At 34.6% G+C, this 60,948-nt stretch overlaps 3 protein-coding genes across 5 annotated transcripts; 2 read left to right on the top strand and 1 right to left on the bottom strand.

Moving 5' to 3' along the window:
• Positions 1–14,247: 14,247 nt before the first annotated feature.
• On the top strand, positions 14,248–19,049 carry LOC121237764 (probable sugar phosphate/phosphate translocator At3g17430). The gene is made up of 9 exons (XM_041134641.1): positions 14,248–14,827; positions 14,906–15,013; positions 15,593–15,624; positions 15,750–15,800; positions 16,634–16,695; positions 16,785–17,046; positions 17,385–17,650; positions 17,756–17,850; positions 18,588–19,049. Exons 1-9 carry the CDS (start codon positions 14,744–14,746, stop codon positions 18,768–18,770), a joined length of 1,143 nt encoding a protein of 380 aa, XP_040990575.1. The 5' UTR covers positions 14,248–14,743; the 3' UTR covers positions 18,771–19,049.
• Positions 19,050–20,034: 985 nt separating this feature from the next.
• Positions 20,035–24,776, bottom strand: LOC121237901 (novel plant SNARE 13-like). 2 transcript variants are annotated; one of them, XM_041134838.1, is made up of 11 exons: positions 24,622–24,776; positions 24,357–24,485; positions 23,480–23,572; positions 22,555–22,648; positions 22,320–22,357; positions 21,962–22,059; positions 21,292–21,371; positions 21,154–21,210; positions 20,978–21,070; positions 20,818–20,892; positions 20,035–20,414 (listed from the first exon to the last, which is right to left on the bottom strand). In XM_041134838.1, the coding sequence occupies exons 2-11, from the start codon at positions 24,431–24,433 to the stop codon at positions 20,316–20,318; spliced, it is 804 nt and encodes a 267-aa protein (XP_040990772.1). In that variant the 5' UTR covers positions 24,434–24,485; positions 24,622–24,776; the 3' UTR covers positions 20,035–20,315. The 2 variants fall into 2 exon arrangements, with proteins under 2 accessions (XP_040990772.1, XP_040990766.1); XM_041134832.1 differs by having other exon boundaries at positions 24,357–24,758.
• A 6,536-nt stretch (positions 24,777–31,312) lies between these two features.
• LOC121237770 (pyruvate dehydrogenase (acetyl-transferring) kinase, mitochondrial-like) lies at positions 31,313–48,092 on the top strand. Of its 2 annotated transcripts, none has more exons than XM_041134659.1 (6): positions 31,313–31,729; positions 32,712–32,970; positions 33,131–33,311; positions 33,638–33,785; positions 34,009–34,222; positions 47,764–48,092. In XM_041134659.1, exons 1-6 carry the CDS (start codon positions 31,481–31,483, stop codon positions 47,820–47,822), a joined length of 1,110 nt encoding a protein of 369 aa, XP_040990593.1. In that variant the 5' UTR covers positions 31,313–31,480; the 3' UTR covers positions 47,823–48,092. The 2 variants fall into 2 exon arrangements, with proteins under 2 accessions (XP_040990593.1, XP_040990585.1); XM_041134651.1 differs by lacking the exon at positions 47,764–48,092 and adding an exon at positions 35,368–35,696 and having other exon boundaries at positions 31,315–31,729.
• The last annotated feature ends 12,856 nt before the right edge of the window (positions 48,093–60,948 follow it).

The following is a 60,948-nucleotide window of genomic DNA, read 5'->3' as shown; positions in this document are numbered from 1 at the left end:
ATGTCCATTTATTAGATACAAAGTGGTCAAATTGGCTATCTAAAAATATTTAGGTCCGTTTGAATATAGAAACGGTTTTATCTCATCTCATTATTATAATTTTTTTAGATTAAATTTTATACAAACTATAATAAAAAATTCAACTTTTTTCAAATCTCAAAACAATAATAATATTAAAAAAATAATATTTTAACGATATTTTAGATCTAATCATCTCATCTCACTATTTAAACGGAATCTTAATATGCACATCCCTGCATTAACATCACATTAAAAACAATGACTTTCTTTATATATATATATATATATATATATATATAGTAGAAAATATTATTAACAAAAACTAAAATACGAGAGGGTCGGGGTGGAGGATTACATGAACAAACATGATCTCATTATAAAACTTTACAGGGCGTGAATTAAAAAAATAATTAATTAGGAAATGGAACTTAAAAGTTTCGATCCTATAATAATATGATCTTGATCATTCAAGGTCGAAAAAACAGTACGAGGTCTTAAAGGCAATCGATTAGAAACAATTATTAATTCTTAAGAAAATATTTTATAGCATTTGAGATTTAAGCATGATGCATGCATGGCGTACATCAAACAATTAGAGCTAATTAAGGAAGGATGGCCGATGGCGTGTGAAAGGTGGTGAAGGCCTTCCCATATTAATGTATCTAATCTTCAAATTTCAGTTCTCTAATTTAAATATTAAAGGCATGTGACCTGATTGACATAACCTCCAACCTACAAAATAGAGGTATAGAGTTTGAAATTCACCTCTCCAAATCATAAAAAAAAAAAAATGTACTCTAATTCAGAACAAAGGAAATTAAGACCAAACAATATTGAAAACTAAGAGCAAACAAGGTCATGGCCGGAGTAGTCTAGGTGCATGCATGCATGCATGGGAGATCTGGGTCATCCATCATCCCCTGCAAGTGGGCTTATCGGCAGGAGACAATGTCATCGATCGGTGTATGAACATTGAACATGCAACCCAAGCACGTATTTGTCTACTCATTTATTATTTGTAAACCCAACAACTGCTTGATATTTGAAGGTGTCAAGGCGGTTTGATACAATAAAAAAAAGCCTCATAAACAAATCAACCAACAAACCATGAAGTCATTCTTAATATATCAAGCACGGATAAAGATTTTCTAGAGTTTTTGACCAAATTTTAAAATATAGAGTAAAAAACAGATACATTAAGTTAGTTCAGATTATATTAGATAAGATGTGATTTTTTTTAAAGTTGAATAAAATATTATTAAATATAATTTTTTAGTATTATTTTTATTTTAAAATTTGAAAAAGTTGAATTGTTTATTATATTTTTATATGAGAATTTGAGAAGGTTGTAAACTTGTAATGATATTATGAGATGAAATGAGATAGATACGTTTGTGTATCCAAATCCACCCTGAGTGTCTCACAGTATTTATTAAGAAAAAGTCTTCTTACAAGTGATTTCGCGTACCAAACTGCATACCAATGTTAAATGTAAGACATTCGTTTAATGAAACAATGTGAATTGAAGATAAAGATAATTTTTGTGAGACAGAATACCTTATTCTTCTCTATTTTTTTTTTTTTTTTGGTAATAAAAAAAGTTATATGAGTGTTGGCATACAGTTTGGTGCGCCAAACCACTTCTACCTAACAAATCTCATTTATTAAATATATAATTATGTCCAAAAATTTCATTTGAACTGTTGTGAATATCATAATATCTCCTTCATATGTCTATTTTTCCAGCGCTCTAAATTCTAAAATCCAAAAAACAAAACTCTAGAAATCCAAATTCATAAAAGAACAGCTTAGTGCTCTCGCCCTCTTCCATTTTTATTTTGTCCTCTTATAATTATTTTCGTTGGGTATAATTTAATAGAAGTGGTCCAAAGTGTGGAAAATGATGTCCAATGGGCATGCACATGGTCCAGTCCACTACATACGATCAAAAACGACAAGTAGTTAGTCTAATCTTTAAATTTGTTCACTTAACATTGAGATTTAGCCCATATGTTGTTTGTTCACTAGCTAAGAAACTAGCCCAACTGGCAATACAGGGCTGCCCTCATCCCCACCGCATGAGTACTTCTTCACCAATCGTCTCCCCACCATTCAGAAGGATCAATTTGTTTTACTCATCAATTTGGGTACTCAAATATTCTCATTATTATTTATTATTTTATTATTATTATTTATTATTATTTAATATTCTATTATTATTTTTTCATTATTTTTTTACTATTATTTACAAAATATATAAGAATATCTCATTACCCATGATCGTCTCTTCACCATTTAAAAGGATCGATCAATTTGTTTTACTCAGAGATTCCTTTTTGGAATACAGTGACACATTCATTCCTTTTTTAAAGTTGAAATAGGAGAATAATTTGAAAAATAGCTATTTGCAGTTTTAGGGTATGTCAGTCTCGCGTATCCTCTTTGAAAAAGTGGATAAATCTAGAATTCACATGAAAAATAATTTTTCGACCTCATTTATTTTCAAAGTATGCAGAACTTGCATACTATAGGACTATATATAACATTACTCATAAGTTATTACTAAATATTTTTTTTTCCGAAGATAGAAAAAGACTATGTTGTGGCAAGTTTTTTTTGTTGTCCTAACATATTTTAACAGGGTGAAGAAAAAAAGTGGAGTTAATGTTACTTAGAAGTTTGATATGTAACACAACATTTATAGTGTGACTCATTTTATTCATAAAATAGAGTCCAAATGATAATATTTTTTTATACAAGTTGATGTCAATGCTATATCATTAATGTGTTTAGTATCTCAATAAGGAGATTTCTAAATATATTTATTCAAAAAAGTTTAATGAGAAGATAAAACTAGTGACAAATTGTTATGACGTAACTATTCAATAATATCTAAAAATTCTGTTTCTAAATTGGTGTGGATAACACATATAATAAAGTGCTTACCTGATATAATTTGATTTTAAAAATAAATTTTAAAGTTTGAATCTTATAAATCAAATTTTAACTATTTAAATAATACGAATGATCTGTTTTATAGATCAACTTAGTAATAGAATAACTCAATACAATAAAAACATTAAGGTTGTAGTTCAGTTTTTGTTGAAATTACATAGTAGGACATGAGATACATATAAATTAGGGGTGGGCTTCGACTCCGACGAAGTCGGACTGCCCACCTCCAACCTGGAGTCAGAGGTAATCGTGTACTCCGACTCCGATCGGAGGTTGGATCACCGATCGGAGTTCGAACTCCGATTAGAGTGTGCTTGGGACAATGCCTAATTCTGAAGACTTCCAAAGCCCAAAGCCCAATTTCGAATCCCTGGGCCACTTCCGAAGGCCCAAGGCCTATTATGATATTTGGGCTTCTGAAATACGATAAAAAAAATATCTACACACCATAGTGGGTATCCAAAAAATGTTGTAAAAATCAATTAAAAAACTTAAATATAATGATTAAATTACATAGATTACAAAATCAAAGAGAAGTAAACGCACAATGACAAACACAATATAAATAAAAAATGCAAAGCAACCCCCAAATAACCAGCACAATCACAGCCAGACATTAATTAAACAACTAAAGTTCTCAACCAATTTATATTGTACAATATAATAATGTATCAGAATAAAACAAAAACTATAAGTTAGTAATTATAATTTGAAAATAATTTTCAATCTTTCATGATTTATCACTAGCAGCCATTTAGCATCCAAGAGTCCAATCCCATTCAACCATTCAGTTTGAAAACCACCATTGTTGTGATCATGGGCCAGTCAATAACTATACACTTTTCATCATGTGTTCATGAAGTGGAGAAAATTAAGTGATTTTGCACTGTAATAAACCACAAGAATGTTATCTAATTCAAATATAAAATATGGCTATAAGTGGTAGAATTCATTTCTCACCAATAAAGGGGGTTCTCCATCCCATGGGCACGGTGTGTCCATCTCAATCATCTGCAATTATGCTAAGGTTCACAATTAAGTCTACAAAATTATAAGAATTAGAACTTAAATATTAAAACATTAAAAATATTTAAATAATCATTTAAAAGCATATAAAGTTACATGATTCAAGCTTATAGCTCTCGGCATCAACAGTATCTAGTCCAATGGGCGTTTCACTTAGCCACTTCTATGTGTAAACGAGGGCCTCCACGGTTGATGGTGCCAATGAACTCCGATAAGCATCCAACATGTGACATCCGATGCTAAATGTCGACTCAGAGGCAACCGTAGTGACTGGAATGGCTAGAACATCTTGGGCAATTCGGGAATGACTGAAAATTTGTTGGAATTAACCTTCCACCAAGTTAATAAATGAAATTGATCACTAGGTGCCTCGACATCTTCCATAAAATATTGCTCAATCTTAGACCTACACTGCATAATATTCCTCAATGCACGGTTTTGATGATACTGCCGCACCAAAACAGATGAACTATGTGCATGTGTGTCATCTAAGGAAGATGTCAAGCTGGTCGAGTGTAAGGAGCTACCACATGCTGTAGAAGACTAACCACTGTTGTTGTAGTGGCTATATAAGTCATCAATTTTTTAGTTGTCTAATAAACTCTCCAGCCTTCTCTTCCCCGAAGACGTATCTAATTCAAAATTCTATAATGACCAACTTATATCGGGGGTCAAGAATCGCAGCCACAAATAGTAATCTATTTATATTCTCAATATTCTCTCAATATTTATCATATTTGAATTTCATCCTCGTAGCCATACCAAATAACAATCTCACATTGTCAATACAACTCTGTTGCAAGTGGTCATGAAGCCCCAAGAGCTCGTCGAAGTACAAGTTCATAATCGTATATTTCGATCTAGATATCCGCAGAGTTATGTCATAAAACAATTTAAAAAATTGAACAAAATACTTCACATTAGCCCAATCAATTGTGTCCGGCACATCGAGCCCCCTTCTCCCCCTATTGACTCTAGTAAAGCATACCTCAGGCCCCCATCTTTGACCTCCATCTGCTCAAATGCTTTTTGGTACTTCTACACCACATCGAACATCATGTATGTAGAGTTCCTTCAAGTCGGAACATCCAAGTAGAACATATTAGAACATCCAATCTCAAGTTGTTCGGCTATTGCCTTAAACTTGTCAAGCCTTTGGGGGAAGCCCTCACATATTTCATAAGGTTGTAGACTTTGGTAATGGAATCATCAACCTCTTTTAACCCCTTAGCAACTATGAGGTTGATGATATGAGCACAACATCGAATATGGGTAAACTCGTGCTCATGAATGATATCATATTTTAACGTAGTATTCTGCCTGAACCTATCAATTGCAGTGTCATTGGCACTGACATTATCAACTGTGATACATAACACTTTTCTAATTCCCCAATTCTTTATACAATCATCCATCTCCACCCCAATGGATGAACCCTTGTGATCAACAATTTATTTGAAGCCAATAATCCGCTTCTTCAACGTCCACTCACTGTCAACAAAGTGTGTTGTGATACATATGTAGCTGACATTCTGTATGCACGTCCATGTATAAGTCATAAATGACACTCTCTGGCCAGTGGTAAGAAACACCTCCTTCATCTTCGTATTCTCCTTCGCATGTCACTTTAAACAATCTCACGTCACCATATACTGTGATAGCATGAGAAATCGTGGCTCAAGAGTGTGGACAAATTTATAGAAGTTTTTTTTGTCAATTGTGGTAAAAGGCATCTCATTACAAATGATCATCTCTACAAGTAATTCCCTCGACACCTTCTCACTGTATTGAGGGATTGACAGCTTCTTAATATATGTACCATCAGTGGCCTCTGAAATTTCATAACTGAGCTTGGTCTTATTAGTGGCCATCAATCTCTTGCGTATTTTATATCGTTGGCAACCATTAAGATGTGCTATTAATAGAAAGGTGCCTTACTTCTTATAATGACATTCACAAAGTTTCCCACAATGGTGACATCTCGCTTGCGAATTCGCACGATCACTAGGAATTTTGGTAAAATATTTCCATGTCCATAATTTTTTTATAGTAGGTCATGGTGGTCGATCGTGCTCAATATGCATATTCTCCTCCCCATTAAACATATCATCATCTTCTATATCTATTGAGACTCGACTACTTGCACAGGAAGTAGATGCTCTATATGTGAGTCTAGAGGTAGAAGTACATGCTGGTGTAGGAATTGTGGCATCCCCTTTTGGACAATTGTCTTCACTAGGTGAAGCATTCATATCTATCTCAATTGTGCTAAAAAAGAAAATTAGAAGCAAACAAATTAGAAAAAAAAAATTAAAGCATGTTATGTATATGTATATGATGCAATGCATGTAGCCGATTTTATAATAAAAAAAGAAGAAGATAATTTAGGAATGAAAAGTATAACAATATAATCTTATTTAATTATCATTTAATTAACATAAATATTAACTTATGTCCTTCACCCAAATACAAATCTTATAACAATATAAAAGAATTAAAATTGATGAATATGTCAAGAGACTTATCAATGAGGAGATAGAATTGCAAAAGTTGGTGGTGGTTTGTGGACCCCAAATTGGTGTCCCTCTCAAAGTCTCATGGTATTTATTTAAATAATAAAAGTTCACTACTTGAAGACTTCATGTAAAAAAATAGACACATTAAATAAGTCCTAAACATATGTTAAATGTTATGTCAATACATTTATTTATTTGTTGCTTTTAATCTCTAATCCTCTATATTGTGACCTTTGAATGGTGGACAAGTGGCTGATTTTGAAATCTCTGGAGATTAATACACTGAGCTGGTTGATCACGTGACCTGCACGTGACTAGTAAGCTGCACCAGAAAAGATTTAAACTCATGCTGCATGATCATGACACGCGTTGGCATCTGTTTCATCATATATATTCATTGCTAACCCGATATGTGTAATCCTAATTCATTGTATTTGTCATTCTGGTTTTGAGAGGCTTCGAGAGAGAGAGAACAGAGAGGGAATAACCTAGGGTATTGCTTAGAGTTTCACTTTGAGGAGAAAATCTGTGCGATTTTCTATTATGAGATGAGGGTTTTGTAAATATGTGTGGTTCTGAGGCTTCTCTGTGAAGGACATCGATTATTAATAAAGCTCTGATGCCATTCCTGCCATGGATGTAGACCATTAGGATCGAACCACGTAAATCTGTTGTGTTGATTCTTTATTTCCTTTATTCTTTATTTCTTTGATTATTATTCTTGATATTGTTATGTTTTCTTGTTATTTTCTGATTCTGTTCTGAGATTTGTATTACTTTGAATCTTGTTGGTTCTGTCAGTATATTTTGATATCAATCTTTGTTAGTCTGAGTTCTGTACAAAGGGGACTGTAAATAAATCTTTACAAGTAGTATCTAGAGCCTACGTCGATGGAGACCATGAGGTTTGATATTGAAAAATTCAGGGGTGAAAATGATTTTGGGCTATGGAGGATTAAGATGAGGGCATTGCTAGTCCAACATGGACTGCAAGATGCTCTCCTTGGTAATAGAACAAGGGGATCTTCCTTGAAAAAGGAAGACAAAGAGACTGTCTAGAAGGACATTCTTCAGAAAGCTCACAATCAAAGATTTAAATTTCGTACCGTACCGGCCGGTACGGCCGAAATTTTTCGTTTCGGCCGTCCGGCCGGTATAGGTACTATACCTGTTCCGTACCGGCCAAAATACCGGCTGTACCGGCCGGTACCGGTCATACTGGCCTCAATTTCGGCCTGTACCGGCCTATATTTCGGCCGCTACCGGCCGATATTTCGACCTGTGTTTTTTTTTTTTTTTTTCATTTTTTCAAACTACAAACTTATTTTTTAACCCTCAATTCAGACTAGACTATTTATAATTTATATATATATGTATTTGTATATAATTTATTTATATATAGACTATTATTTTAGAATATAATTTTTATATATATTTATATATATAATTTATTTATAGATCGACTATCCCGAAACGCTATCCCGAAACGGTACCGGTACCGAAATATTTCGTTCCAGTGCCTTGACTGGTACGCTGTCCGGTACGGTATTCAAAACATTGCTCACAGTGCCTTAATCCTCTCTCTTGGAGACAAAGTCTTGAGAGAGGTGGCCAGTGAGAACACTGCTGCGGGTATATGGCTAAAGCTAGAGAATCTTTACATGACTAAATCTTTAGCCAATAGACTTCATAAAAAAACCAAACTGTACACCTTTAAAATAATTCCTGGAATCCCAATAGGACAACACCTTGATGAGTTTAACAAAATCATTTTAGATTTAGTAAACATGGACATTAAGATGGAGGATGAGGATCAGGCCATCCTCTTGATGGGTTATTTGGACTCATCATACCAAAGCCTAAAAGAGACTATGATGTTTGGTAGAGACTTACTTACATTAGATGAAGTACAATTTGTACTTCACACTAGGGAGCTTCAAAATAGAGGGGAGCCTAAACAAAATCATGGGGAAGGCTTGACTGTTAGGGGCAGAACAGAAAAAAGAGAGAAGAGGGGCAAAAATGATGTTAAGAAATATAGGTCTAAGTCAAAGGGAAAATAATTTAAATGTTTTCATTGTCACAAGGAATAACATTTTAAGAAATATTGCCTTGAAAGGAAAAACAATGTTGAGAATAAACCTAAAGAGGCAGGGGATGCCTCTGTGGTGTTAGAGGGATATGAGAGTGTTGAGGTTCTCACTGTGAGTGAAGTAGATTCAAAATCAGAATGGATAATGGATTTGGTTGTTCCTTTCATATGTGTCCAATCAGATAATGGTTTGAAACATTCTCTGAGTTAAATGGGGGATAAGTAATTCTAGGAAATAACAAGTCCTGCAAAATCATGGGTATAGGATCAGTTAGACTGAAAATGCATGATGGTACTGAAAGAGTTTTGAGGGAAGTCAGATTTATACCTGAGTTAAAGAGAAATTTAATTTCTCTTGGCATTTTTGATTTATCAGGATATACCTTCAAGTCTAAGGCAGGGGTTCTTAGGGTTACAAAAGGTTCTCTAGTTATTATGAAAGGGGTTATTAAAAATGGTTTATACACACTACTTGGAAAAACTGTGGTTGGGGAAGCATCCCCTACACAGAACACTGTAGAGAACCAAGCAGTGCTATGGCATAGGAGACTTGGACATGTAAGTCAGATGGGTCTTTTAGAGTTGTAAAAACAGGGGCTGCTGAGTGATTAGAACTTAAGCAATTTACCCTTCTGTAAAGATTGCATTTATGGGAAGGCCAAGAGGGTTAACTTTAAGTCAGCCACTCATAACACCAAACAAACTTTAGACTATGTCCATTCTGATCTTTGGAGTCCAACAAGAGTAAGTTCTCATAATGGAGGGAGTTACTCCCTATCCATTGTAGGTGATTACTCTAGAAATGTCTGGATTTATATCTTAAAGAATAAAAGTGACACTTTTAAAAAATTCAAAGAGTGGAAGTACTTGGTGGAGAACTAAGTAGGTAGAAAACTTAAGGTTCTAAGAATTGACAATGGCTTAGAGTTATTGTCTAATGAGTTCAACATGTACTGTAGGAAAGAGGGAATCCTTAGGCATAAAACAGTGAGGGAAACCCCTCAACAGAATGGGTTAGTTGAAAAAATGAATATGACCATCTTAGAAAGAGTAAGATGCATGTTGTCCAATTCTGGGCTGCCTAAAACCTTTTGGGCAGAAACTGCCACTACCGCTGTATATCTCATAAACAAATATCCTTCATCTGTAATAGGGTTTAAAACCCCTCAAGAATTATGGTCTGGAAAACCCCCCTCTTATGACCATCTAAGAGTATTTGGGTGTGTTGTATATGCACATTCAAAAACTGATAAATTGGAACCTAGGGCACTTAAGTGCATTTTTATAGGGTATCTTGAAGGGGTTAAGGGGTACAAACTTTGGGTAGATGGACCTGGTAGGTACATGTGCATTGTAAGCAGGGATGTGATCTTTAATGAGTCTCAGATGGCTCGAGTACAGAGAGATATACCAAACCTAGAAGCTGACAACTCCTTAAGGGGTTGCAGGTTAAGGTGGAGCAGGTTAACACCCAACCTGAACCTGAATTTGTAGAAGGCAATAACTCTGAGGAAGAAATCTCAGGGAGTATGGATCAAGGTGGAGTTAGCTCCTATAACCTGGTTAGAGATACGCAAAAGAGAGTTATTAAACCACCCATAAGGTATGGTCAAGCTGAACTTACCATGTTTGCTCTAACTGTAGCTAATGAGGTTGTTAATCAAGAACCTAGGTCCTATAAAGAGGCGATGAATAGCAAAGACTCATCTAAATGGATTTTAGCCATGCATGAGGAGATGTAATCCCTAAATAAGAATAAAACTTTAGTTCTAGTGACTAAACCTCAACGAGTGAAACTAGTTGGATCAAAATGGATCTATAAGAAAAATGAAAGTATACTAAGGATAGAAGGGACCAGGTATGAGGCTAGGTTGGTAGCCAAAGGCTTTCCACAGAGAGAAGGAATTGACTTTAATGAAATATTCTCTCATGTGGTTAAACACAGCTCAATTAGACTACTGCTAGCTTACACAGCTTTTGAAAATCTGCATCTTGAACAATTGGATGTTAAAACTACGTTTTTGCATGGAGAACTTGAGGAAGAAATTTATATGCAACCCCCTGAAGGTTTTACACATGAAATAAAAAATAATCAAGTGTCTTCTTAAAAAATCTTTATATGACCTTAAACAATCACCTAGGCAGTGGTATAAAAGGTTTGATATACACATGATTAGTAACAATTTTAAAAGGAGTTGCTATGATAGTTGTGTCTATTACAAGAAAGTAAAAGGAATTTATGTTTATCTCCTTTTGTATGTTGATGACATGCTGGTTGCTTGTAAAGACACTGATTTAATTGAACAAGTTAAATGCATGCTAAGAGCATTGACATTAACTTCATCAAAATTATCTCTAAAATTTGATGAAAAGTACATGATTTCTATAAATCCAAAACTTTCCTAGCCATAACTCCACATTGAATTAGCTATTGAATTCATCAAAATAATAATATAATATTATTTTTTTAATAAAAATATTTTTTATTTTTTTTTCATATTTTACAATTATATTAATCATATGTTAATTAATAATTTAATTTGATTCTTACATTATTATTACAAGACGGTTGGAGATTAAACGTGAATAAAAAAGACTTTTGGAGCTTAAAAGTGAATAAAAAAAAGATTTGATGAGTGAATAGTAGCCCTTCAAATTTGAAGAAACTTATCCATTTACTGTACCTCAAAGTTTCACACTTATATCTTTGACTAACCCAATGCAGCCATATTTTGATGAAATTCATCAAATTTTACATTTGGCTAGGCTTTTGATGAAGCCAATGCCAATGCTCTAAAATCAGAGTTTGAGATGAATGAGCTGGGTCCTGCTAAGAGAATTTTAGGAATGGAAATTGAAAGGGACATAAATGCAAGAGTGCTACACTTATCTCAGAAAAATTACATTTCTAAAATTCTTAAGAGATCTGGTATGGAACATGTAAAACCTGTCAACACCCCTTTAGGTCAGCATTTTAAATTGTCTTTAGATCAGGCCCCTAAAACAGAATCTAATATTAGTTTTATACAACAAATTCCCTATGCTAGCATTGTGGGAAGTATAATGTATGCAATAATTTGTCCTAGACCTAATTTGACATATGCTGTGAGTGTTGTTAGTAGATTTATGGGAAATCCAGGAAAAGCCCATTAGCAGGCCATTAAATGGGTACTAAGGTATCTGGCAGGTTCTACTAATTTAGGTCTCAGTTTTGGGAATAATGTTGAAAAATGATATGAGTTAACTGGTTTTGTAGACTCTGATTTTGCAAGAAATGTAGACACAAGGAAGTCCTTAACTGGATATGTGTTCACTGCTTTTGGGGGAGTTATCAGCTGGAAATCACACTTACAATCTGTTGTAGCTTTTTCTACCACAGAGGCTGAATATATAGCATTAACTGAAACTGTAAAAGAGGTCATATGGTTAAAAGGTATTGCAAGTGAGTTAAACATTTACAATGACAATATCACATTACACTGTGATAACCAAAGTACACTACATTTAGCTAAAAATCAAGTTTTTCATGAAAGGTCCAAACATATTGATATAAGGCTTCATTTTGTTAGGGATGTTATAGAATCAAAAATCGTATGTGTGGAGAAGGTCTCAACCGAGGATAACCCCTCAGATATGATGACTAAGTCTCTCCCTTGTTCTAAGTTCAGACATTTAGTTGGTATGGAAGTCTAGAGTCTATCCCCATTAGGGGGACAATGCAAGAGTGACCAATGATGAGTATTGATAAAACTTGGCAATAAATGTTTTGCCAAGGTGGAGATTTGTAAATGTTATGTCAATACATTTATTTATTTGTTGCTTTTAATCTCTAATCCTCTTTGTTGTGACCTTTGAATGGTGGACAAGTGGCTAATTCTGAAATCTTTGGAGATTAATACACTGAGCTAGTTGATCACGTGACCTACACGTGACTCGTAAGTTGCACCAGAAAAGATTCAAACTCATGGCGCAGGATCATGACACGCGTTGGCATCTGTTTCATCATATATATTCATTGCTAACCCGATATGTTTAACCCTAATTCATTGTGTTTGTCATTCTGGTTTTAAGAGGCTTCGAGAGAGAGAGAACAAAGAGGGAATAACCTAGGGTATTGCTTAGGGTTTCACTTTGAGGAGAAAATCTGTGCGAATTTCTATTGTGAGATGAGGGCTTTGTAAATATTTGTGGTTCTGAAGCTTCTCTATGAAGGACATCGATTATTAATAAAGCTCTGAGGCCATTCTTGCCGTGGATGTAGACCATTAGGGTCGAACCACGTAAATTTGTTGTGTTGATTCTTTATTTCCTTTATTCTTTATTTCTTTGATTATTATTCTTGATATTGTTCTGTTTTCTTGTTATTTTCTGATTCTATTTTGAGATTTGTATTACTTTGAATCTTGCTGGTTCTGTCAATATATTTTGATATCAATCTTTGTTATTCTGAGTTTTGTACAAAGGGGATTGTGGAATAAATCTTTACACATATATTATAGCTCATATAAATATTTTTAGTAATATTTGTTAATGTAAAAATGAGTGTGTTGGCATATTTTTGTGAAAACCTTTATTAAATTGTGTTGTAACAAGCGTTGAAGTGTGTTAAAGTGAAAATGGGTCGAAGTGAGCTCAACATGACTCGAGCAAAACTCATACAGAGAGTTCGCTCAATAGGTGCTCGACATAACGCTCGAGCGGAACTCATACAGAGTTCGTTCGACAGGCGCTCGACGTGGAGCTCGAGCATAAGTCAGACAGAAAGTTTGCTCAACCCTCGCTTGACATGAAGCTCGAGCGGTAACCCAGATAGAGAGTTCGCTCAACACTCGCTCGACACGTAACTCAAACGAATGTTCAGAATTTTCTCAGTGACATTTCCACAAACACCTTTCATTCACTGTCTTATTTATGCTTCCGTGAGCAAAATTTGATTACAACAATTTTCTCAATACACATATTTCTACACACTCTAAAACCAAGAATCATAACAATATATATGCTTGTTGAATATTCCTTGGTAACAAAATCTCCAAATTTGAAAACTCTAAAATTCGAAAATCATAAAAAAATAAACTTCAACTACTAATTAAATGAGGAGTAGAGGAGGTGATAATATACCAATTGATGCTGGTGGTAAGTGTTCTACGGTGGCCCTGGGCTCGTGACGACGACAGATGACGGCAAATGGCACGGCGTGAAGAAAATGATGGGAGAAATAGAGAAAACAGATAGAGAACAGTTATGAAAGAGTGAGGGAGAAGAAGAAAACGACTTGTTGATTAATTAGGTTTTTTTTTTTATTAAAAAAAACTCATGTACATCTGAATTTTTTTTGTTTTTAAAGAAGTCAGAGTTCGAGGCGCTGGAGCCTCCAACTCCGACTCCAATTGCATTTCTTTAACGAACTCCGATTCGGACTAAATTTTGAATATTCCAACTCTATCCGACTCGGAGCTGGCGGAATATATGCACAACCCTACATATAATTGTAAAAGTATGCATTTAATGTGAAATCCAGATCATGGAAGTAAAGATAAGTCTAATAAAGTCGTGGAAATGAAATGTCCAATAGAAAAGAAGATACGTGCGTGTTGGAAAAACATTAGGAAAACGTGCGAGTCAGCTGCGCGCAGACGCAGGCAGAAGCCAACGGAGACGCTGGTGCCTTTTTATGCTTAGAGCAGAGCTGTAATAAATGCAGCTCGAGGTTTGAAGAAGAACAACAGGAGAAGAAAGAAGACTCACACTCACTCCCAAACTTCCAAGTATAAAAAAAAAAAAACCAAGTTCCTTTCAATTGGATCTTCTTCTCCTTCGTTTATTCTTTCTGTGTGTGCGCGCGCGCGCGTGACGGATTGGGTTGGGATCTCTGAGATTGGGAACCCGAACCCATTTTGTAAGGTACATATCCCGTTTGTCATTGCCGCAAGAAATCAGATCAGATGGTGTCCGACTTTGTTGTTTCCTCCATCTAGTTTCAGATCGGCAGCTTCGGCTTTTGCTTGCTTTGTTTGCTCGTCATTGTATGTTAAATTTGCAGCCACTTTTCTTCTTTGTTGCTCTCTTTTGTGGAAAAGGTTTCGGGATTTCATAGTTCATACTTCATTCTGTGTGTGAAAGGAGAAAGCCAATGATTAACAAAACGCTCCTTTTCACATACTTGTACCTGCTAGTCTACATTTTGCTTTCTTCCGGAGTCATATTGTACAACAAGGTACCGATTTCTCTTTCTATTTGGGTACTTGGTGCGCGTCTCTGTGTGAGTTCACTGTTGTGAATTTCTGCTGTGCAGTGGGTTCTGTCTCCGAAATACTTCAACTTTCCGTTTCCTATAACGCTTACCATGATTCACATGGGCTTTTCCGGGGCCGTTGCATTCTTTCTTGTTCGGGTTTTCAAGGTATGACTTTTTTGTGCTGGACTAAGATTACAAAATTTGTCTTGATTCTGAGTGTGCTTTGTATGGTGCTGATATAGATCTCTGCGAAACTATGCACTTGTTTTTGTATTAGCAGCCGTATTACTATGGCATTATGTTGATTCTGGATGTGCTTTCTTATTTCATTTGATGCTATACACCGATAGCAATTACCCATAAGCTGGCATAGTTCGGTATGGTCTTTTGCGGTTCCAAAAACTCATAAAGCCTGTGATTATGGGATTCAATGGATGTAAAGTGGTGGCCTATCGCGATCTTGCAAGCTTCGGTTATTGTGGTTATAAAGGAGCAATTTCATATAAAATCCTTGATCCTCAATCCTCATTCTTTTCTATATTTTCTATTCTGAATGTTACTTCACTTTCATTCAATTTTTTTTATAAGTACTTTTATTTCATTCAATTTTTTTGTGTGTTTTATCCACTGCCGTGATTTGTAATAAAGTGGCCAGAGGTATCCAAAATGAGATTTCCAGAGTTTTTCTGTGACTTTTCTGTTTGTGTTGTCAAATTGATATAGTTAGTTCTTTTGTATTTTCAGGTTGTAGCTCCCGTCAAAATGACATTTGAAATGTAAGTGAAATAGATTTTCAATTTCTGCCCCCCTCCCGTTTATTCTGTTGTGATGTTCTCTTTCTTTTCTTCATTTGTTCAGTTTCTCATTTGTCAAATATCTTCTTTGTCTTTTTCATAAACAGATACGCAACATGTGTGATACCGATAAGTGCCTTCTTCGCATCAAGCCTTTGGTAAGCACTAAGATCTAGCAGAACCCAGCCTCCTTTTTGGCATGTGACATGGAAATTCTATAATTAAGGAGGCGTGAATATGTTTATCATCAGGTGTTTAGCTTGTTCACTACTAGGGATGAATTCCTTGACCTTTCTTATTAGATCTGACGACTGAATTGGTTTTTGTTTGTGCACCTATGATTCTGATCAGTTTAAGGTCTCTCAAAAATATCTTTGAAACAAATAAGCAAGTTTTATAGATATTTATAACCAAAAATTAAATGTCCATATATCATATATCTAATATATGAAATAATAGATTCCAACCAGCGAACTAGACTTAAGAACCTAACCTAATCTTTTCACTATGAAGAATGTTCGCCAAAATTATGCTTAACTGAAAAATAAAGTATTTGTTATAGGTCTCAGGCAAGACATTTTTAGATGTTTAGATTTAGATAAGTTCGAATGTGGTTGCTTGTTCTGGCTGGATAATCACCAATTTGATTACGTGTAATCAATATTTTTGAATCTTTATCACTTCATGTATGTTTTTTGATCTTGTACTTTTTTTGCTTCCTTCTTTTTGTTTATGTAGTTGCTTGTGTGGGGATCTTTGTTAAAATTGCACTCTGTTCTGAAGCTCTATCAATGATTCCTTGGATAGACAGTAAATTAACTATAAAATTAAGCTTTATATATAACTTTGTTGCTTAAAGGGAAATCACTGGCTTATCTGGGATTTGGACAGTTATTCCTTGTTAGCAATAGTGAGGTCTTTTGAAATGATAAGTGATTTTTTTGGATTAATAATATCTGTTGACAATTTTATTTCTCTACTTCTCATTCAGGTTTGGTAACACTGCTTACTTGCACATTTCTGTGGCCTTCATCCAGATGCTCAAAGCATTAAGTATGCGTGGAAAACTTGCATATGTTTTCTTACTGTTGTGATAGTTTTCAACTCTGTCAACTGACTGCTCATGTCTCAATTTGTTTCAGTGCCTGTCGCAACATTTATCATGGCTGTTATGTGTGGCACTGACAAACCAAGGTGTGACGTGTTCTTGAACATGGTGCTGGTCAGTGTTGGAGTTGTCATTTCCTCATATGGGGAGATTCATTTTAATGTAGTTGGTACAGTTTACCAGGTTACGGGCATCTTTGCAGAAGCTCTTAGGCTGGTCTTAACACAAGTCCTTCTACAAAAGAAGGGCTTGACTCTAAACCCCATCACCAGTTTATATTACATAGCTCCATGCAGGTACTTTGTTTTGAGGCTTTTGGATGATCAGTAAAAGTGAATTCTTCTTTTAAGTTATAGCTTAATCTTGATTAGACATTGTAACCTGATTTGTAAAAATCTTGAGATATTTGGTGGTTGGCATTTATTATTTTGTTTCTTGTTTCATAACATCATGTAATTCCTAAAGAGGAAAATTCATATTGCAGGAAATATATATTTTAGTGGATGAACAATTATTTTAATTTTTATTAGCTATTTACATGATCCATTTTGTTAGACCATGGGAGTTTATTCTGTTTTTTTACATTAGATGCTATTTGTATCAGCTTCTCATATTTTGACCCTGTTATATGCAGTTTCATGTTTTTGTTTGTGCCTTGGTGTTTATTGGAGAAGCCTCATATACAAGTCTCAGAGGACCAGTTCAACTTCTGGATCTTTTTCTCAAATGCCCTTTGTGCTTTGGCCCTGAACTTCTCCATTTTCTTAGTAATTGGTAGAACAGGGGCAGTTACCATCCGGGTTGCTGGTGTTCTGAAAGACTGGATATTGATAGCCCTTTCCACTGTCATCTTTCCAGAGTCCACAATAACTGGGCTAAATATAATTGGCTATGCCATTGGTATATCTCCATCCATATGAAGTGCAAGCTTTCAGCCAGACATTTTGTGCCTCATTTAAACCTCAAAATTCTACTTTGCATTAAAAATCTTTTTTACAATTGCAGCACTATGTGGTGTGGTCATGTACAATTATATAAAGGTCAAGGATGTTCGAGCATCTCAACAACCTTCTGAAAGCCTTCCTGAAAGAATCACCAAGGTAATCTCATAGATTATCCTTGATACATTAAAGCGGACCATTATATTTTTCCCCTTTCATCAAATGGATATCCTCTACCTTGAACTTTTCTTCCTCAATGGCAATGCATTTAAATGTCCGTAGAATTACATTGTGCTTGAAACAATTAGGTCTGATGTGTATACTTTAATCAACTTGGTGCGATTGTATAAGTTGTTCGTGAAGCTGACAAACCCCCAGCTTGTGTATTGTCAGTTTCCAGAATTATAAATCTTTTGTGATCAGAAAATGTTTGAAATATGAATGTTTGTTTATGAATCTTGCGACCTATCAAAAAATAGAAATATAAATCTTGTGAGTGGAAAATGTTTGAAAATTTCAAAATGAACAGCTCAGTGTTTGACTCTTAATCAGCTGGTCAACGCTGAAAACACTGTGGAGTGAAACTTGTACTAGTATGCAATGCTGACCCAAAGACTCTTGGATCATGTTTTATCTTAGCTGAACCTAATCCTGGCTTCTGGCTTCTTAAACCGCCCATTAGTGAGTAGTTCAGCTCAAAGTATGTGTGAAGTATGCTCAAACATAAAATGCATTTGGGATTTCTACTTCGTCATCTAACTATACTTTGTCATAGCCGTATACTATATGGATCATTAATTTCTTGTTATAGTCACAATTTTCAGATGCTTACATGATCGAAATCCAGATTCACCCTTTTCCTCTAATGGATATGTTTTCTATATTGGCTGATACAGGATTGGAAGTTGGAGAAGAAATCATCAGACATATTCTTGCCTAATGACACTAGTGATAACGGCAAGGGAAGCAGTGGAGGGAATGGTGGTGCCTCTGATTTGAATTTTGATGAAGAAACACCTCTACTTTCAACATCAAGGTTATCTCATATCGGACGTTCACAGCTCATGCGTGATTCATGAGGGCATAAACGTGGGTTGATGTATTTGGAAAAGAAAATAGTAGAGGCAGCCTGTTCAAAGGCATCTGACTCCATTCTTTCCAGGCAATGTATCCATATGATACATGCAAAGGCGATTCATTTGTATTTACTTCCATTTATGGCATGTATGCATGATTTTCCCGTCTTTGAGTTCTGTAGCCGGGACCAATTGTGAACGAATGGACCATAGCAGAATCAAGGCTCTTTGATCTGGAAACTTTTTATTAGTATCTCAGCAAATGGAACTGTTTTCCCCTTACTCTCTTCATTCACAATGGGTGGGGAAGTATTCCCTAGAAAGTTCAGATTTGACAAAAACCTTTTTCCAGAATTGAATGGATCCACTCAGATTCGTGAGGATTGTAATCAGAAAGGAAAAAAGATGAGCGATGAATGAACTTTTTACAAAAATGTTTACAAATGAAAGTCTCGTTCGTTCGCATCCACATCTTCGTTACCAGCACATTTTCAACCTATCCCCCACTCCCATCTCCTTGTTGCCATCACTTCGTTTTGGTAAGGGATTTGTTAATTGCAACCATTGTACCTTTCAATGGAACTCCAAGGTCCTAGCCATCACTTCGTTTGGTTGATAGACTCAATTGAATCTAACATCTAAACATCAAACCCTTAAATTACTAAACTCATCTCAACTCAAAACTTCTTTACACATGAGACCCACAACATTTTTCAATTCAACACTAATTTACACGAGGGACTTGCAACTTTTTTAAACTTTCCATAAATATATCTAAACTCATCATAACATCCAAACATATTTAAGCTCATCTTAGGTAAACCCCCACAAAACTCACTCCACCATCTCAACTCACTATTATTCATAAAGAACTCAACTCAACTCAATATCCAAACACAGCCCAAATCTCAATTAATGCCTCTAGACTGGCCAATCCAAGCTCGATTGGTATGCAGAATCTAATTCAAGGTTCAAGCCCAGCCCACACAACGACCTGTTCTACTTACTAGTTTCTGACACAAATGTTATGACACCAGAGGACTAAACCGACCCTAAGATGTCGGGAGTAAAAAGAAAAAGAAATCAACCCACAGTATTATGATTATTACGCAACCATCCAGTGCACTTGATATCAACCTAAAATTTCTGGGGTGGTTAGGAGTCGACATCATGTTTATACAACATGCCATACCCATTGTCAGTGACTAGAAAATATAACAGCATGTATACATGTACCAAAAGAGGATACATCTCCTGGACAAGGACAGAGAAGGGAACTTCACTGCAGAGTTATCTTTCTAGATTACAACAGTATTGCGATGTTTACAGAAAGAACCGTTGGCATTCAAAACAAAGCAAAAAGGGCTCGCATGTGATTTACACATAAAAAGAGAATAGCAAACAGAATATGCACATAGCCGGCAAGAATTGGTGAAAATATGGAGACAAAAAAAAAAAAAAGATCCGCAGACATTCCTTTGGCCTCCCTTCCATGAAACTTGAACACAAATCATAACAGTGTTGAAAAACTGCTCTGAAATGAGGAATCTAATCGAAATGTTCTGCAGCCCACAAAAGCCTCCTTGTGGGAGCTGGAGGCGCCAATCCGGGGATGTCTCTGATGTCTTTGTTATTGGGGTTAACAACCTGCAGTTTTACACATTTCAGAGAAATAAACAAAGTTCAAGATTGATGTGCAATTTTACATAATACAACATGTTAGCCTATGGCTGCTGGAGATATATCGCCATGAGCAATTCTCTCTTCAGATTATTGTATCTGCGATTCATTTTTTTTTTTTTTTTGTTACAAGTAATTGTATCTGGATTCATATCATAGCATAGCCTTAATGCTTTCACTTTCACCTTTAGTTTTATTCTTTCTTCCTTCTTCCCTTAAGGAAGTTTTAGTACCGTTTTGATGTCTCCAATACACATATTCGTAAATTGGAAAATTATTTGGGATCCTAGAAAGTTGGTCAATTACTTCCAAGATACAAAGTTTATGGCTAGGAAATATAGGGTGATGAATAAAGGATTGAAGAGGATACCTTGACAATGATAATGGCTATTACACCACATACAATAAGGAACAGAAAAAACATGATGCATTTATCTGTAGCCACCTGAAATAAACCAATAAAATTTAGTTTCTAAAAAAAAATGGAAAACAAATTGCATTCAAAGGGGAAAAAGGAATAAAGAACTAACCTGCCTACCAATCTCCTTCACAAGCTGGGAGGCCTTCTTAATTGAGAAGTTAATTGTATCCAGCTCATTAACAATACGACCCATTTGGTCAGTCTGCAAAATATTGGATTACGATAAAGAAGCTTAAAAAACAATAGGAAGAAGAATATCTGAGTTTAGGCTATAGCCATACTTACTTGACCCTTCAATGTAACAGCAGTTTGGGTTCCCACTTCAATTGTTTGTTCGACAACCTAAAGGTGGTTAATTTCAAGTGTTAAGAACACCGACAACAGAAGCATTTCAGATAAATCATGTTTCTTAATTCTATATACCTTTTGAGTGCGTACAATGGCCTGATCAGTCTCATCCATTGTCTTTGTTCCAGCATTGATGAGTTCTTGATTTGACATTGCTACATGGCAAGACATGTTAACGTCATTAAATAGACCTCTGCAAAGAAAAAAGGAACAAATCCATACATACATATATACATGCATGCAAAATTGGGATAATATAATCTTTCAATCGTATGATGTGACAAATCTTTTTTCAATTAAAACATCATCCTTGTAATTGTGTTATTTAGAATATGCTGTGACAATTAAACTCCTGCCTCAAATCTTTTTTCACAGACACAGCTAGTTGGGACTTATGAAAGCCATGCGATCTCTCATTCCTCTAGAGTCTTCACTATTTCAAGCGTAGATAGATAACATTATTAAAATGAACTTTAGCTCTGTCACCATATTCTCATATATCTTGTCTATTTAGATTATCACGTATCATTGCATTAATTGAAGCTTCGCGTTAAAAGGAAATTTGGCATAACTATAGTTAGCATGCAGATGGTTGATTGACAGCTAATTACATCAACTCGAGATATGTCCATAGGTACTAGCAGAAAATATATTCACAAGCAGAACACATTAACAGTTCTCTTGACCCAAGTGATAACATCAAACACGGGAATTAATTTGTGAATGCGAGGGAGATATGTCTCACATGATGCTACTTGAACATTTTCATCAGCGGTAGGTTCACTTACTCCAGCTCCCATATCAAAGAGTTCAACTCTCTTGTTACCAAGGGTATTCATATACCTGCAGTTCAGTCAGTAGATTATTATTATTTTTTGAAATATATGTACATATAACCAGCAGATGAAGAGAACAGAAATTTTGTTCAATTTGCTGACTGAGTTCAGCAACCAAGATATATATTGTCGAATTAGAACTGAAAAGCTCACCAATCACTATACTTTCATGGTTCAAGTAGTATCACTCTAAAATGACAATTTGACACCATACAAAACAGATCCAAACTCATGACCTCTGAAACGATAATCAATAGGTCAACTTACGTTTTTCTCAATGCCACGTAGGAATTCAGCTCTTTGATCTGCAAATGTGGAGATTGTGACATAAGGCTGATTTCCATGAGTAAAAGCAAAAAAATTCAAAGAAAGAAGCAGGGTCACAACAAAGAATTAAGCAGCCATTTCATATATTGTATGACAGATCATACATGTATGTCTCAATTGTGCATGTGTGTATACATGCCATAAATGCAAAAAATAAAAGGTTCCAAATACTGACCATAGACTGCTTCTCATCATTGAGCTGCTTGTTAACCTCAGGTGGATTTCTGCCCTCCTCATCTTTAAGTTCACGATCAAACTCCTTGATTAATCTGAAAAAAGTTATTAAAACATAATCCTTTATCTATAAAGTCATCCGTTGGCTGTGGGAACTTTGTTCCTTTTTGAGGCTAAGAAACCAATTCCTAGGCATCCATTTCACACGCTCAATTCACAACAGGTTCCCCTGCTCCCTGTTAGGCCATGGGACTAACACTTTTGCTGAAGTGTCTGCTCTTAAACATAGTTTTTTGCTATGATACCAGTTAAGCTTACATTCAATTGAGATATAATCAGTTCATGGATGGTTGTTACATGGCTAAAAAATGGTAGCAAACCACCTTGGCAGTATTGGGATTTAGGGCTGAGGTGCTACCTCTCTTCTCTTACATGGATTGTAGCATTAGACACATTTTCCGAGAAGGTAATAAACTGGCTGGTGGATTGGCCAACATTGGAGCATCAGGTAACACTGTTATTTTTCTTCCTTAAATCATTTATCTCGCATTTTAATTGGTCATTTTCTTTTAATAAATATGGAACCCCATGTGTTGTAAATAGGAAATAGCTTGCTAGAAGCTTTTAAAACTTGGTTTTTGAGAATTTCGTAACCCCCAAGCTTTCTTTTTTAACATGTATTCCTTGGCTGAAAGTGAGGGCAATTAATAAAATTGGGCTACCATCACTCTTCTTAAAGAAAATGATCATTTATGTATAAATCCTGAACACACAAATTTCAAAAACTGTTATCTGAAATATTTAGAATTTTTTTTTTGGGAACATGGCATGGTCAAGAATGGACTCTTTTCTACCCCTATTTACCAAAGTTCAATGCACAAATGATGTATGAATGAAAAACCAGATTTAAATTATTTTTTTTGTACCTTTTACACTCCCTCATCTTTCCAGTAAGTTCTTCCAGCTGTTTACTTTGTCTATTGGAGTCTTTGATCTTATCCAGCCTTTGGAAACCATTTCTGAATGCAAAGAGTAACACCATCACAATAAAAAACCAAGCACCCCAGCAATTTTTCCAGATAGTCGTTAAAAAAAACAAGTATCTATCTCGCAGCTCCCTCACATAAGAGGGAACTGACAAATGACAACACCTACTCTTTATAAGAAATCAATAAATCAAAATTAAAATAACAACAACAAAATAAAAGAATGGTTTGCAGTAATAATGTATATGTGCAATATTAACTATGCACCAAACTACTTATATATTTTTAAAAAAAAAAAAACCATGCACCATACTAAAATCTTCAACATTCCAACCTGGATACATTGACATCTAGGAGAGCACAATATTACTTAGCACCAAGTTGAAAAACCTTTTTAACATTGCAATGAAGCAACCCTTGTCAGGAATACGCATACCCAGTATCTAAGAGATCACCATCTAGCAGTAAAGGCATCGCATAATGGCCACAATTCATACGTGCACAGCCAGATTTTCTCTCTTTTAAAGCATATAATACTGTTAATAAGCTAATAACAGTCTTTTAGTCTCTAAAAACACTTAAATCACATTCTAAGTTGAATGACCAGCATATAAAAAAGAAAGCAGCGCAATGATAAACCCATGCCATAGCACAAATCAACTAAACAAGCATTTCTCTTCGCTTTGAACTTCATATTTTGAATCAAAATAATAATCAAAACCACACTTTTAATTAAGTCCAGATCCGCAATATTCACAATCACATTGCAATAAGCGGACAAACCAAGAGAGAGAGGAGTGACTAAAGGGGAGCATACGATAGGGCTCGAAAATTATCGCGGATTTCACCGTGGATCTGCTCCAACTGAGGGCCCATCGGCAAGTCGGTCGCCATTGTCGCCGGAGACTAATCCTTCCTCGTCCCCAAACTTACCGGCGAACCGATCCTAACCAAAATACATTAATAACCTTTTCGATACTTGCTTCTAAACAGAGGTTTTGGGCAAAAAAAAAAGGAAAACCGTAATCGTAAATAATTCAGAAAAACTCAAAAAAATAAAAAGAGAAGAAATTGAAACGAACGAGGGGGAAGAGAAACTCGGGGCAAGATCGAAAACACAGAGAGAATTCTCAGAAGGCGTGGATGGAAGGAAGGGAAAGCAGAGAGAGAGAGAGAGAGAGAGAGAGGGAGAGGAATCGCAGTCTGGCAATGATTTATTATTATTAATATTATTAATTCATTTAAAAAAATAAAAATAAAAGGTTTATGTGGTGGCATTTTTGTCTAAATTGAGACGAGAAGTTGAATATGATAAAATATCATATCGCGCATAACTAACGGCTCTTATTTTAATTAATTATTTAAATATTTTGGTGGAGGAAAGCTGTCACTAATCTCTCAGCATTGTGCTTGAAATAATATCACTGTGGTTCAAACTTACGTAGAAGACCGATGATTTTATGAATATAATGTATTGATTAGTTTATTTTTTGTTAATATTTAGAAATATATTTTTTAATATTAAAAAAAACTAATTCATTTAATATTAAAAAAATTAAAATTCACGAATCAGATCTCATTTGGTTATATAATTCAGATGAGATGAGATATTTTGTTAAAAGTTGAATAAAATATTATTATAATATAATTTTTTACTATTATTTTTATTTAAAGATTTAAAAAAAATAAATTATTTATTATATTTTATCTAAAAATTTAAAAAAATTATAATAATAAAATGAAATGAGATAGTTTTGTAGATCCTAATCCGACTATATTTATAGACCATCATACCATTTATGGTAATATTATGGCTAAAGTGGCATGTGCTCATTGTCATTGACCCACTAACTATTTTTTTTTTTTTTTTAGCTAATTATTATATTATTATTATTAGCTGCTGATGCTGCCTAATACCATGCGTTTTGGACCACCTCCTTCCAATCTATTTCCCAGCTCTGGTGTTGATAATACCCTCGTTATCTCCTCAAGAGTTGACACAATAATTCCTTTAAAAAAGTGGGCTTTCTTTCACTGTGACTTTTTAGATTTTTCTTTATTTATTTATTGCTGATGACAGGTATCGAGATTCGAGAGACAATATAGAATGTGCTTCGGTTAGCAAAAGACAAAAAACCAAAGGAATATTAAGAAGTAGCAGTTGAGACATGCGCTGTCTCTCCTTGTTTTCTACAACTGCAACTTCTTAACTAACGCACCCACCCGCTTCTTCACTGTCCTGCGCGCATTTCCTTTCCTTCCAAAGTTAAAAAGAAAGAATTTCTTTATGTATAAGTAAGTTTGAATATTAATTTATGTATTAATATTATTACTTTTATATTATAATTTAAATTAGTATTATTTTTAATAAAATCTACTTTCTGACCAATCATATTGAATGGATGCACGTATTAATGCACAAAATCACTTATAATTAGATTTCTTCTAAAAGAATATAAGAAACTTGTATCATCTAAATATTCTTACACACAACATCCGAAACTTTACTTGTAAAGTATAGAAATGATAGTTATGGTTGTGGGTGCACAAGTGTCGTGCAATCAAGTGTCGTGCCACGATCGATCAATGGTATGCCGTTACAGTCTGGCATTGGACTCAGGGCTCAGTGCTAATAAACGAAGTGGTTTGATACTCATGACATTCTCCACTGAGAAATTATTCTTATTTTTATAGATTTTGAGGACAAACTAATATGAATATGTGAGCTATTACAATGGGGGCAATCTCTTATCCATATGCTGGAAGAGAAATGTTACATATAATTCCCATTTTGAAGATTGCAATATAAGTTTAGATAATTTTATCTTTAAAATTTTTAAAAATTATAAAAATATCATTCATAAAATAATATATTTTTTTCATTTAATAAAAGATTTTTAGATACAATTCCTAAGTAAAGATTGTAAATAAAATTTCTCACGTTGAAATATAGACAAAGCTGGTTATATTATTTGTTGAGGACCCAAGTTTTCTGCTAAAAGACTGATTTGGGCCCAGCAAAGAAAGGTCCGAGAATGGAATGGGCCATTCCTAAGATGGGCCACCTGTTGAGATAAGGAACGCGCGCAGATGGGCTTTAATGCTTTAAGAAAATCGTGCGAGGAAGATAATAAAAAAATAATAATGAAATATACAAGTTCTATATAAATTTTATATAAGGTTGGGTTTCAATGTTAAGGTTGGGCTTTAATGAGTTGGATAGTGGAAGAGTTATGTAAGACCATTTAAATTGATTTTAAAATGTATTTAAATGTTAAAATGAGTTTAATATTTTTAATAAAAAATTAAAAAAGATTTTAAGTCTCACGTATAAAAATGTTTTATGTTGAAAATGATTGTGAGTCTCACGTAATAATTTAAAAATTAGGTATTTAAATGTTAGATTCAGTTTAAAGTTAGACTGAACTCAATTAAACTTAACTGAATTTGAAAACTAAATACAATCTAAGTCTTTTATAAAAAAATAAATTCTATAATAAAAAGAAATTGTAAAAAATTAATTTTTTTTTGTAGATTTTTTTTTTAAATTTTTTTACAGAAGGCTACTTAAAATTTATATATTTAAAACTTATCTTTAGCATTACTCTGATAAAAATGGGCAGATTATAAAAAAATAAAAATAAAACTGACCATTTTCCAAGAAACTTATCGTTATTAATAATGTTATCCAAATAGGCAACGTTGCTGGGTCAACTATCTTTTCCCATAAAAACAATTCTGTACTATTTTAGATTTCTTTTTTCTGGGCTAGATGGTTTAGTGTTGTTTACAAACTTTTTGGATTGTTTCGTTTGATTCGGCGGACGAGAAGAGATAAGTTAAAATAAAAATAAATAAAATATTATTATAAAATATTTTTTAATATTATTTTATTTTAGAATATGAAAAAATTGAATTCTTTATTTTATTTTGTATATAAATTTGAAAAGTTGTAATAATCAAATGAGATGAGAATAATATGAAAATAAATGAGACCTGAATTGCCCGATACATTTGTGTAGCGAGGTGATCTCAAAATATCTATAAATAATAGTGAAAAATGATGAAAAATAATAATAAAATATTAAATAATAGGGAAAAGTAAGTAAAAAGTAATGATAAAATATGACTTGGTTTGAATAGAGAAATAAATGCTTTCATTTTATCTCAACATCAAAACATATACACAAATATTTTTCAATTTTAAATATTTAACTTTTTTATCTAATTATTATCTAATTATTACAACTTTTTTAAATTTCTAAGCAAAGTATAAAAAATAATTCAATTTTTTCAAATTTCAAAACAAATTAAATAATATTAAAAAATTATATTTTAATAATTTTTTTATTTTTTTCTCTCATTTTCTAAAATTTCATAAAATATTTTAAATCATCTCATCTCAACTTAAATATCTCAATATTATTTATAAACCATCTCAACTTAATATCCAAACATTACTGATAAAAGACTCAAGATAAGAAGAAAGACGCCATCTCAAAGGAGAGATGCATGTTATAATTATAGATGTTGACGATGGGGTTAGATGGTTTTTCTTCTTCGACATTAGTCAACATGTAGATTGCTGTCGGAATGCAAGAAGAAATTAAGACGGAGAAATTAAGTAATAAGCGATTTATTTACTGTTTGAGAATCATATATTTAAATCACTTTCAAATATATTATATTTTTTTAAATAAATTTAAAAAAATTATTTTTTAAGGAGAAATGAAAATAATTGAATAGAATTTTCAATTAAGTATAACGAAAAACATCATTTCAACTATGCACAACTGAAATAGAATATAATTATGCATAAGATAAAGACAAAGTTGTAATTATGTAAAAGTTATAAGGGCATTTTTGTCCACTGATATTTTTTAAAAAATATAACTATGTTTCACAACATCTGAAAAAAAGTACATTTAAAGAAAAACATCAAATTGATATTTTTTTAAAAATGTACTTTTTAATTTTTTTAATATTAAAAAATATTTTAATATGTGTCAACCAAACAATATAATTTTATTATTAAAATACTTTTAAAAATTATTTAAATACTTTTTAAGCCTCAAGACGCAATTTCAAACAGACCCTTAATAAAACATCTTATTACTTATTAAATTTATTTTTTCGTCCGTGATTATCACATGCAATTAATTAGACACATAATTGGGTATTTTTCTCTCCAATTATTGACGACAAACTCATGACAAAATACCCCACCTTGGAATTAAATTCTTGCCAGCATTAGATAAAAAGATTAATGTACTTGTAAGCATGGATCACATGATATTACCGCAGCCCCACAATAATTCGAAAACATGATTATTTTATTTTATTTTATTTTTGTTGAAATTAGTCCCTTTCCAAAATGAGGGGCTCTACGGCCACCACCGCTCCCAGCTCCCGCTGGAAGCTACCGCTAGTCTTAGAATTGTTTTTTTTTTTTTTTCATATATGTATTTTTTAACATTTTTAAATATTTTTTAAAAAAATAAAAAAATTACAATATTATTAAAATATACATACTTAATCTAAGTAAAAAATAAAAATAAAAAAAATAAGAAAATTGGGAACGGGAGCTACAGCAGTACCCCCAGCGGAACATCTATCATTTTCCTTCCAAATTGATATCCACAAGTTGTAGTGATGATGATCCACTTTTTTTTTATATATATGGAGTGGAGAGTTTCAAACTCAGATTTTTTATTTAGAGAATCGAGTTATATATATGCCATCAAGCTATCAGACTATTGGCATGGTCCACATCTTAGTTCTACACCATATACATGGTATCTTCTATATGGCAAAAGGCTCGTGACAAAGGCATGGGAGTGAGCTACATCACACATTCTTGGCATGAGTAAGCGGGGGGGACCATGCGTGTGGCATTGACTCCTCTCTTACCCACAAAAGATTGCATTAAGATTTTCTTTAAATTATTGTTTGAGTTTGAAAGTTTTAACTAGAAAATAGAAAAAGATATAGATTAAATAAACTTTTCTTGTAGCATTAAATGTGATAAGATATGGTAAAGTGTTTTTAGAATTCGTTTGATACAGAAATACTTTCAATTCATTTCATTTTATCATTACAATTTTTTTAAATTTTTATATAAAATATAATAAATAATTTAATTTTTTTAAATATCAAAACAATATTAATATAAATAATAATATTTTAACAATATTTTATTTATCTCATATAAAACTATCTCATCTCATCTTACTATTCAAATGGTTGATTACCTTTTTTTTTTTTAAATGTAATATTAAGTTTTTTTTTAGGTGTTTGAATCATTTTCTATATATTTACCACACTTTTTAAACCTCCAAAGTAGATTCCCAGTTTTTAAATGTAATATTTACGACACGCAATATATGTAGTTCAATAAATTGTCTACGTTCACAGAGCTGCAGAAATCTTATTAACCAGAGGAGATTACAATCACTTAATCTCAACTCACGCTCTCTATGACTTTTTGCTCTCTCACACAATATGCACTCACTTGACAATTTTTTTCTCTCAAAATATGTTGAAAGTCATACAAAACAAGTCAAATATAATATATTTATATAGTAAACAGCTCTAGAAACCCTAATATGGCAAAAGTTACGTTCTTCGCTCGAGCGGCGTGTCAAGCGAACAACCAATCAAGATTGGCTCGAGTGGGGTGTACCGCTCGAGCGAGATACAAACCCGCTTGAGCGAACACTAGGGTTTGTGTCTCACTTGAGCCCACTGTGGCGTGAGACTCGAGCAAACTCATGGGTTGAGTTTCGCTTGAGTCCATTGTTGAGTGCACCTTGAGCGAACTTACGGGTTGAGATTCGCTCGAACACACGTCGAACAAACTCTCCATTGCTAAATTTTCAACTTCAAAACTAGTCTCCACCCCAACATAAACAACATATAAATGTTTTAGTTATAAAAATATTTTATAAAAATAAATCTAAATATAACGTATATACAAACTCATATCAATTTATGAATTTATTTTTATAAGATATTTTTGTAATCGTAGCACTTCACTTTTCTAAATTTATTGAGGTAGAAGAAAAGGTCGTGTGTATGTATAGTTTTGGGGTTTTTTATTTTTTATTTTTTTTATTAAATGGTAGTAACACGGATTGGATTTGGTTGGAGCTGTTCAAACGGTATGAAGGGGGAACGACCCATTATCCAACAAAAATAAGGGGCGCCAACTTGCTAAAGCTGCGGTTGGGGTTAACGCGTGGGAGCACTAAGCAGCGCATTCATTTCCACGTCTAGACACCGCAGCCTGACGCTCCAACAAATGGCACTCGCCGTTTCCAGCCACTACAACCCTCCATCTACAGACATGCCATGTATACAACACTGTCAAGACATACAATTTTGTAATATTTAATGTTGACCTTTTAGGAGTGAGGATTATGGACCTCATATGACTATTTAATCTATATCGTAGCATCTTTTTATATTAGAGAATCTAATTTGATAATGAGAATTTTAAGTTTAATTTATATTTATTACATAGGAAAAAGTGTTAATTTTTATCTCAAATTCTATTATCTGAATATATTTATTAATGTGATATATTTTAAGGCATACGAAATGAGTTAAAATATAAAATACAAAAATTTCATATAATTGATATAATATTTTTCTAATAAAATTTAGAATGAGAGTAATATTTTTGTGATTGAAAAAGTGTGGTTAAAAATCTAACCCTGGTTAAGTGTTTGGCCGCCCCAAATACCAACTTGGCATTTCTCTTTAACAGAATCTGATTTTTACTCTCTCTATACCAAAGAAAGAGAGAGGGGTGGAAGGAAAAAGTTGTTCTGCGCCTCCTGTAATCTCTATGCTAGTTTGGCATTGTGTGCTTCGCTTGCATGTTGTTAGGATTCTTGGAATCTTGTTGCGCTACTCGCTCCTGGGTCGTGTTCGCAAGGCATGGCGGCTAAGAAACTGTGCGAGTCTTTCTCCAAGAGAATTATCGACGAGGTGCAAAGATGGGGTTGTATGAAGCAGACGGGGGTGAGCTTGAGGTACATGATGGAGTTTGGTTCCGATCCCAACGACAGGAACTTGCTTATCTCTGCTCAGTTCCTTCACAAGGAACTCTCCATTAGAATTGCCAGGAGGGCCATCGAGCTCGAAAGCCTGCCTTATAGCTTATCCGAAAAACCTGCCGTTTTGAAGGTTCTTGCTTTGAGATTTTGAGTTTTGGGTTGCTATTTTTTTTTTTGTGTGGTATAATATTTTTGATTTTAATATGCCATTTTTGTCTATGAAACAGGAAAAGGTGTTAATGATATATGTAACTTCTTTTGTGGTTATTATTTTCTGTGCGTGTGATTATATTTCTAGAAAGAGAGGATTGAGAAAATTTGACGTGGCATTTCTTTAGATGTTTTTTATTCGAATCCTTGGGTTCTAGATTAGTGTTTATAATAGTAATAGTTATGGAGATTCCTGTTATTTGAGCTTCGATTTTATTCTCGCCAAAAAAGAAAAAAGGTTTCGAATTTAATTTTTTTTTTGCTTGCACGGCCTCCTAAGGAAATTTTCTGACAATCACTCTACTGCTTTTCTGTACATGTTCTATAAAAGGAATATAGCTTATTGTGATTTTCGGTCTAAAATATAATAAAGGCATTTTTTTTATTTATTTATTTTCTCATCATTGTTGAAGTACCTTTCTTTCTTTTAAATGCTAAGATCAATGTGGTTTTCGCCCTCAAAAGGGAAACGTGGCTCTATATTGTTAAGCAAATGACGCCTGAGGGTCGCTTTTGCCTGTTTGCCAATTGCTTGTGACTTGGCAGCTTGTCATTAAATGCTATACTAATTTTAGTATGGTGATTGGTGAGGGTTTTCTTGTATTGTTTTAGATTTACACTGAGTAATGTGGAAGTGATTCTGTTGGCTTTTATTGTTTGGTAGGTTCCGCATCTTATTTTTAAGTGCTCTACTAATCTTGGTATGGTGAGGTTTCTCTTCTAATGTTTTAGTTCTACGGATTAAGTGGAAATGTCTCTGTGGATGACCTCACTTATATGTCATTTCATCTATAGGAGAGGGAATCAATTTGAGTTGATTGTTTATTTATTAGATGGTAAAGTCAGGGTTTAGTTTCAGGTCTTGATTGGGTACTCACTTTGTGTAAGGTTTTCATTCTTAGGTTCGAGATTGGTATTTGGATTCTTTCCGTGATCTGAGATCCTTTCCTGAGATCAAGGACACGAATGATGAGAAGGAATTTACTCAAATGATTAAGGCAATTAAGGTGAGACACAACAATGTGGTCCCCATGATGGCTTTGGGGGTTCAACAGTTGAAGAAAGGCATGGATCAAAAAATTATGTATGAGGATCTCGTTGAGATTCATCAGTTTCTGGATCGCTTTTACATGTCAAGAATAGGGATTCGCATGCTTATTGGTTGGTTCTAATCTTCTTTTGCCTTCTTAATGTACTTGACTGCTTTTCTAATTCGTCTGTTCACCTGGTGTTTTCTTCTTTTTACACTGCATTAATTTTATTGCCATTGGGAATGAGTTCTAATAATGTCTTATATACTTCAATTTTGGCTGAAATTCAGGGCAACATGTGGAGTTGCACAATCCTAATCCCCCTCCTCATTGTGTGGGTTATATAGATACGAAAATGTCTCCACTGGAGGTAGCACGAGCTGCCAGTGAAGATGCTCGCTCTATTTGCTTGCGTGAGTACGGCAGTGCCCCTGATGTTCATATATATGGGGATCCCAAGTTTACATTTCCGTAAGTCATCTTGTTCTTATTTATTCCACTGTGTTCCTTTCAGATTTACTTATTAAAAAAAATTTCCTTTCAGATTCTATTTAGGTGTTATGTTTCTGCATTTTTCTTCCGTTTTCTTTTTCTCCCAACTTTCTTTAGAAGTAAAATACAATTTCCAATTAAATTTTCTTATTCTATAACGATTTTTTAAAGGAAAAAGTTCAGTTCTGTGTTCCTTGTGCTAGGGATATTCTGCCGTGAAACGTTGCCTTGAGCTGAGATTTTTCAAAAGTTAGAACGCTTGCTTTCTTTGTTGTTATATAATGTTCTGTTTGCTTTCATAACAGATATGTTCCAACACACTTGCAACTTATGGTGTTTGAGTTGGTTAAGAACTCCTTGCGTGCTGTCCAAGAGCGCTTCATGGACTCGGACAAAGTGGCACCTTCTATTAGAATAATAGTAGCTGATGGTATAGAAGATGTTACGATCAAGGTATTGGTTGTTATTATATGTACTCATGAAATTTTCAGTCCTCATAGAATTTTTCGGGTTGACATTGAGGGTATATTATTTTTACATCCCACTCCCAGAAATAAGAAATGTTTATTTAAATCCCTCCCCCGCCCCCTCATTTTTTTACATGTCTACAATCTTTTTTGAACCGTTTCCTTTGACTGAAGGAATGGCTAACAAGTTATTTTGACTGGAATGATAGGTCTCAGATGAAGGGGGTGGTATAGCAAGAAGTGGTCTCCCTAAAATTTTCACATATCTTTACAGTACTGCAAAAAACCCATTGGATGTGGAGTCTGATCTCGGTACAGCTGATGCAGTCACAATGGCTGGATATGGATATGGGCTTCCAATAAGCCGCCTGTATGCTCGGTATTTTGGAGGGGATCTCCAAATTATCTCTATGGAAGGATACGGTGCGTTGAGTTCTTTCTCCAAATTTGTAGTATTCAGAGTGATTACATACTCTCAAATGTCTCGAATACCTACACAATTTTTCTCCAAGTATCATATAGAAGGATTTGAACTAATTCTCATTTACCAGAATCATTTTTCTCTATTCAGCCAGCTACCAGCACTTGAACACTATTTTGGGCATCTTTACTTTTTATTAACCATTTCATTGCATATTCAATTAGTTTGGTTCACTTCAATATTCATGTGTTTGTCTTTCATCTGGGAAATCATATTAGGTTACATACTTTACTAGTTATTGTCTTTGAAAGTTTCAATTTCTGTTGTCTCCAGTTTTATCTGTTGTCTCCAATAATACTTCATTAGTCTATTTTATTTCCATGAAGATTGAAGAGCAGAGTGAGAGTTTCTCGATTTACAATATATTGTAACATTGTAGCTTGCCTAAAGGATTTGCTATTCTCTCTTTTACTCTGCAAAAAACCATGTAGTCAATTTAGATGAAGTTAAAACGTCAGGTAGCCCTTCAGCCATTGTCAGATTGAAGTCGTACCTACTATACTGGAGAGAAAAATGATTTACACAAAACACTTTTTTACAACATTTTACACAATATGTTTTAAATGAGGGGTATTTTTATAAAATAACTTATAAAAATAACATCAATTTACAAAAATACCCTCATCTTAAAACATTGTTGTGAAGTATGTTGTGAAATGTGATGTGTGTGTATCATTATTCTATTTTACTTGTCCATCCCTGCAGGATTTTATCATGAACACTTGGGATCACAAGAACACATATGGTATATAAGAATGGAAGAGATATTCAATACCCGGGCAACATCATCTTAGATCCTTTTTCTTTTTTTTTTTTTTGATGTTGGGGAACCTCTCCAAGGCAAGGCCCTTCAAACTCACCCCTGCAGAGTAAACCCCGGTCCCGTGCACCGCACCCTCGGAAAGTGAATTCTGTATTATTTTCTTAGATGTTAAATCTTCATAAAAGTGAATTCTGTTTTATTTTCTGATTTGTAGTCTGGTTGTTGATAAGTCCATGCGTGTTTGTCGTCTCATGTTTCTTTTCTTTCCCTTCATACACCTATGAGTTCCTTACTCATCTGTAGATTTGTGATGCATGCATACAGGGACTGATGCATATCTCCATTTGTCTCGATTGGGAGATTCACAAGAACCATTGCCGTGAGCCTAAGCTGCAGTTCTAAAGTCAACAACACACTGCAGTTATCATGAATTATGTTGGAAATATTAGAACGAGGGGAAATACCTTTAATGTTTTACAGTCAAAAGAGATGGATTGCTGTCAATTTTTAAGCCTAAGAAATTGGCAGTTTTGCATTATTTGTTTGTTTCTCCGTTTTTCTTGTATATTCTTCATGTGCTTTACTTCACCAGGTGCGTGATAATCTATCCGTCTCCATGGGATCAGCTATTACATAGTACAGTTTTAAGTTAACTGTTTTTATTGCATTAATTTCAACACATTTAGGGCATTGGCGGTTACATATATTTGAGTCGATGGCTTCTTAGAGGGCCGGTTATGGAGTGTGTTCCTAACGTGATGTGCATTTGCTTGGCTCCCCTTTGAGAGCAGCTTTCAGGGATGCAGAATAAATCATCTATATATATTTGGGTTGCTTGGATAAATGTTAATGATTAGGGGTGCTAACCGCCCCTTACGGGGCAGGGCCACCCCTATCCCGCCCCCGCATGGGCGGGGGTTGGGATTTTTCCCCTGGGCTCTGCCCTTGTCCATGCGGGGGCGGGGTACCCCGTCCGTTGATGGGGGTGGATCTCCAACCGTCTGCCCCCGCCCCTCCAATCTCCACAACAATTCAGTGATTCATAATTTCACAGCATATTGAGCACAATTATGCAATTCACAAAACCACATGCACAATCAAATCCTCGACAATTCACAATCTCATTCTCCTTTAATCCCATCCTCTAATCTCCATCAACAAATAATAATAATAAAAAATATGGGGCGATTCACGAAGAGATTTGGAAGTGAGCCATTAAGCCCTACTTACATTTGCCTGGCGCTGATGTTGAGACGGCAATGGAAATCTGCAACGGCTACGGCGACTCGAGATGACGATGGTGATTGGTGAGGCAAATGACGAATTGAAGAGACCAAGAGGCGAGAATCGCAGAGAGAGAGAGAGAGAGAGAGAGTGGAGAAGATGAATCACGAGGAAGAAGAGAAATAGGGGCTGGGGGCTCTTCGACTGGGTATTAACCCATAAGACAGGGGTATTAAAAAAATATCCAGTCGTTTTGTGCCTGGGTATTTCTTTTTATATAATACGTATTATATAAAAAATATATAATTAATATATATATTACAAGCAGAGGGGGAGGGGTATATACGAGACGGGGTTCCACCCCATCCCGCCCCCGCCTCCACTTGAAGGCCCATATGCAGGCAAGGTACCACCGCAACCTGCAGCGGTGGACGGGGTAATCCGCCCCGCCTCATGGGGGCAGGGCGATAGGGGGACGGGGCAAAGGGGGCCCCGGGGCACCCCTACTACTGATTCGTGAAAGCTGATTAATCTTGTTCAATGCCAAGATTTTTCATGTTTAAGACTAGAGGTGTACAATCAGATTTGGATTCGGATCTCTGGCCATAACCAGATCAGTGTTTTAAACCGCCCAGATGAGCCTGAAAAAAATCCGGGTGATAACTGGATGTAAGAGTGTAAATTTAAACCGAAAAACCGGTCCGGACCAGATCGGTTGGACCGGTTTTGAACCGGTTTAGTCCGAGATTGGTTCTTGTAATTGTAAAACTGGCTGGACCAGGTCCGGTCCCTGTTCCATGGTTTCCGGGACCGGACCGGACCAGACCGGCCTTGTTGGAAAAAAAAAAATTATATATATATAAGTTTTATACAAAATATTTTATATATAATATATAACTATATATGAAATTTTTATATATAATATATGAAATAATTTCATATTATAATTTATTAAATTATAACATAAAATGTTAATCATAAATATGAACATTTGTAATTTTTTTGATCATATGTTATTAATATAATTATATATGAGATAATGTTATTATAATTTATCAAATAAAAGTTTAATCTTAAAGATGAAAATTTAATTGATAATATACTTTAAACATAAAATATATATATATATTAAATTATTAATAACATTTTATCATAAGAAGTAAGAACCAAAAAAGAAAGAAAATCACTTAAATATTATTACTAAATTTTGATGGCCTAATAAATTCTCAATATTATTAAATTTTATGACCTAATACTAATAGTCTGATACGATATTACTATTACTATTGGTATATAAATAACTATACTAAATAATCACATATAAAATAATGATATAGTAATTCTAATAATAATAGTCTAATATAGACTATAGTTATAACTTATAACTTATACAAATATATAGTTATTCTAATACTAATAGTCTAATATAGACTATAGTTATAATTATAATAATATAGCTATACTAAATCACTATAACTAATACTAATATATAGCTAATAGCTATACTAATAGTCTAATATTAATAATATTAATACTATTATATAGTCTACTATATTATATAGCTATAACTAATACTAATATATAGTTATTCTAATAATAATAGTCTAATATAGACTATAGTTATACTTATACTAATATAATTATACTAAATCACTCTAAGTTTATAACTAATACTAATCTATAACTATACTAATAGTATAATATTAATACTATTATATAGTCTAATATATTATATAGCTATACTAATATATAACAAATATTATTATATAGTCTAATATATTATATAGCTATAACTAATATATATATATACTAATACTAATAGTCTAATATGAATACTATTATATAGTCTACCATATTAATAGCTACACTAATATATAACTAATACTATTATATAGTCTAAGATATTATATAGCTTCACTAACATATAACTAATACTAATATATATATATATATATATATATATATATATACTAAATTACTAATACTATACTAATATACTATAGTATTACATATAAATCAGTAAATCACTATATAAATCACTATAAGTCTATAACAATTTTTTTAATAGGTTAAATCACTATAACAATATATATAACTACATATATATATAGTATTATATGGTATTAAATCACTATAAGAAACGGTGTTGTTTCCCCCAAACCCCTCAGATTTCGTCCCCCTCCCCCCCCAGAAATCACTTAAATTTCAGACTTAGGAATACATTTTAGTTTCCCACCCCCTCCTTCAGAAACCCTAACGCAGCGCCCTCCTCCAAGGACCAGCAACCCAGCCCTCCAAAGCCTCTATTAAGTGGAACTGCGCCGCACGTAACAGCCTCTGTTGCATCCTCCAGTCCCTCCATCGGTGCCCCTCTCTTCCTCACTCTCCGCCTCTCTGCGACTTTGCCTCTCAGTCTCTACCCTTTGAGTCTCGTCTCGTCTCGTCTCTGTTTCTTTGCCTCACTCTCTAAGTCTCCGTCGCACATCTCGTCGTCGGCCCTCTCTCATGTTCTCAACGCTGCGCTGCCTCTCTCTTGAGTCAGTGTTCGATTTGTGCCATTTATAATATTTTTAATCTTCTTTATTTCGAATAGTGTTTGGTTCTTGATGTTTTGATCGAAGTATTAGTAGCCTATATACAAGAAACCATTGGGTTAGTTGCTTTGTAGATTAGTTTTTTGAAGTGCTTAATCCTGTTGCTTCAAGTTAATTGTCATTGTTGATGCAGTTTATTTAGGCTGGAAAGCTTCTGTGCTAATGATCTACCATTATTAATGTTATTTCCCCCTCTCAATATGCGTGAACTTGAGTCCGCAAGTTGCCAATGGCTAGTGTTTGTGTGTGTCTTTGTGTGTCTGTGTGTTTGTGTATATGTATGTGTGTGTGTGTGTGTGTGTGTGTTTGTGTATATGGATTAACTTTTTTGAATTTATGTGTTTGTGTATGCGTGTGTGTCATTGTGTGCGTGTGTGTGCTTGACAGTTTGTGTATATAAATTAACTCTTATGAATTTGTATGTGTGTTTGTGTGTGTCTGTGTATATGTCAGTGTGTGTGTATTTGACAGTTTGAGTATATGTGTGTGTGTGTTTGACAATTTGTGTATATGGATTGTATTGTCTAACCGAAAAATCGGACCAGACCAGAAACCAATAAAACCGGAGGTACCGGTTTAGGAGGGTAACTGGTGCATAATCGGTTTTGAAAAATGTAAAACCGGTACATACCGGTTTGGTCCTAAATTTTGTCGAAAACCAGACCGGACCAGACCGGTTACACCCCTAACTGGATGTAAACCTAGATATCCGGGTTGCAACCGGATATCCGGGTTTAATACCTTTTTTTTTTTTTTTTAAAAAAAAGACTTCAAAACTTTTTAAAATGTTTTTATAGTACTATTTTTTTAAAATTCGGATATTATGTTTAATACTCAGATTTTCTTAAAAAAATATTTTAAACAGTTTTCAAAAGGCTTTTTTATTTTTTTTATAGGCCTTTATGTTTTTTATTTTTTAATACAAAATAAATAATAATACATAAACACACACAATACATGCATACTACATATTACATTGTTGTTTACATCACAATGCAAAACATTAATTTACAAAGAACAAAATAAATAATAATACATCACAACAATATCAAGATGTTATTAATGTTGATCTTCTCCATCCATTAATATTATTGTAGTATGTATGTACCATGCATGCATGATTTTTATATTAATGTTGATCTTGTCCCTTGCATTCCATTCACAATGAAAAAATATATTTTTTCTTTCTTTTTTGCTTTTGAATCCAAAAGAGAAAAAAAAAAAAAAAATCTTAAAATAACTTCTAGTTTTGTAATTAGAATAATATAATTATGTAATGATATATCAAAGCTCAAGTTAGATCGATTCTTATGTGCTCCATACAAACCAAAATAATCTCTTTAGAATATAATTTTTGTATACTATTTTTATCTTGAAATTTGAAAAAATTAAATTTTTTTGTGTTTTTCAAAAATAAGATCTGGATACGGATCCGGTTATGTCCATACCAGATCCGGTTTCATCTTAATTGCTCGAGTCCAATCCGGGCAGATAACTGCCTAAATTCACCCGGATTTCTGTGTTCCGGATTGGACCGAAAAAAAATCCGACCGACTGCACACCCCTATCTGAGACCAGCATCCAAGGCTCCTGCATTTGATATAAAAGCATTAGTGTCATTGGGGGGGGGGGGGGGGCGGGGGGGAGAAAGGCAGAAGCGCAATGAACATGGTCATTTCCATTGCGGCAGTGTCTCACACACAGGTTGGGTTTAACTAGGTAAAATACAAGGTTGTATTTGCAAGGTCTCTGGATTTCCTCGCCACAAAAAAATCATCATAAAATATGGTTGCGTATGCCATCACAAACAAAATGGAGTAACTCTTCTGTTGATTAGCGCACATAAACATATCAATTGGTAGCAACTACGCTTAAGTGCCTGTTGGGAAATATTCTGAAACGTTTTGTAAATTAGAGTATATGTAAAATAACAAAAACAAATTAGAAAGAGAAAACCCGATGTTGAGACACGTTGTGATGGACGTTTTCTTTAGAGTAGATTCTGCCGCCTCCAAATTTAAACATGCACTAGGCTTCTTGACAGTCTACTCCCAAGCTGCAACAATGTAGGTTCCCATTAATCTCCTTGTCGGTGCATACAAAAGTAGATCATCGAACCCGATATAAAATAGCTAAAACTCAAAGAAAGAAAGACAAAAAGAAGAATGAAGTGTTTCTCTAATTTTTGTAGAGAATTTGGAGTTAATGAATTTGTGGGTGAGATTTTTTATTTATAGAGAATAAAATGGCACTTGTGAAAAGTTACAATTGAAATGAAATTACAGTTGTGAAAAGTCACAACTTATTTAAATCAAATGACGCTTGTGAAAAGTCACAACTTATATAAATGAAAGGGTATTTGTGAAAAGTCACAATTAAAATGAATGAGCACTTTTGAGAAGTTACAACTTCTCAAATATCAGAGAATGCATTGAAAATGTTTCTAATTCACCAAAGGACACAACCCTTTGTTTGGTTGGCAAGCGGTTAAGACTCCTATCCTCAAGAGACATACATTGGTTCAAGTTACCATGACACATTTTCATTTAAATCTAGACAACCGATCCGATACATTGAACAACGATAATGGTTCACATTATTTTTTACTTTACATCAAATATTTTAATTATTTCTAAGTTTAAAAACCAACAATCCCCCACATGATTAAAATATTTTAAAGGACAGAATAAAATAATTTTTTTTTGGACTAAGTACTATGCATCAATAGAGGTAGCTTGTGGCTTTGAACGTCTATCTAGTGTTAGCATGTTTCCATCTGAAAGATCCATGGTGAACCAAGTCTTGAACCAGATTCTTTTAACTCAGGCTTCTCCACACCACACACATAGTATAACATATATCAGGTTCCTTTCAAGGTGGTGCATAAAGGCTGTGCACCGTATTTTAGATTCATGAGCGCTCTAAAGAATAACCCAATTACCATAGACTGTGGCCCACAGTCATACTCACATAGGTGAATCCTCCAAGGTACCTATAATTCAATACCTCGCCTTAGTCTTGAACTCATTCAAAACATTTCACTTTTCCTTTTCCAATGCATTTGTAGTACTCACACCCTAGAGATGGATCTATTATAATATTTTAATAGTACTATCCAGTCACTCAAATAGTTTGTTCTTTCCATTGAACCTTCTTCCTGGGATCTCCAGTCGGGAAGGTTGGGTTGCTGCTACCAGTGACCTAATTAATGGGCTTCAATCCCATCCCCCTTGATGTACGTATAACCTTCGACTTTACCAATCATTTCGTCAAAGGATCTACTAGGTTATCTTCTGACTTTCTATATTCCAAAATCAGGTATCCATTTTTTATCAGGTATCTTATCGTAGAATGTCTGATACTCAAATGTCTCATCTTATGATTAAAGTGTTTATTATTACAAACACTTATCACAATCTGATTGTTACAAAGAGCAGAAATAGCTGGCATTGGTCTTTTAACTAGTGGAATTTCTGATAATAAATTCTTAAGCCACTCTTCCTCATGTTCGGTAGTATTCAAGGCTATGAATTCAGCCTCCATAGTAGATCGTGAAATCACAATTTATTTGGAAGATCTCCAAGCCACAGCTGCTCTACCGAGAGTGAAAATATATTCACTCGTTCCCTTAGGATCTATTGTATCAGTTATCCAACTAGCATCACTGTATGCTTCTAATACAGTGGGATACCCAGAATAATGGATACCACATGTTATGGTTCCTCTCAAATATTTAAGAATTCTGTCCAATGCCTTCCAATGAGAAACATCAGGCCTACTAGTATATCTGCTAAGTCTACTCACAACATATGAAATATCAGGTCTAGTAGAATTAACAATATACAGTAACGTACCAATAATCTAGGAATATCTCAGTTGTGATACAGGATCTCCAAAATTCTTACTTAAATGCAAACAAAGATCAAGAGAAGTACTGACAGATTTTCATTCGAATCTCTCAAACTTTTTAAGAACATTTTCAATGCAATGAGATTGATTTATGCTAATACCATCATGAGATCTCGTTAATTTAATACCAAGAATTATCTATACCTCTGCCATGTCTTTCATGTCAAAATTCTTAGATAAAAAATTTATAATATCAAGAAAAATATTTATATTCGCACCAAAGATGAGAATATTATCAACGTAAAGACATAGCATTACACATGCACCATAAACTATTTTAGTGTATAAACACCTACCAGATTCATTTATCTTAAAATCATAAGATAAAATTATTTCATCAAACTTTTGGTGCCATTGTTTAGGGGCTTGCTTTAAACCATAGAGAAATTTAATAAGTTTGCACACTTTCATTTCCTGTTTAGAAACAAAACCCCTCTGTTTGATCCATGTATATCTCTTCTTCTAGATCGCCATTAAGAAATGCGGTCTTTACGTCCATTTAGTGGATCTCAAGTTTATGCATCACTGCTAGAGCAATTAGAACACGAATTGTGTAAAGCCCTTTGCAACCAGTCTAGTTTTAAATTTATCAATAGTAACATTAGGTCTCAATTTTTTTTTTTTTTAAAATCCACGTACATCCAATGGTTTTACATCCAGGAGGAAGATCATATAAGTTTCAAGTGTCATTGGTCTTAAGAGATTTTGTCTCATTATTTATTGCTTCTTTTCAGAAAGTAGAATCAATGAAAAGCATGGCATCCTTGAAAGTCAACGGGTCTTCCTCCATAGAATAAGTATAAAAATCATGTCCAAAATCATTTTCCTTTCTAACTCGTTTTCCTCTTCCACGTTCATTTTCTAATCCAGATGCACTATTATGTTTAGATATAATGGTAGGTTGACTACTAGTGGAAGGAAAACTTACTGTAGGTAAAGATCTTCTTATTTATTTTTGAAAGGAAATAGATCTTTAAAGAATGTTGCATCCCTAGACTCCATGATGGTGTTGGGATCAATACCTTGGACTTCTGATTTGAAAATAAAAAACCTATATGCAAAACTATGTCTAGCATACCTAATGAATATTGCACCTACTGTGTTGGGACCTAATTTTATTTTCTTAATTTTTGAAACATTAACCTTTGCAAGACAACCCCAAACTCTAAAAAAATTAATATTGAGTATTCTACCCTTCTAGAGTCCATACGGTGCTATGTCAGATCCCTTAAATGGTACTTTATTCAAGATTAAACAAGATGCAAGTATTGATTCCCTCACCATTGCTCAGGTAGGCCGGAACTAAAGAGCATGCATTTGACTATATCTACCAAGGTTCTATTTTTTTTTCAGAAACACCATTGGATTGTAGAGAATATGGAGCGGTTTCCTCATGTATAATATCATTCTCCTCACAATATTGAACCAATTGATTAGAATTGTATTCACCTCTTCTATCAGACCTGATAATTTTAGTCTTTCTCTCCATTTGGTTTTCAACTTCAGTTTTATAGACAACAAATTTACTAAATGATTCATCTTTTGTTTTCATCAAGTAAACATGATAAAATTTGGACATATCATCTATAAAAGTAATGAAGTACTCATTACCAAATTTAGAGGAGACACTATTTAAATAACAATTATCTCTATGAATTAATTCAAGTAGCGATGAATTTCTTATACCAGATTTAAATGGCTTTTTAGGCTGTTTTGATTGAACACAGATTAAACATTTTTCATCCAAATCAACATGAACTTTAGGAATAATCCCTAAATCTATCATTCTTTTAAAATTATGATAATTAACATGGTCTAATCTAGTATGCCATATTGAAGAGGAACATGTAGAAAATACAAATTTATTATTAAAATCAAAATTTTCTTCTACATTATTTTGAATATTTATTACAAACAAACCACCACTCACATAATCTTTCCCCATAATAACTCATATTTAGTTACAATAAATTTATTAGATTAAAATAATAATGTGTAGCCTGCCCCATTAAGTAAAGATCTACTAATTAGGTTTCTCCTCGCCTCTGGTACGTAAAATATTTCTTCTAAAGGGTTCGTTTGAAATCATGGGGGCAACCAATTAATTAAAGCACACATCTAGTTTAAAAAAGAGATTCTACTATAAGATTGTTGAGAAATATTCTGAAACGCTTTGTACACTAGAGTATATGTAAAATAATAAGAACAAATTAGAAAGAAAGAATCCAGTGTTGAGGCACGTTGTGATGGACGCTTTCCTTAGAATAGATTCCGCCACCTCCAAATTTAAACATGCATTAGACTTCTTGACAGTATACTCCCAAGATATAACAACGTTGGTTCCCGTTAATCTCCTTGTTGGTGCACACAAAATGAGATCCTCGAACCCGATATAAAATAGTCAAAACCCAAAAAAAGAAAGACAAAAAGAAGAAAGAAGTGTTTATCTAAATTTTGTAGAGAATTTGGAGTTAATGAATTTGTGGGTGGAGTTCTCTATTTATAGAGAATGAATGGGCACTTGTGAAAAGTCACAATTAAAATAAAATGACATTTGTGAAAAGTCACAACTTACTTAAATGAAATGGTACTTTTAAAAATTCACAACTTATATAAATGAAAGGGTATTTATGAAAAGTTACAGCTAAAATGAATGAGCACTTTTGAGAAGTCACAACTTTTCAAATATTAGAGAATGCATTGAAAATGTTTCTAATTCACCAAAGGACGCAACCCTTTATTTGGTTGGAAAGCGGTTAAGATTCCTATCTCTAAGAGGCGTACATTGGTTCAAGTTACCATGACACATTTTCATTTAAATCTAGACAACTGAACCGATATATTGAACAATGGTAATAGTTCACATTATTTTTTACTTTACATCAAATATTTTAATCATTTCTAAGTTTAAAAACCAACAGTGCCAAAATCAATATTCTACAGCCATGATAATCTATGATGAAGTTTTTTCATTTGGATACTTAAAATATTTTAGTATATCTGCGAATAGTAACGAAGATAAAATCTTACATATTTAATTTAATTTAATTTATTTTATTCTTACTAAATTAATTGTGTTGTTCTATTCATCATTTATACTCCACATACTTGTTATGAAAAAAAAAGAAGTTAAAAGAGGTGCGGTGCGTGGGATGTTAAGTAGAATTATTCATAGTTTAAATTAAGATTTTTATTGAATTTTGGAAACTGAGAGAAAAAACTTAATAAAAATATTATAAAATTAAAAATTTGTTTGGATATAATTTTTTAATATAATTTTTATTTTGAAATTTGAAAAGATAGTATTATTTTTTGTGTTTTGTTTGAGAGTTAGAAAAAATTGTAACGATTGAATAATGATTAGATAAAAAAATTAAAAGATTAGAAATTAAAAAATATTTTGTATTTAAGTGATATTTAAAAAAGAAATATATGTAGAATACTTAAGAAGAGTTGTGTTGCCTAATTCAGGTCAAGGAATTATGTGTCTAACGTCTTTTTGGTACAAGTATTGTATACTTTATATTTATGTATCTATCTTGACGCTAACAGTCCCTACACTGTGCTTTAGCGATTATAAAAATCTGATAAAGAAATGGTGAAATGTGTTGGTGCTTCCTTTGCATTGCATGCCTTGCTGACCCTTTCTCTACCATTTCTCATTTCAGGCTGGTTGATTCTCTCCTTCTATCCCTCGAACCTTGCGCTTCCTGCTCCCACATGAACATACAACATATCAAAATTACAGCTTCGTTTGATAAGCGGAAGGGATATTCGGGGCAGACCCAAATCTGAAGCCTCAAGAGTCAAGTTTAGTCAGCAAGTTCGGGGATTCAACTTACAGACACATGAAGGATAATGTAGTGAACAGATAACGCATTCTTCTTATTAAGAAGGTTATCCCACAAATTTATTTGAAGTTATCAAAGATAGACTTGGAGGTCAGTATTTATCATCACTTTCATGATCCTATAAATAATACCCAAAGGTAAAGCATAAGTATTTTCATTGATATATGCATATTGAGACCACTTCTCTCCAACTTAGGCATTGGAGTTCCTCTGGACATCCTGTTCCGCCATCTTATTTGTTGCAAGTCATCTGTGCAGTTGGTAATATGAAACACGTCCTTAACAGTAGCGCCGTTTGTGGGATCTTTAACAGACTTCAACGTGATTTTCACATGCCAACTACCACCTGATCTCGAGCAACCAGTGACCAGGAGATGAGTACGACAGACATGGAGGTAAAGCCGGTGGAAGCTGAAGAATATTTGAAGAAGACTACGACTGTGGTCGAGCAGCTGTGGAAGGAGAACCAAGAGCTGAAGGACAGAATGCTGCAACACCGCCTGCCCACAACAAGCAGATAGAAGGAGATGCACAGAGTGCAGGAGGCATGAACGCCGATGAATTAGAAAAGAAGAGGTTACATGATGAGTTGTATAGCCTCGTAGATAAATACGAGAAGATGGCAAGAAAAATGAGAGGATCTTCCTCTGTGGAACAGTTGTTGAATCAAACTGATCTTCCTTACAACTACAAAGTAATGTTGTGAAGTATGTTGTGAATTGTGATGTGTGTATATTATTATTCTATTTTACTTGTCCATCCCTACAGGATTTTATCACGAACACTTGGGATCACAAGAACACATATGGGTATATAAGACTGGGAGAGATATTCAATACCCTGGCAACATCATCTTCGATCCTTTTTTTTTTTTTTTTTTTTTGTGATGTCGGGGAACTTCTCCAAGGCAGGGTCCTTCGGACCCACCATTGCAGAGTAAACCCCGGTCCTGTATACCGCATCCTCGGAAAGTGAATTTTGTATTATTTTCTTAGATGTTAAATCTTTATAAAAGTGAATTCTGTATTATTTTCTTATTTGTAGTCTGTTTATTGATAAGTCCATGCGTGTTTGTTGTCTCATGTTTCTCATACACCTATGAGTTCCTTACTCATCTGTAGATTTGCGATGCATGCATACAGGAACTGATGCATATCTCCATTTGTCTCGATTGGGAGATTCGCAAGAACCATTGCCGTGAGCCTAAGCCGCAGTTCTACAGTCAACAACACACTGCAGTTATCATGAATTATGTTGGAAATATTAGAACGAGGGGAAATACCTTTAATGTTTTACAGTCAAAAGAGATGGATTGCTGTCAATTTTTAAGCCTAAGAAATTGGCAGTTTTGCATTATTTGTTTGTTTCTCCGTTTTTCTTGTATATTCTTCATGTGCTTTACTTCACCAGGTGCGTGATAATCTATCCGTCTCCATGGGATCAGCTATTACATAGTACAGTTTTAAGTTAATTGTTTTTATTGCATCAATTTCAACACGTTTAGGGCATTGGCGATTACATATATTTGAGTCAACGGCTTATTAGAGGGCCAGTTATGGAGTGTGTTCCTAACGCGATTGCATTTGCTTGGCTCCCCTTTGAGAGCAGCTTTCAGGGATGCATAATAAGTCATCTATATATATATATATATATATGGGTTGCTTGGATAAATGCTAATGATTTGTGAAAGCTGATCAATCTTGTTCAATGCCAAGATTTTTCATGTTTGAGACTAGGGGTGTAGAACCGGATCCGGATCTGGATATATGGCCATAACCGGATCCGGGCGTTAAAAACCGGGCGGTTATATGCCCGGATAAGCCCGAAGAAAATCCAGGTGATAACTGGATGTAAACCCGATATCGGGGTTGTAACCGGATTTTTGGGTTTATTACCTTAAAGACTTCAAAACTTTTTAAAATGTTTTTATAGTATTATTTTTTTAAAATTTGGATATCATGTTTAATACTTAGATTTTCTTAAAAAAATATTTTAAACAGTTTTTAAAAGGTTTTTCTTTTAAAAATCTTTTTAACAATTTAAAAGGCCTTTTTTTTTTTTATAGGCCTTTATGTTTTTTTTTTTAAATTTTTTTATACAAAATAAATAATAATACATCAACACACAATACATGCATATTACATATTACGTTGTTGTTTACATCACAATGCAAAACATTAATTTACAAAGAACAAAATAAATAATAATATATCACAACAATATCAAACAACAATTTCAAGATGTTATTAATATTGATCTTCTCTATCCATTAATATTATTGTAGTACGTATGTACCATGCATGCATGATTTTTATATTAATGTTGATCTTGTCCCTTGCATTCCATGCAAAATGAAAAAAGATTTTTTTTTTCTTTTTAGCTTTTGAATCCAAAAGAGAAAAAAAAAAAAAAAAATCTTAAAATAAGTCCTAGTTTTGTAATTAGAATAATATAATTATGGAATGATATATCAAAGCTTAAGTTCGATCGATCCTTATGTGCTCCATACAAACCAAAATAACCTCTTTAGATTATAATTTTTGTATATTATTTTTATTTTGAAAAAATTAGCTTTTTTTTCTTTATTAAAAAAATAAGATCCGGTTATGTCCATATCGGATTTGGTTCATCTCCACTCGAGTCTAATCCGGGCAGAAAACTGACTAGATTCGCTAAAATTTTTGGGTTCCGAATCGGACAAGAAAAAAATGCAGCCGGTTGCACACCCTATCTGAGACCAGCATCCAAGGCTCCTACATTTGATATAAAAGCATTAGTGTCATGGGAGGGGGAGAAGGCAGGAATGCGATGAACATGGTCATTTCCATTGCAGCAATGTCCTACACACAGGTTGGGTTTAACTAGGTAAAATACACGGTTGCATTTGCACGGTCTTTGGACTTCCTTGCCACAAAAAAATCATCATAAAATATGACTGTGTATGCCATCACAAACAAAATGGAGTAATTCTTCTGTTGACTAGGGCACATAAACATATCAACTTGTAGCAACTACGCTTAAGTGCCCTTTGGGAAATATTCTAAAATGCTTTGTAAGCTAGAGTGTATGTAAAATAATAAGAACAAATTAGAAAGAGAGAATTCGGTGTTGAGACACATTATGATGGACGTTTTCCATAGAGTAGATTCCGCTGTCTCTAAATTTAAACATACATTAGGCTTCTTGATAGTTTACTCCCAAGATACAATAATGTCGGTTCCTGTTAATCTCCTTATCGGTGCACACAAAAGGAGATTCTCGAACCCGATATAAAATAGCCAAAATTCAAAGAAAGAAAGACAAAAAGAAGAAGTAAGTGTTTCTCTAATTTTTGTAGAGAATTTGGAGTTCATGAATTTGTGGGTGAGGTTTCCTATTTATAGAGAATAAAATGGCACTTGTGAAAAGTTACAATGGAAATGAAATGACACTTGTGAAAAGTCACAACTTATCTAAATGAAGTGGTACTTGTGAAAAGTCACAACTTATATAAATGAAAGTATATTTGTAAAAATCACAACTAAAATGAATGAGCACTTTTGAGAAGTCACAACTTCTCAAATATTAGAGATACATTGAAAATGTTTCTAATTCATAAAAGGACACAACCCTTTGTTTGGTTGGCAAGCGGTTAAGACTCCTATCCCCAAGAGGCATACATTGATTCAAGTTACCATGACACATTTTCATTTAAATCTAGACAATCAAACCGATACATTGAATAATGGTAACAGTTCACATTATTTTTTACTTTACATCAAATATTTTAATCATTTCTAAGTTTAAAAACCAACAATCTCCCACCTGATTAAAAAATTTTAAATGACAGAATAGAATAAAATTTTCTTTGGACTAAGTACTATGTATCAATAGAGGTAGCTTGCAGCTTTGAACGTCTACCTAGTGTTAGCGTGTTTCCATTTGAAAGATCCATGGCGAACCAAGTCTTAAACCAGAATCTTTTAACTCAAGCTTCTCCACACCACACACATAGTACGACATATATCAGGTTCCTTTCAAAGTGGTGCATAAAGGTCGTGCACCGTATCTTGGATTCATGAGCGCTCTAGGGAATAACCCAATTACCATAGACTGCAGCCCCACAGTCACACTCACATAGGTGAATCCTCTAAGGGTACCTGCAATTCAATACCTCGCCTCGGTCTTGGACTCATTCAAAGCATTTCATTTTTCCTTTGCCATTGCATTTGTAGCACTCACACCCTAGGAATGGACCTATTATAATATTTTAATAGTACTATCCAGTCACTCAAATAATTTATTCTTCCCATTGAACCTTCTTCTTAGGATCTCCAGTCAGGAAGGTTGGGTTGCCGCTACCGGTGACCTAATTAATAGGTTTCAGTCCCATCCCCCTTAATGTATGTATAACCATCGACTTTGTTAGTCCTTTCGTCAAAGGATCTACTAGGTTATCTTCTGACTTTACATATTCCAAAATCAGGTATCCATTCTTTATCAGGTATCTTATCGTAGAACGCCTAATACTTAAATGTCTCATCTTATGATTAAAGTGTTTATTATTATAAACACTTATCACAACCTGATTGTCACAAAGAACAGAAATAGCTGGCATTGGTTTTTTAACTAGTGGAATTCCTGATAATAAATTCTTAAGCTACTTTACCTCATGTCCGGTAGTATCTAAGGCTATTAATTCAGCCTCCATAGTAGATCGTGAAATCACAGTTTGCTTGGAAGATCTCCAAGCCACAGCTACTCCACTGAAAATAAAAATATATCCACTCGTTCCCTTATGATCTACTGTGTCAATTATCCAACTAGCATCACTGTATGCTTTTAATATAGTAGAATATCCAGAATAATGGATACCATATGCAATGTTTTCTCTCAAATATTTAAAAATTTTGTCCAATGCCTTCCAATGAGAAACATCTGGCCTACTAGTATATCTGCTAAGTCTACTCACAACATAAGAAATATCAGGTCTAGTAGAATTAGCAATATACAGTAACGTACCAATAATCTGAGAATATCTCAGTTGTAACACAGGATCTCCAAGATTCTTCCTTAAATGCAAACAAGGATCAAGAGGAGTACTGACAAGTTTACATTCGAATCTCTCAGACTTTTTAAGAACTTTTTTTAATATAATTTGATTGATTTATATTAATACCATCACGAGATCTCATTAATTTAATGCTAAGAATTACCTGTGGCTCTCCCATGCCAAAATTCTTAGATAAAAAATTTTTAACATCAAGAACAATATCTATATTGGTATCAAAGATGAGAATATCATCAACGTAAAGACATAGCATTACGCATGCACTATCAACTATTTTTGTGTATAAACACTTATCAGATTCATTTATCTTGAAATCATAAGATAAAATTATTTCATCAAAACTTTGGTGTCATTGTTTAGGGGTTTGCTTTAAACCATAGAGAGATTTAGTAAGTTTACAAACTTTCCTTTCCTGTCCTGGAACCACAAACCTCTATGGTTGATTTATGTATATCTCTTCTTCTAGATCGTTATTAACAAATGCGGTCTTTACGTCCATTTGGTGGATCTCAAGTTTATGGATTACTACTAGAGTAATTAGAACACGAATTATAGTTATTCTAGTAACATAAGAATACGTATCATGGATACCCGCTTTTTGTGTAAATCTCTGTGCAACCAACCTAATTTTAAATTTAGCAATAGTACCATCAAATCTCAATTTCTTTTTAAAAATTCACTTATATCCAATGGTTTTATATCCGAGGGGAAGATCGCATAAGTTCCAAGTGTTATTGGTCTTAATAGATTCTATCTCATTATTTATTACTTCTTTCTAGAAAGTAGAATCAATGGAAATGATGGCATCCTTGAAAGTCAACGGGTCTTCCTCCATAGAATAAGTATAAAAATCATGTCCAAAATCCTTTTCCTTTCTAACTCGTTTTCCTCTTTCAAGTTCATTTTCTAATCCAAATGCACTTTTAGGATTAGAGATAATGATGGAAGGAAAACTTACTGTAGGTAAAGATCTTTCTAATTTATTTTTTAAAGGAAATAGATATTCAAAGAATGTTGCATCCCTAGACTCCACGATGGTGTTGGGATCAATACCTTAAACTTTTGATTTGATAATCAAAAACCTATATGCAGAACTATGTCTAGCCTACCCAATGAATACTTCATCTTGATAAAGTGTTGGAAATGCATAATTAAGTTGTTTAAGTGAATGATATGTTTCAACAAATAAGAGTTAAGCAACTTAATTACACATCGAATTTTTGTACTGGACTCCTAATCAATTGATGCCAATATTTTGCACACAAAAGTTTTACATTTTTCTATAAAACAATTAAACACTTATATGTGCAGGGCATTTTTGGAAAGGAAAAATAAAAGAGCCTTACAACAATTATTTCCTAACCCTTGCCGAGATGCCTCTTCGGTGGTCCCATGTGAAGTGCGCTGGAGTGTGCAAAGGAATGGCAAAGGATGTGAACCAACCAGCAACTCTTGGAGCACAGCAGACTCACGCAAGAGACAAGCAGTACGAAGTGGTCTCATGGAGAGAGAGAGCAGAGCTGCGGAAGAAGCTTTCTCCAAAACGTGTAGGTAGGATTTCCTGGTGGAGTTTGACTTTGTGTTGGAGTAAAAGTATAAGCCAAGAAGAACTAACCAAGTAGCAGATGCCCTCAGCAAGGAAGCTGAACTTGTTGCTTTGAATGGGGAAGAGCTAGTTGCCATTTGTAGAATGCATGGGACCTTGCCTCAAAGGTCAACGTTTAGAGTCTCACGGGACCAACAATAGAATCACGCGGAACAGGGGCCTCTTTTTCTCTAGGTTGGTACGCATTCCCCTGGAGGCAATTCTATTTCTTGTATTCTTTTTCTATGGTTAGGTAGCATGTTTGGCAATGGGGCAATTGCATTTTTTTTGGGGTCCCAGTTTTCTTTTGTTTCCGTCATTTTTGGGCGTCGTTCAGAACTTTATTTTTCTTCTGTAATTTTGTTTAGATAACAGTTTCAGATGGGTTCATCCTTTTTGGACATTTTGCTAATCTAGAGATGATATGCTAGACTTTTAGCTTGGGATTCAAGGAGTAACCCATGACTGTTTTGGGTTGAATTTTCTTTAATGTTATGTGATGTTGATAATTAACTTGTTGGATTATATTTCAATTTGCATCTAGAAAGGATTGAAGTTCTTTGTTCATGATTTAACTTAATTGTAGACGTAAAGACACAATTGATATTTGAACAAGTAACAAGACTTTGATGGTTTTCTTTCACTATTTTACAGTTGTTATATAATCTGTCAAGTAGTTTTATTAGACTAAAAAATTGTGGTTCATTGCTATATTATCCGACCATGATTTCTAGGAATGAGAGAATGGTTGAGAGAAGATGAAAAGAGAAGTAAATCCATCACCAAATCAGTGGGTGAAAATGGCATCCCAAGTGTTTGTTTTATTGTTTCTTACGAATTTAATTCAATTTCTATACATTTCCTCTAAATCTCTTGGTTCTTGGTAATTTTAGAAACATAGATTCCCATTTATTTTCAGTTTTATTTGTGCTTGAACTTCCAAAACATCCAATAATTTTGCTCTTAATTCAGTCCACACTTCCTTAGTAAATAGCCCCCATTTTGGTGTCGATATAGTTAGTAGACGATCTTTTAAATTTATTTCTCATTTCATACTTTTTTTTGTTCATTGCTAGATCTTTTAGTTTAATGCTTTCTTATCTTTTCGAAATTTCTTGTTAGCATACATAGTAATATGTTATCTTGTGATTATGAAATGTTTGCTTAGTTTCCATTGTCACTGTGAATTTGATCTTGGGATTTACTTTTGTATTACTTTGACAGCTTCTGCGTTTGGAAGTCAAAATTATAAGCTGATCAGATCTACTGTGTTGGAACCTAATTTTCTTTTCATAATTTTTTGAACATTGACCTTTGCAAGACAATCCCAAACTCTAAAGAAATTAATATTGGATATTCTACCATTCCAGAGTTCATATGGTGTCATGTCAAATCCCTTAAATAGTACTTTATTCAAGATAAAACAAGATGTAAGTATTGCTTCTCCCACCATTACTCAGGTAGGCCGGAACTAGAGAGCATACATTTGATCATATCTACCAAGGTTCTATTTTTTCTTTCAAAAACACCATTGGATTGAGGAGAATATGAAGTGGCTTCCTCATGTATAATACCATTCTCCTCACAATGTTGAGCTAACTGATTAGAGGAGTATTCGCCTCATCTATTAGACTTAATAATTTTAGTCTTTCCCTCCAATTGGTTTTCAACTTCAGTTTTATAGACGACAAATTTACTAAATGATTCATCTTTTGTTTTCATCAAGTAAATATAACAAAATTTGGACATATCATCTATAAAAGTAATGAAGCATTTATTACCACATTTAGATGAGACATTATTTAAATAACAACCATCACTATGAATTAATTCAAGTAGCGATGAATTTCTTATAACAGATTTAAATGGCTTTTTAGGCTGTTTTGATTGAACACAGATTAAACGTTTTTCATCAAAATCAACAGGAACTTTAGGAATAATCTCTAAATCCATCATTATTTTAACATTATGATAATTAACATGGCCTAATCTAGCATGCCATATTGAAGAGAAACATGTGGAAAATGCAGATTTATTATTAAAATCAAATTTGTCATCTATATTATTTTAAATATTTATTACAAACAAACAACCACTCATATAACCTTTCTCTACAAATGACTTATATTTAGTTACAATAACTTGGATTGAAATAATAATGTGTATCCTGCCCCACTAAGTAAAGATCCACTAATTAGGTTTCTCCTCGCCTTTAGTACGTAAAATACTTCTTCTAAAGAAAGAGTATTTCCAGACGTTAACTTGAGTTCAATTTTTCATACTCCAAATACTTGTGCAGAGGTGAATTTACTCATTATCACTTTCATGCTGCTTGTATCTTGATATGTTGAAAAAATATTGCGGTTAGAAGTGACATGTACATTGGCTCCTGTGTCTACTATTCAATCAGTAGTAGTACAAGCCAGATAAACTTGGGGACTTATGGTTACATACCGTTCATCGGTTCCAACGGAGTCGTTCTCGGAAAGCAACATATGAGCCTGTGGGTTAAGCGATTTTGGTTGTTCATTGCCTTGATTTTTTCTCTTCTTATAGCAACAATTTTTGGCCAAGAGACCCAGTTTGTTACAGTTAAAACAAATAGGTCTCTTATCATCTTTGTTGATATAGGACTTTGGTTTCAAATTATTCCCATAATTAGTTTTACCCTTATTGAATTTGAACTTCTGATTTAATGGGTTCTTATGTGGTTTATGACCTTCTACAATATTTACTTTAGACTGAAAATCATAAACTAATGGTGGGACTCCAAGTGTTGTTTTCGGATCCTAATGGCAGAGATCAAGGTTTTCATGGTTATATCTTTAGTCTTATGTTTAAGAGATAGGCCAAAATTCTTCCATAAAGGAGGTAACTTGTCTATTGTACAAGCAACTTGGAGATGCTTGGTAATACCCATTCTCCATTGGCCAAATTCATGGTAAAGGATGGTTAACTCATGGGTTTGGTCTATCACAGATTTGGAATCATCCATCTGAAAGCTGAAAGCCAAGAAATTGGCTTGCGGTGTATTTATCCATTCTGGCATCTTGTACACCATATTTCTTATCAAGAGCATTTCAAATATTTTTGACAGATTTAATGTGTAGGTAAACATCAAAAAGTGTATCACTTAAATGATTTAAAATCCTACATATACAAAAATTATCTTTTTCTGCATATGTTTGCAATTCAATAGTACGTGCGGGCTCATGTAAATCATCAGAAGGATGATCATTTTCAATAACAAAATTATCCAAGTATTGCAAGAAAGATTTTCATCTTTTCTTACCAACACTTAAAATTGACTCCTCCAAATTTCTCGGGTGCAATAGGTACGTTTAAAGTCATGGTGGCAACCAATCAAGTAAAAGACACCTCTAGCTTAAAAAAGATATTATACTCTAAGATTGTTGGGAAATATTCTGAAATGCTTTGTAAATTAGAGTATATGTAAAATAACAAGAACCAATTAGAAAGAGAGAACCCGGTATTGAGACACGTTGTGATGGACGCTTTCCTTAGAGTAGATTCCGCTGCCTCTAAATTTAAACATGCACTAGACTTCTTGACAATCTACTCCCAAGATACAACAACGTCGGTTTCTGTTAATCTTATTGTCGGTGCACACAAAAGGAGATACTCAAACTCGATATAAAATAACCAAAACTCAAATAAAGAAAGACAAAAAGAAGGAAGAAGTGTTTCTCTAATTTTTGTAAAGAATGTGGAGTTAATAAATTTGAGGGTGGAGTTTCCTATTTATAGAGAATAAAAGGGCACTTGTTAAAAGTCACAATTGAAATAAAATGACACTTGTGAAAAGTCACAACTTATTTAAATGAAATGGTATTTGTGAAAAGTCACAACTAAAATGAATGAGTACTTTTGAGAAGTCAAACTTCTCAAATATTAGAGAATACATTGAAAATGTTTCTTATTCACCAAAGGACACAACCTTTTGTTTGGTTGGCAAGCGGTTAAGACTCTTATCCCCAAGAGGCATACATTGGTTCAAGTTACTATGACACATTTTCATTTAAATCTAGAAAATCGAACCGATACATTGAACAATGGTAATGGTTCACATTAGTTTTTACTTTACATCAAATATTTTAATCATTTCTAAGTTTAAAAACCAACAGTGCCAAAATCAATATTCTACAGCCATGATAATCTATGCAGTTGGTAGTATGAAACACATCCTTAACAGTGGCACCGTTTGTGGAATCTTTAATAGACTTCGACGTGATTTTCACATGCCAACTACCACGCGATTCCAAGCAACCTGTGACCAGGTGATGAATACAATAGACATGGCGGCAAAGCTGGCAGAAGCTGAAGAAAAGTTGAAGAAGACGACGACTGTGGTTGAGTAGCTGTGGAAGGATAACCAAGAGCTGAACGACAGAATGCTGTAACACTGCCTGCCCACAACGAACAGATAGAAGGAGATGCACATAGTGCAGGAGATATGAATGCAGAGGAATTAGAAAAAAGAGGTTACACGACGAGTTGCGTAGCCTCGTAGATAAATATGAAGAGATGGCAAGAAAAATGACAGGATCTTCCTCCGTGGAATAGTTGTTGAATCGAACTGATCTTCCTTACATTGACAAAGTAACGGCAGTACCATTCCTACCCAAATTCAAAGTTTCCCAGATCAATATGTATGATGGATTTCGGGACCCGGTAAATCATTTGGAGAATTTTAAAGCGCACATGACTCTCCACTGTTTTCCAAGTGAGGTAGCTTGTCGTGCTTTCCTGTTAACATTAAAAAAAATAGTGCGGGAAATGGTTTGAGACTTTGCAACCAGGATCGATCAAGAGTTTTGAAGACTTGACCATGCAATTCTTAGCACAATTCATGGCAAGTAGGAGACGCCGACGACCTGGCTGTCTTTTCACCATTAAGTAAAGGGAGGAAGAGAGCTTAAAAGTGTATTTGACCCAATTTAATAAGGAGAAATTGACCACATACAATTAGAATGAGAAGATCACGTTGGCCACCCTTCTGGGAGGTATATGGCCCTGGAGCTTGTTCATGACCGAGTTTCCCTCGACCCTGAGGGAATTTATGGACAGGGCTGATGATTACATCAATGCAGAGGACACGCTACAAGCCCTCCTAGAAGCTAGGAAGCAAGAGGCGAAGTTGGAAACCAAGAGCTCAAACAGTGCGAGAGACAAAAAGACTGGGTCTAGTCACCAGAACGAGCGACAAGAAAGACACCCCACCCAGTGGGACCAAGGGCCTTCCCTCATCCACAATAATCTGAATGTGCAAGAAAAAGTTGGAGGAACAAGGAAAGAAACGCTCCCATCCACAAAGGGCCAACGCTATTGCAAGTACCACTAATCAGATACCCATTGGACGAAAGACTGCTTGAGCTTGAAGAAAAGGATAGCCAAACTAACGGGAAGCGGGGAACTCGAGCGAATGTTGGCCTAACACATCAAGCCAAGGAAAGAAGAAGCCCGAGGGCGCGAGCAGTAGCCTCAACAGGCAGAGACAAAAATGGAAAGGGGGCATGACACCCCCAGCCAATCTCGCGACCAAGACCATGCCCCTTTAGGAGAAATCCGCACCATAGTAGGAAGGGGCGTGACAACATCCAACAGAAAGACTAAAGCACGAAAATTGAGTTACCATGAGGTGTACATGGACGATAAACCTTCCAAACACCCCAGACTGGCCTACTATCTCTTTTGGAGATGAAAATTGTCAAGGTGTCCTGTAGCCTTATGAAGATGCCTTGGTAGTAACCTTGTTAATCGTGAGCTACACAACCAGGCGGATCTTAGTCGACAATGAAAGTTTAGCTGAGATCTTGTTCTGGGATGCCTTTGCCAAGATGGGGCATTAGCACTAATAGGTTACGCCCCTCGCCTACCTCTTAAAGGGGTTCTTTGGTGAAGCTATTCAACTATTGGGTGCTATCGCACTACCAGTTACGGTCGGCCAAGGGCCACACATGGTTACAACAATGATTGACTTCTTGGTCGTTAAAGCTCCATCATCCTACAATGCCATATTGGGACACCCAACTTTGAATAATTTGAAGGTTGTCACTTCTACCTACCATCTAAAATGAAGTTCCTGATGGAGACGGGCGTAGGCAAGGTTCGTGGTGAGCAAATCCTGGCACGTGAGTGTTACATACAGGAACTCAAAGTGGGGGCGGCAGGCATATGTGTCATGAAAAGGTTGGAAGGAAGACTCCATGACCCCCCTACTTCGCCACCAAAGTAGAGTCCAAAGACTCGCAATCGAGCCAATGGGCGTGGAGGTTAAGAGACCCCACGATTCCCCAACTTATCCATCAAAGTCGAGTCCAAAGACTCGCGGTGGAGCGAATGGGCATGGAAGTCAGAAGACTCCACGACCCACCTACTTAACCACCAAAGTCAAGTCCAAAGACTTGCAGTGGAGCCAATGGGAGTGGAGGTCAGAAGACCCCACAACTCCCTTACTTAGCCACCAAAGTCGAGTCCAAAGACTCGCGATGGAGCCAAAGGGCGTGGAGGTTAAACGACCCACGACTCCCTTACGTAGCCACCAAAGTCGAGTCTAAAGACTCGCGGTGGAGCCAACGGGTGTAGAGGTCAGAAGACCCCGCGACTCCCCCTACTTAGCCATCAAAGTCAAGTCCGAAGACTTGCGGTGGAGCCAATGGGCGTGGAGGTCAAGAGACTCCACAACCCCCCAACTTAGCCACCAAAATCGAGTTCAAAGACTCGTGGTGGAGCCAATGGGCGTGGAGATCAGAAGACCCCATGACACCCTACTTAGTCACCAAAGTCGAGTTTAAAGACTCGCAGTGAAGCCAAAGGGCGTAGAGGTCAGCAGACCCCACAACCCCTTACTTAGCCACCAAAGTCGAGTCCAAAGACTCGAGGTGGAGCCAATGGGCTTGAAGTTTAGAAGACCCCACGACCCCCTACTTAGACACCAAAGTTGAGTCCCAAGACTTATGGTGGATCTAATGGGCGTGGAGCCGATGGGAGATGGAGCTGTATGTCAATAACGCAAAGCAAGGCTAAACCAAGAGCCAACATGACAAAAGAAAATCACAAATGAAGGATTATCATGACAGTTCTCCAAAGAATTGTATATAAAAAAAAAAGAACAAAATCTTCATGAAGGTGGAGCCGCCGGAGGCTTCGAGGGTGAAGGCTCTGATAAAAGGCCTCATGCATAGTATTACGCCCTAAAGCATCCACAAACTGGTATGAAACCTGATTGGGTCTGAAGGCATTGAGGTCTAGCCACCTCAGTCAGCCCAAGGATGTGCTAGCAAGTTAGATCGTAATCAGGCTACGTAAGCACCATATCCATATCCATATCCGAAGGCCTGATCCCTAACAGCCCTGGCGGCCGCTAATTATGGAGACAAAGGGACCAGTTTTTCCCTCGAAGCAACAAATTCTTATTCCAGTTCCAACAACTGCTTCCTCTACTCCTTCACTTTTGTATCTAGGTGTAGCAGTGATAGGTTCATTTTGTCCTGTTTGGCATCGGCTTCTTCCTTGTCCTTTTTGTAGGCAGTATGCCTGCTGCGCAGTTCCTCGTAAGATCCCTTCATCTCTAACAGCTCAAGGCCAAATTGCATACGAGCCTCCTCATACGATACCTTCACTTCTGAAAGTTCAAGGACGAGTTGCCTACAGGTTTCCTTAGAAGAAGCC

This window comes from Juglans microcarpa x Juglans regia, chromosome 1D, assembly GCF_004785595.1.
Source record: "Juglans microcarpa x Juglans regia isolate MS1-56 chromosome 1D, Jm3101_v1.0, whole genome shotgun sequence".
Classification (NCBI taxonomy): Eukaryota; Viridiplantae; Streptophyta; class Magnoliopsida; order Fagales; family Juglandaceae; genus Juglans; species Juglans microcarpa x Juglans regia.
The sequence above is the reverse complement of the archived record's forward strand: the minus strand, read 5'-3'. Positions and strand labels throughout refer to the sequence as shown.

Bases quoted from the DNA above. Each gene is read 5' to 3' on its own strand.
- LOC121237764 (XM_041134641.1), top strand. From the start codon at position 14,744: ATGATTAACAAAACGCTCCTTTTCACATACTTGTACCTGCTAGTCTAC. The intron at 15,014-15,592 runs GTATGACTTTTT...TTGTATTTTCAG, and splicing joins TTCTTGTTCGGGTTTTCAAG to GTTGTAGCTCCCGTCAAAAT. The intron at 16,696-16,784 runs GTATGCGTGGAA...AATTTGTTTCAG, and splicing joins CCAGATGCTCAAAGCATTAA to TGCCTGTCGCAACATTTATC.
- LOC121237901 (XM_041134838.1), bottom strand. From the start codon at position 24,433: ATGGCGACCGACTTGCCGATGGGCCCTCAGTTGGAGCAGATCCACGGT. The intron at 21,372-21,961 runs GTGAGACATATC...CTTGCCATGTAG, and splicing joins AAATGTTCAAGTAGCATCAT to CAATGTCAAATCAAGAACTC. The intron at 21,211-21,291 runs GTATATAGAATT...AACCACCTTTAG, and splicing joins CCATTGTACGCACTCAAAAG to GTTGTCGAACAAACAATTGA.
- LOC121237770 (XM_041134659.1), top strand. From the start codon at position 31,481: ATGGCGGCTAAGAAACTGTGCGAGTCTTTCTCCAAGAGAATTATCGAC. The intron at 33,312-33,637 runs GTAAGTCATCTT...CTTTCATAACAG, and splicing joins GATCCCAAGTTTACATTTCC to ATATGTTCCAACACACTTGC. The intron at 34,223-47,763 runs GTGCGTTGAGTT...GCATGCATACAG, and splicing joins TATCTCTATGGAAGGATACG to GAACTGATGCATATCTCCAT.